General features: G+C 44.9%; 1 protein-coding gene and 1 long non-coding RNA gene across 6 annotated transcripts; both read left to right on the top strand.

Moving 5' to 3' along the window:
• The first annotated feature begins 19,614 nt into the window (after positions 1-19,614).
• On the top strand, positions 19,615-58,351 carry JCAD (junctional cadherin 5 associated). Of its 5 annotated transcripts, none has more exons than XM_017672658.3 (5): positions 19,615-19,752; positions 31,406-31,744; positions 47,097-50,601; positions 50,773-50,851; positions 55,609-58,351. In XM_017672658.3, the coding sequence occupies exons 2-5, from the start codon at positions 31,464-31,466 to the stop codon at positions 55,641-55,643; spliced, it is 3,900 nt and encodes a 1,299-aa protein (XP_017528147.3). In that variant the 5' UTR covers positions 19,615-19,752; positions 31,406-31,463; the 3' UTR covers positions 55,644-58,351. The 5 variants fall into 5 exon arrangements, with proteins under 5 accessions (XP_017528147.3, XP_036882652.2, XP_017528145.3 ...); XM_037026758.2 differs by adding an exon at positions 22,306-22,369 and having other exon boundaries at positions 19,625-19,752; positions 31,406-31,536; positions 47,097-50,851; XM_037026756.2 differs by adding an exon at positions 22,306-22,369 and having other exon boundaries at positions 19,625-19,752; positions 47,097-50,851.
• Positions 58,352-66,701: 8,350 nt separating this feature from the next.
• LOC140845147 (uncharacterized) lies at positions 66,702-68,603 on the top strand. Its single transcript, XR_012123869.1, has 3 exons — positions 66,702-66,917; positions 67,932-68,045; positions 68,458-68,603. It is a non-coding gene; the product is annotated as an uncharacterized lncRNA (long non-coding RNA).
• The last annotated feature ends 2,979 nt before the right edge of the window (positions 68,604-71,582 follow it).

Below are 71,582 nucleotides of genomic sequence, written 5' to 3'. Positions count from 1 at the left end.
AGCCTTTGGATAACCAGCCTAGAGGTCAGAGTGTCACACCTCAATGCATTGTCTCCATCATAGACTCTAAAAGGGGGTTCAGGGGCCATGAGCCTTTCAGTCATCAGTGGCTTCTAAAATTTGCCCTAAAGGAAAATACCCCTTGTGGTTGATGATCATTATTTTTGTACACTGCTTCCCTCTTGGGGACAGAAATCAGTGTGTGTGCTGTGTGTTCTGTTCTTCCCAGAACAAGGCCTAGAAGGCAAATGGCCTTCATCCAGTTCCTGCTTTTGGATCACTATGTTTCTGAACCTTATTATTTTTAAAAGAGAAAGAAAACTGAAATTGAATCAGGGCTTTTATCTTGCTATCTCCCAAATTATTTGATTTAAAACCTGAACGCTGAGCTGGCACATCTCTCCACTTGCTCTAAGTAAACAAATGCAGCAGGAGGCCTGCAGTGAGGATTCTTCAGCTTTGGCTGGGACCACCAGCCCCTGAGAATGGTGGTGGAAATGGTGGTGTGTTCCGGCACTCCTTCCTGGGGGTGACCGTTTTATCCTGAACTTCCCATGGGGAGAAATCCTGCCATTTCTGTTCTAATGCTGATAGCCTGTTTTGGGAGTTTGAAGCTGGATCAACTGTTTCAAACTGCCTATTTGTAATTTTCACACTCAGCCCACTTTGCTTTTTTCCACTAGATCTACTCTCTCTATCTTCATTGATTTTAAGCAAAAATTTGCTAGAGTCCAGTGGGGCTCTAGGTACCATCCTAGGTCTTTTTGAATAAGGACACATGCCTAAAACTCCCCTGCCTGGCCCAGCCTTTCCTATCACATTCAGAACCAGTTGAGTCAGGCAGTTTTATTACTGAATAAATGCTATTGGAGAATGTGGTTTGGCTATGTGGGCCTAATACCATGCCCCTGAATTAGATCTACATTCCCAACCATGAACAGTGTCGCTGCTGAACCCCAACAGGACACTGCCCTTGAGGACTGACTGAGAGTGTGTGCTGATTGGTAGATTCAGAGGGAGGAAAGAGGAAGATGCTGGGCTGAGTGTGTTCAGCTCTGCCCACAGCTGACAAGGAGACACCACTCTGCCTTGTGCCTGAGGTGCAGTGTCTGAAGAAGTGGAGAGCTTGGAGAGCAACTCTGTGTCACCAATGGGGAATAAGGCTGCCTCCATCATACGGGTGTTGCTAATGAGCCAAGATTCCCCCCCAGGCCTCCAGATCCCAAATCTGGGGCTTAGTCCATTATACCTATTCCACTATTCTGAGAGGTAACAGTAGGAGCTCTTTAGCAAGAAATAAAAATCTGCCAAAACAAAAAATTTGCTCTATACTTTAAAAAAAGAGAGAGAAATATATTAATTGCCTTTCAGAAAACTATTTTGGACTTACCAAGTTGATACAATTTCTTTGTTTACAAGAAATATACCAACATTTGCAAACCACATGCTTCAGATTAGAAAGTGTTCAGAACTGCTGGTGGGAAAAAGCTAGGTGACATCCCTCCATCTTCTCATCCCGTGTTTGAGCTGTGGGAAGCACCATGCTTACAAAAGTGAGGATGCCTTTTGTCTGTTGGAACAAAGCATTGAACAACTTTGTCAATGATGGGACGAGATTTCCACCCAGGCTATATAGTAATTAATGACTTGAATTTGTGACATGGCTCTCAGCACATAGAATTCACTCTTGAAAGTCCAAAGTTAAGATCACTGGTGTAGTCCAAGAGCAGACAGAACTTCCCACCTTGGGCATACCGACATCATCCTGCAGGCAAACAAAAAGAAATGAGCTCTCGATTGGATTTCCTAATGCAGCTCATTTCAAACGCGGCGGTAGACTCTATTTTCTGCCCTATCAGTGAAACACACCCTTTGGTTAATGACCCACATAACCGAGCACTGAGGCACGTTTACACTGATCTGTCTGCTGAAGGACAAACCCACCCTTTGTGGAGGAGAAAAGTTCAATATACAAAAAGGGGCAGACAATGAGTAGACTTTGTTTGTAGTTGTTTTTCTGGGCAGTTAATCTTTAGTGTACTTTGTACATGTTCATTTTTCCTTGAGAAAAGCCTTTTAAAAAATTTAATGTACTGTTTCATTTTTGGATTATAGTTTAATGCTAGAAAATTCCGAATTTCCCATCTTTCAAAAGAGTCAGTAGACTGTATACAGAGTTTTATAAATCTCGTCTCTAAAATCCCATCCAATTTGCCATGTAATGTCAATTTTTAACATTTCAAAGGAATTCATTTAAACAAAAAGACCTTCTGGAGAGAAGATGAGGTTGGCGTTAGAATTTAGCCAGACAAAACTCTCTGTGCTGCCATAAATTCCTGCCATGCATGTGAACAGGGCATGCAATTAGAATCCCATGGGTTGGGCAACATCACCTGAAGTCATTGGGCACCGTTAAGTAGAACAGATAAACTGAGTCAGCAGTTTAGAGATGCTAGCAATTAGGGCTATTGGCCTAACCTTCAAGGTTGACCCACCATTCCCACTCACACACACAATCTCCAACATACATCTCTGGTCCTTCAAACTAGTTCTTGCTTCTTTGGCTCATAACTCATATTGTCCCTCACCTGGAAGCCCTTCCTTCTTTCATCCTTTCAGGGCACTTCAAGTAGCCTTTTGTGATCACACAGGTGTCACTGGCCTCTATCTTAATAGTTCCTGTAAAACCTGTGTCCCACGTTACAATCCTACAATCCAGTGCATCTTCTCTCTAACTTCATGGAAAATTTATTGAAAGCAAGAACTTTAACTTTTTAATTCATTAAAGAACTTGTGAGCTGGAAGGATCTTATGGGAAAGACTCAGAGACAGATGCAGTCATGCTACTGAAATGTAAAGACCCAGACCAGATCACCTAAAAGTAGTGGCAAATAAAGCAGATGATCCACACAGCACAGGACCACAATATGTGCTCTTTTTATAGTGGGTGATATTATTTCAGCCTGATTTGTCCCCTGATTTCACAACTTGAGGGAATGCCCCCTTTTACATCAAATATACAGGTCATACCAGAGACGATCAAAAACTCCTCTGAAATAGTGAAAACCTAAGAAGAGAGCTTGAATTCATAAAGAAACTGAAAGGTTAAAGCAAAAAATTTATACGACTGGAAGAAAAGACACCAGTGAATAGCAGAGTATCTGCTCATATTTTAGTATCAGGACTCGGGCTCACTGGGGGGCCAGTATCAGGATGTTACTTGATTTTTGTTGGGGGAGGACAGGAGGGCAAACCAATCTGAAAAGTGTGTGAAAGTAGAAAACAGAATGAACATGGACTGGGGGACTGTGATGATATCCAGAGTGCAAATAATTGCTGTATTTAATTTTAAGTTAATTAAATTTACTGTCCCACCTCATAAATAATAGACATTTTTGGTCTTGAAAACCATTTTGCTCGTTCGCATATATTTTTCTTATGTTTTAAATGCTGTATCTTTCTGATTGATGACTTGTGTTTGGGCTGATAGATGTTCCATTTCATTCCCATGTAAAATTATGGATTGAGTTATTTAAACACAGATTTGGTGGCTTAGTAAATAGGCATTTAAGCTCTAACTATTAAATTAAGTTCTTGTAGCTATCTGTAGACCCTGTACTCTGGGGTATATAAAAAAATCTCTGCTACTTCTATTGAGTAGAGCAAGATACCATAAATACCTTTGTCTTGAAAACTGTGATCATGTAAAACATTGTTTAACAATCTTTTATGAAATCATTTAGTAGATGCACATGAGTATGCATATACAGAAAATCTGATATGAGTGACTATGTGTGGATATACTCCTTTAGGAAATGACTGCTGAACATTCGATGGAAGTGGTGGAGAGATACTGGGCAGGGTGCTTGATTTCCAGTGGCTGCTCGGGCACTAGACCATTGCACAACCTTGAATAAGTAATTTGCTTCATCTGTAATGACTTATAGGGTTTCTGCACTCCTAAAACATTCTACTTTGTAAAATAAGAGATGACCTCTTCCTCCTTCTTATGGTAAATATGAGATAAAATGTTTCTAAAGTGGGAATGGGAAGGGTAGGCGTGTCTGGAAAACACTGGGAATTTGCACCATTTGGTCTACAATCACATCATCTTTTAAAAGACATTTTGAATTCCTATCATTTGGTGTCATATCATTTGACCAGAGAAGCCTTTTTCACTTTTTGCCATTTGGACATTCATTAGTAGTGAGTTGTCATTGTCTTCCCGTGGCAAAGTTTTCACAAAAGAATCCATATCCTAAGGTATTAGGATAAGTGCGAGCTTTTCTTAGCACTACCTGAAAACTGACTCTGTTTTTCATCCTACGGGAAGCTGGATTTGACAGCTAATGGATCTGTTTTGTTCTAAAACTACCATCTGTTCCAAGGCACTTTTAAAGGTTTCTATCATCACCATTATGTGTGAGATGTATAAATATATATTCGTAATTATTCATTTCTAAGAAAAAGGTAAAAACACAATTACACTTGGACTTCAAAGACTTCATATGTAAACAAATGCAGCCAAGTTGAAATTGCAGCAAATAAATAAATTGATATATCCATTGGCCTTCTAGTTATATACACACTTGGTATCTCTAAACACTGAAGGAACGTTTTACTGCAACTGAATTACAGACAGTGCTGGAGACAACAGTGCTACAGACAGCTTCCAAACAAGCGTCTTTGTAGTTTCACTGTCTCCTCAGGGGTGTGTCTCAGCCACACTGGTTTCTTTTCTAGTGGTACCTGCTGGCATTTGAATTCCAGGTTCTTATTCAATTCCATGCCTTCACTTACCCCACTTGTTTGTCCATCCCTTTCTCCAATTCCACAATCCAATTAAATCTCCCTATGTGGTCAACCCAGTTCAAAATGGGTTTTTGTCATTTCACCCACAGAAATAAATCCCTGACTGATTTATAAAATATCAAATATCATGACCCTCTGCCCTAGTCCTTTATTCCTTATTCTCTAGCTAATCTGATAAACTAGTCCATGATATGAGTGCATTAGGTGCCAATAATGTCTTACCTCTCCCAGGTAACAGATGCCTCTTAAATTTGACCTCAAGAAACATCTGTCTTCAACTGGGGAACCATGGATGGTCGACAGTAAGAGGATTTTGGCCAGGGTAAGTACATGTTCCATTGTTCTTCAGTGAATATGTCATACAGACAATAGCACAGCAGGGGGATTTGTGTTCCTCACTGTCAGGCTCCTGGGAGCCACCCTGGCAGCAGGCATCATGGACAGGGAGCAGCGGGTTGAGCCATAGGGAGGCAGTTAGAGGGAAGCTGAGTGTAAAGGCCATTGATGTGGTGCTGGGATTGCTCTGGCATTGGAACTGAATGAGCTCCCAAGGGAGATGATGAGGGCAACATTCCAGAGGAGGCGGTGGCCTGCAGAAGAACGGAGAGGGGGAGCAGGCCTCACATAGTGGACTGCAGTGATGCACAGAGGGGGCTGTCCTACTGAGCGGAGCGGTGGTGATGCAGAGGACCGATAATCCATGAAGCCTGTGCTTAGGAAATGTGTGATGTAGGATTTGAATTTGACAGGGGCTTTACCATAGGTTTGCTAACTGAGGAGTGGGGTGACCCAAATGAGACTGTCAGAATGTCAGATTGTTCTCCAGGTTCCACGTGGGAAATCCGAGCGCATACAGGAGGGCCAGCGGCAGAGCCCCAGACGGACACGGTTGCCAAATTGCAGGAATATATTGGAAGGGATGGGCTGAGAGGACACAGAGCAGGACTCAGGAGTGACTTGCTGTTGAGGAAGCAGAGAAGAGAAGGGAGGGACTGAAGTTCATTCAAAGCCGCCAGCGTCCAGAGCTGGGAGGAAAGTGCCGCTCATGCTGCTGTTTGGAGGTGGGAAGGAGGGAAGTAGAGGGAGGAGCAGGCAGCACTGGATCTTTAAGAAGAAAGATGCAAGTGATATTTGGAACTGGATGGTTCCTCTGAGATGAGAATTCCAAAAAGAAGGAAGAAATGTTTTGTTTTTTCTTTCTCTTAATGACTCCTAGACCAAACCACTGGACAGTGAAAGAATTAGTACCATCTGGACTTACTCTAGGAAACGTCTAACTCAACCTAGACAATTCACTAAGGACACTCTCTTACAGACATTTTCTGCTAAGAGATTTATATGGATATTCGTTTTCATTCCTGTTCTCTCTTTGGGAGGGAGGGATAGTTTGAAAAATTAAGTAAGTGATGAATAATGATTAGGAATAACTGTGGAAGTAAAACCTGAGCTGAATTCTTCTTATAGCTCAAACTCATAATCTGCAGACACTGGTCTAAATGTTAAGCAGAGGAGACAAATGTGAAGGCCTAGTGTCTGGTTTTGAACATTGTACATTGTTATGAACATATTAGATCCACCAACCAAGGTGCCACACACACGGACCAGACTCCCTTGCCTGCTGCTGAATAATATTTGAATAGGAGCAGCCATATCAGGTATCATGAGACCCAGCCCGGCCACAGCTGATTGGAGCTCGTTAATGCCGATCCACGGCGAGAAGCCCTGGAGGATTCTGTTCTTCCTCCCCAACATCGACGAACTCTGCAGAGGTGGTGGTGATTAAACAGACTAATCAGAGTCTTTCTCTTGGAAGCTGCTCCTTAGAAGCTCAAAAAGCCCGTCTAGAATAGCATCTCCGTCACTCCATGTTCACTGGCATCTCTGGTACTCTGCTACCAGGTAGCCAGAAACTTGTACAATTACAGCTGAGCATTGAACGATGCTGTGGCTAGGAGCTGCCTCCCTCACTGGGAAATCCACGTACACCTTTTGAGCCCCCAAAACTTCAGTGCTAACAGGCTGCTATTGACCAGAAGCCTTGCCAGGAACATACATAGCCAGTATACATGAATATTGTATGTTCTATGTGTTATTTTCTGTATTCTTACAATAAAGCACGCTAGAGAAAAGAAAATGTTTTCTCAAGTTGCTGCAAATCTCCAAAATATTTTCCAATTATTTATTGAAAAAAATCTGCATGCAAATAGATCATACAGTTCAAATCCGTGTTGTTGCAGGGGCCACTGTATAGTAGTATTCTTGACATACTAACCAAGTAAGTCAGATCCCTAGAGCTGCCTTCCCAGCAATAGTGAACTGCCCTGCTGTTGACTGGAAGCCTCCCCGAGCCCGGCAACTGCAGCCCGGAGCCAGATTTGTGGAGCCCTGACCTCCACAACACCAAGGGCACAGAAAAGATGATGACTGTGGCATCTAATCATCCATTACGAGGATGGCTACACCCTTCTCACTTGAATGTTGCTGGCATCAGCCCCTTGGCCAGGGCACCACCCTCCTGAATGGCTTCAGGGAGAAACGCCTGCTGCAGCTGATACATCTAGCTCTAAAGAATAAAGCACTATTGTCCCATGGCCATTTTATGAGTATAAAGTGGGGGCACCGCTGTCAGCCAATTGCTAGAGCAGCAACTTCTCTGATCGTTCCAGATCCAGCTCTTTTCAACCATTGCAGATATAATTTACTTGTCCTGCATTAGGTCAGAGCAATCAGCTGTTCCCTCAAAAGCAGCAAGCCCTGCAATGGTTACTTTTGTCTAGCCCCTCAGCCATTTAGAGCATCCATTCCAGCCATTTTCACAGGCTTGATGGATGAATTGCCTGGTTTGCACTAAATGTCAGATCTGTGAAGCTGCTGTATTAAAAGAAAAGGAAGAAACCCTTCGTGCAACCCACTGGGAGTGCAAACTGCCCTTCAGATTCAGATGCTTGTCTTTCTGTACTAGCAATCAGCCTCCGTGTGCTGTGTGGTTGTGAGAGTTAGAAGGTGAGATCCCTGTGGAGGGGCTCTGAGATCTGTCAGGAAATAGGCTTCACACACACACACACACACACACACACACACACACACACACACACGCACACACACGCACACACACACACACCGTTTGGTGGCTCCAACTGAACAACTGGAATTTCAAAGGAAAAGCCGTACCTGTCCTTTGTGAATAAATTATTAAGAATATGGAATGCCAGTCAAACCCACAATGAGATACTACTCTGCACCCATTAGGCCAGCTACTTTAAGAAAGAAAAGTGAAAGTAACAGTGATGGCAAGGATGTGGAGAAATTAGAACCTCAATTTATTGCTGGTGGGAATGTAAAATAGGGGAATCAATGGCTAGGAGTGGTGGCTGTACAACATTGTGAATGTACTTAATGCTACTGAATGGTACACTTAAAAATGGTGAAAAGGGTTAAAGATACATGGGAAAGTAAAAAATTTCTTTTGTTCAGTACCTTTCCAAGGGCATAGGTAGCTCAGTTCCATGTACTATCTTCTGCCCAGGGTTTGTAAGGGTGGCCACACCCCGTGTGTTACCTTGTCACAAAGAATGGAAACAGACTCAGTGAGGCGGGTTTTACTGGACCATTCAGCTGGTTTGCGGCAGCATTGTTAATATTCTTTGCAATTCCAAATGTCTTCATTTTTTTGTGAGGTTCAATCAAATACATGTCCATTTTTCTGCCTGCCGTTCTGGGTAAGTGACTTCTGTTGGAGAATGTGCCATTTCTTCCAAAGAAACCCTTTTAAAATGAACAAAACATGGGCCTGAGCAATTCAGTCTTCGCAGCTGGTTCTTACCAGCTTATAGTATGTCTTTTGTTTCCCTTTACCCTTGACAAGTATGATGGCTTTGCTCTCATGCTGATTTTTATTCCTGTGAAGTTGAGGATAACAGGCTGTCTGTTGGTGCCATCATGACCAGAGTTCAGTGTAGACTGTAATGATTAGCAATGCCATGCTGCCCAGGGCTACATGTGTGTCCTGGTATTGTCCTAACAGCATATAGATAGCCCTTTCCAATTTCACCACAAAAGTAGAAAAGGGAGAACCAGACAGTGCTGGGAGGCCATCCTTTGCAGAAATGGGAAGCCCTGTTCCTGTGCCTGGCTGAGTGAGACCAGCAGTCTTGGAAGATTATGACTTTGAAACTCAGCTCCAGCTGTGGTTTCTGCAATCAACCTGCACAGTGTAATTATTTTGATAAACTCTAGAAAGAAAGAATTCTGTCAGATTTCTGGATAGGTACCAAATACCCAAAAAGTCCCTGTTTGAACCATATTTATAAATTAGAAGTGAAAACATGTATGCTGCAAGAAGCATCAGGCTAAATCCATTTGTCATCTTACTCGAGAAGATTCAGAACGAATGACCCTCTTGGAACTAAGTGTTCTAGTATAATGAGGATACAGTAGCAGCGGGCTGTGGAGAACAGAGCAGATGCGGAGGCATGGCAGCTCCTTTGCCATTTACCCTAATTCTTCCAAGGGGCTTATTCTGGCACTAGCAGATATTAGCAAAACAAAAACAAACCGGCCTAATTTTGAGTGCATTTTTCCCCTTACTACTCACTGCAGATTTTTTTTCCACTGTGCTGCTCCATAATCTGATGGCATGATTCTTACAGGTTAGCATCTGCCAGTGTTTGGGGTTTGGCATTTCTGATGTGACATTGGCTTCATTTTTTTTATGGAAGAATTTGTATCCAGAATGAACGTAAATTCCTAGAGTGGGTTAAGGGTACAGCATTGCTTCAAAGTCCAACTAAGTCAGAGTAAACCTGGGACACTCTGTCTCCTTAGCTGATCCGTTAGCTCACTTACTACCCTACAATCACCTAGTGCCACTGGTACCAAGAGGAATGTTAAATCAATTAGGCCATTCCATGGAGTTGGGATAAAGCTGTGTGAAATGTCACCAGACTAACAAGTTTAATGAGAAGAGCATGTTGTTCCTAAAGAATCCTACTAAAAACATATTGAAAGTAACATGTAGCAGAATCTGTTACATGGGCTTTTTCACGGTACCAGAGGGGAACTATGATTGCATTGTATCCCCTATTACCAAAGCACATGTATTCTCTTTAGAGCTTAGAACCAGTCTGACCCATTCCATTCTGGTTCCTTGGCTTTTTTTCCCTGTGAAAGAATGAGATGGTCCTTAGAAGTCTATGTAGATTTCCTATCTGTGTAATCAGAAAAGTTAAATAAAATAATTAAAGCCTTTAAATACTAGTTTGATGTGGGAAGTGGAAAGGAATGGGTCTGCCCTCTCAGCATCAGCAAGTACAGCTTCGTATATGAGAAAGTATCATGTGCTGGCATGTGATGGGTGCATGTCAGCACCACCCCTGTTTTGACCCACCTGTATGTGAGATGAGTTATTATCTGCTTGGAAATGTAGATTACCGGGCTGGCTCTTCTGGCTCCAGACACAGAGAGAATACTTAAACTTGAAATCACCAAAACTTTCAGTGAGTTTGTAACATGGTTACATTACTTTCGTCTTGGCCAGTTGCCTGTTTGGTGCACCCCACCCCTGCCCCCCATTTAAATTTGGAAGAAGAGGGTGAAGGGCAGTGTAGTAAGGTCCTACCCACCAGGATAATGTGTCGATATCCAAAGTCTTGCAAATCTATTCCTCTTATGTATGCTTCAAACAATATGCTTGATTTAGTGTCAGATGGGTATTTTATCCATATACTTTTGTAAAGGTTTCTAGCACATTTATTCATCCTCTCGTCACTGGGTCAAAACTACTCTGCTAAATTCTGAAAGCTGCCCTTAGTTCTTTTGCAGCCCTCTAGACACACACACACACACACACACACACACAGCCTATGATCAGATTAAGCATTGAGACTTCAGATTTCACATTAAATAAGAGGCCATTCATTAAAGTATTCTCTTGGACTCATATGATATCTGGTCTACCTTGGAAAATGAAGGTATCTCTAAATATCCTGCCACCTTATCTTCACTAAACTCTTTATGATGTTTCAATAACTTTAAGGAGCTCTAACACTCCAACTTGAAAATGCACATGTTTTTTGTAATACCATTCTATGGAAAGAAGGGAGGGAGGGAGGGAGGAAGGAAGAATGTGAGGGAGAGAGGGAGCAGGAAGGAAACACAATCTTGTTTTCCAACTAAAAGGCTAAGTGGAAGATCCTTCTTAAAAATTTGTTAATCGGCTAGTATCTCGGTAACATTTTTCCTACTAAAGGCAAATGAATATAGAAATAGTTTCCCCCCTTGGTTCTCAATAGATGAGGGAACTGTGCTTATAAGTTATATTTAGTCCCCAGAAATTGAAGATGCTAATAGCTCCCGCTTGCAGAGTGCTCTGAAGTGCCAGGCGCTTTGCATCTCCCTCATTCATTCTCACTGAACCCACGAAGAGTGCAGCATGAGAACAGCTAACACTTATGCAATGTTGACTGTACGGAAGGAAGGCTTTCACAGAATATCTCATCTAATCCTCATAACCAGGCTGTGGTTTGTTATCACCTAAGGAAACCGAAGCTCAGAGACCTGAAGTGATTTGCCTAAAGAAAAGCAATTAATAAACAGTTCTGTGAAGATCCGATGCAAATCTGTCTGACACAAGAGCCTAAACATTCCTTCCTTCAGGTTGTTCCCTCCTGACAAGCAGGGGAAGAGAGGCCCTTAACTGCGAATGCATTCAGCTCCCTAAATGGGGCAGCCAATTGCTTTGTCATTAATGAAATCTACAGAGTGAGCGAACAGGTCTTACCAAGAGAACCCGTTATTAGTAAGTTAGTATTAGGATGAACCACAAGCTGTAGCTCTCAAACGGTGCTCATTAGAACCAGGGAGCTTATTTAAAATGCAGATTTCTGTGCCCCACCTCTAGGTTCCTCCCCAATGACAGCCAACCACTAATTTTTTTCAAATGGCCAATTCATCCTTAACAGATTGAGACGGTGACATTTCTTGTCTTAAGGGTTTATGTTGTGAATGGTGGTTGTCACCAGGTATGCTGCCATGAAGAAGCTTACAATGTGGTGTGATGAATGAGGCTGCTGTATACAGGCATGCTGCAGGAAGGCATGCACTTATTTTGAGATATTAGTAGAAATAGTGTCTACTACAGTGTGAAACACAAGCTGTAGCACATAACCTGAAAAATGTGAATGCTAAATAAATTTACTTTACTGCATAGCAGTGGGAGTTAATTGTGAACTGAAGATGTTTCACGGCCTTTAATTTAAATACCAGGTGATTTTTTATGACACTAACCCCTGGTCATCTGCCTTTATGAGGAAGAGAAGAGTATTTTGTTTTCCCAAAACAATGGTGTATTGGCATCTGTAGGATTCCTTCTTATTGTCTTTATATTAGTATTTTAAATCTACATCTAAGAAAATCAACCTGTCTTGACCTTTAAAATATATTTTCTTAAACATAGTTATTAAGACCTTGACATTTTACATCAAATGGCTGAAACTGGATTTACCATCCTGCAATTGCTTCAACATTAGAATATTTTGACCTCACATTTCCCAGTCTGTTACCACCTCTGTTCCCTATGTGCTAATAGGCTTATGCCCTGCTTATAGTACAGTTCTTTAAAAAGCTGGGAAAAGCAAAAACAACAAAAATAATGATAATATTAGCACAATTTATTGTGAGATGGCAACAAAGAATTAGTAACCAGGAAATGTTCTGCATTTTCAATTAATACTGCAACAATAAAACGCATCATAACCTTATTCATAGACCTGTCTACTGATAAACAGGTAGCCCCAATAAAATAAACAGGTAGCCCCTGACCATGAGTAAGGCAGTATTGCCTGGAAAAGATATTAGTTGTGTTTATGAATAGCATCTGTTCCAGGAATGTATAATATTATAGCTCTAGTGTATGCTGTAGAGGGAAAATATAGGGGTGGATTTAATGCTCCATCTGTGACTAGTTAGTTATGGTAACCTTCAGGTATTTGGTGGTTTCAGCAAAAGGTCTAATATACATTCCAGGCATCAAGAACTATAGAAGAGACTGTAAAAATGTTTAGAGAAAGAATTAGTACATTCACTACTTTGAGAAAACAGGACAGGACACTTACTTAGTTCCCTGACCACCTGAACACTGCTGGCAGTTCAGCCTCTCCTCAGGGCAGTGCGCTGCAGGGACCTACTCGGGGACAGAGGCTCTGGGGATGTGGGCATGAGGAGACTTGCAGGGCCTTATCAGCGACAACTGGAAAAAATGGACCAAGTTACCAGAGGAGGGTGGCTGACAAAAGAAACATTGCAAGCAACAGTCCAGAAGCTTACTAACCAACTGTTCCAACCAAATGAGACATTGGGTTTGGACTTTCATTATTAGGTTTTAACTCTTGTTGATGAAAGGCTGACTTTCACTAATGATTGATTTTCTTTCCTTAGACTTATATTTCCTGTCTGTTCATTGCCTTCCCACAAACCACTAATTACTCTCTCTTTGGCCTCACTTAATTGCATGTTTTGTATTATTTGCTTCTAGGAAATTATTTTTTTTGCTGAATCAAACCAAACAAGTAGCCCACAATCTCTTTGATGTATATCCATCACCCAGGTAGTTAAGAGGCAAATAAACAGACTTTGAGGACAGTAGATGGGTTTAAGACAGAACACAGAAAAAGCAAAAGTAAAACTCAAAATGGACTTAAAACAGACAAAGAACTCAAGAAAACTTAACCATTTTCTGAAAACGTGCTGGTCATTTTTCCTTTGGTAACCCTTGGCTCTCAGCAAACTGTTTTGATCCTGTTCATGTGCTAACGATTTATAACTCGTGATTGCACAATAGAAGTTAAAATGAATATTTTTTACTCCAGAGATAGTCAACAATTCAACTTAACAAAGAGTTGTTTCACCTACCTGTCTAAAGGTATGGCAGCCAGGCTGTGGTAAACAGAGGGACTGATTTATAAACCTGAATCCTAACTTATAAAGGTGACTGAGTGACCATATGGGGAGGTAAGGGCCATTGAAAGAAAAGTTTAAAGTTATTCACAGTCCTCCTAGGGACAAGGGGCATGGCCTGCCAGGCAGGGCCACGGGGCAAAGTGCCAGTGTCTGTCAGGAGGCAGAAGGGAGCTTGGGCAGGGCAGAGAGCCCAGCCTTTATTGGGATCTCTATGGTAAAGGCAGGGCAGGGCTGCAGAAAGATTAAGATTGGCTGGCTTAAATAAGTTTGGTTGGTTTTGGGGCACAGGGGCTGCTCCTAGTTGTCTGGATTGACCTAGGGCAGGGAAAATATTGGCTTGGCATGTGAGCGATAGATAAGGAGCTGGTTTGGAGTACAGACTCTAGATCACAGGGGAGCTGTAAACAACTGTTGCTGTTGAGTTGGCCCTGTCATTACTGGATGCCAAATAGACAAATACAGAACGTAAGTAAACACAGGTAGGACCCAGATGAATGGTTCCTTCCACCAGGAACTCAGAATCTAGTAGCTGAACTAAAATATAAATGCTGATAAAGCAAATCCAAGCTATACCATAATAAAGGCTATCCTAGCCGCTTGAACAAAATGCCATGGGAGCTTCACGAAGGCAAGCAAGCAAAGATATGGAAAACTTTCTTATATGGGACATTTAAAACAAAAATTTTTATTAAGGTATGATTAATATACACTCTTCTGAAGGTTTCACATGAAAAAACAATGTGGTTACTACATTTACCCATATTATCAAGTCCCCCCATACCCCAGTGCAGTCACTGTCCATCAGTGTGGTAAGAAGCCACAGATTCACTATGTGCCTTCTCTGTGCTACACTGTTCTCCCCGTGATCCCCCACACCATGTGTACTAAGCATAATACCCCTCAATCCCCTTCTCCCTTCCTCCCCACCTGCCCTCCCACACGCCTCCCCTTTGATAACCACTAGTCCCTTCTTGGAGTCTCTGAGTCTCCTGCTATTTTGTTCCTTCAGTTTTGCTTCGTTGTTATACTCCACAAATGAGGGAAATCATTTGGCACTTGTCCCTCTCCGCCTGGCTTATTTCACTGAGCATAATATCCTCCGGCTCCCTCCACTTACATGGGACATTTATATTCTCTTTGAACTCAGTTAGAGTCACTACTTTAAAATCATACAACTCTTGTAATCAATGCCACCCTTATCTATGTGGAAGAACATGAGACAAGGCCCAGCCAAGTGTGCCTGGCACACAGGAAACATTAAATGAAAGGTAGTTGGTGCTTCTCCCTTCAAACTTGGTGTCATTCTTGTGTTGCTAGCTATCACCCACTTAACAAAAGCCTGATATGTCATTCTCTCCCCAAATGGAGGCTTATGTATTTATTTACTTATTTTCAATTATTGTTGATAATCAACTTATTTCCCAGTTGTTCACATATTCTCCATCTTTCAAATAAAAAGTCACACAGGGTTAGAGAAAATACTCAAATTAATTGTGGTTGATTCTTGCTTAGCTGATATGCAATGGTGGGAGAGGCAGCCCAGGGGTGCCCCTGTCTGGACCACTCTGGCCACACCACTGTCTTCCTGAAGCCATATTTGCATCTCCCTGTGTACCAGGGGGACCCAAGCCAGCCACTGTCATTCCCTGAAGGGCAGCAAAACAGGATTTTCCTTATGAATTTGGCAAAGCATTGTAGACTACAGACAGGAAGATGCTTGGAATGTACTGTCAGCCACTAGTAAACAGCTACCCTTTGCTAAGGTGAGTGGCAATAGAGCTTGGGAGGCAGACAGGCTGTTTGCCATTAATGTACAGTCTTACAGAGGAAAGAGCTGACAAAGAGATAGCAAATAATTAAAAATGATTTTTCTCATGCAATGTCCATGCAGATTCATTCTCAGAATGAAGGTACATGATTGAAAACTACCTTTTATCCTTTTCTTAATCCTCAGGTTTGTAAATTTTCTGTTTGGGTCAGCATCACATCATCTAAGTCACCAGTGAACAAACACCTACTGCTCTTTATTCCTGAGGGCCCTGGCCCTTCTTCATCATCATGCAATCATGTTGATGGCTGCTGATTTCTAAAATATTGATTATGTACTAATCATTCTTTCAGGCTCTTGACACATTATTTCTATTTCCTGTACTCTATTCATGCTTCTCAAACTTTAGTGTGTGTATGAATCATCTGGGTATTAAAGATTCCAGGGCCTCAACTGTAGGAATTAGAAATTCTGATTGTATTCAGTGTTGATGAGGCCCAGAAATCTGGCTTTTAGTTAACCCTTCCCAGTTGATCCTGAAGTAGTGGAACACACTTTGAGAAGCAGATTTCTAGTTCCTGGTTAAAAATGATTTTTCAGTAGCTTCTGAATTAATATACAGCATGTGATATCTAAACACAAGTTTTATTAACACCTGTTGACATAAAACTCTCTCTTGTTTTTGTGTAATCATTGTCTGACTTTCTAGAACAAGCCAAAAAAAAGACTTTAAGGCTTTATCAAGAATATTAATCTTTAAAAGAAAAAAACCCAGAACTGGTAGTGTTTTTCAGACTCATAAAAATATCAAAGAATATCTAAGTCAGCTAAAGGAAACCTTATAGTAGGTATTCACAGAAGAGCCCTGAAGCAAAGAGTGAGAAGGATTATTCTGGGTCCTTGAAAAGGCAGTAAATTAAAGAAACAAGGGTTTTGTCTTTTTTTTTTCATTAAGAAGGTCGTTAAACATTCTCTCTCTGGTCATTGCACATCTGCCCTGATCTGATGACTCAATAATCCAAGTTCCTTCCTGAGTCTGTGAAATCCCTTCTCCAGGACTCAAAGAAAGGTGGGGACACTGGGGTGCATCCTGGCACATGTTCCCTGGGCAGCACCAGATTTCTAATAATATCATGTGAAAAGTTGTTTTAAATCATATGTTATATTTTATATCACATAAGCAGTAGGTAGATATTTTTTCCTGTGTTCATATCTCTCCAAATCAAGTAGGCGGGGAAAAGGACTGAAGTTGCACAAAATGGGGAGTGGGTGGCAACGAAGAGAAGGAAAGTGACTCTTATGGTCAAAATAAAACAGCGCAGGTGTTTTCTGAGTTATAAAGTCCTGACTTATGAAGAAATTCCCTTTTTTCTAAAAACATAATAATGTATATATGGATGTATATGTATGTGTAGATACAAAATACATAAGGCTACATCCATATATATATGATAAACCAGACATATGTGTATATACATATATATGTATATCCATGTATGTGTAGATTCGTATATATCCGGATAGGTGTATATGTGTATAAACATGTATACCCGGATGCTCACATCTCCTGCCCACCATCCCATGTCTATGTACCGTGACCAGTGTGGAAAATTGGCCCCATGGATTTTCCTCACCAACTTTTATCTTCCTTTGGGGAAACAGCACTCTCTGCTCACCTCTGTCTTCTTACATTATGATTCAGACAATCACCTACTCCTACTCATGTGTCCTTTCGATCTCCAACCCTCTTTTCTCTTCATGATTGTTCGCCCAAATCTTCAGAAAAATCTCCTGTGTTCACCTTGCTCCCGGCCCCACCACCTCACTCTGTCTTCATTTTGTGGTTCTGCTCATTCATTTGACATGGCCTTATTATGGCCAGAAAGCATTAGGGCAGGACTTGGGATAGATCCGTGCTGAAAAAAGAGGGAGGCCAAACATTTTGGAATGACTTAGTCCTGATAAAGAGCCAGTATCAAGAAACCACAAAAATCTTTTACATAGCAAAGGCATCTTCCTCAGAATCTCCAGTGTCTCTATCTCAGTACCTCCCCCAATGACATCTGCCTTTACCAACTGTCACAGTTTCTTATGAAACTTTATTTGGGTTGGTTTAGCTTAGTTTCCAGCACTGCTTCAATGTTGTTTTCTCCTGCAACTATATAGCACTTCAGCTACATAATAAAACTTCCATTGGTTTGACCCAGAAACCCAACAATATAACATTATTCTAGGGGAAATGTGTCTTAATCTCAGTTTGTTGGCTGATAAATGATCTTGTGGGAATATTTGGCTCCATATGTATCTGCATAGTTTGAGGCACATATAGGGACCCACAAGAAAAAGTTACTTCATTGAGTTGATGAACTGAGGACAAATGGGCATTGTATATCACTGAAGCAATCTATCCCTGAAAGATGCTTTTGTGACAAGAAGTAATGTCACCACTGTATGTAACTGTGATTTCCCAGAAAAGCCTCTGCAATTCATTTTCTTTTCTTTTTCCTCATCCTCTTCCCCCTGCCTGGAGATGCTAGCCTTTGTCTCTGCCTAGCCACAGCCCACCTGTCCATCAGAGTACTTCCGGCAAAGTCTTCCCTGGTGGCTCCAGCCCACAGAGCACTATTAGCACAAGGATTAGTGGGAGAAGCTAACATTTTCTGCATTCTCACTATGGGCCAGTAGTCTGCTGAGCCCTAAAAAGGCATTAGCTCATTTAATTCCCATGGCTTTCCTATGAGGTGAGCACTATCATTATTCCCATTTTGTTAGGAAACTGAGACTGACAGAAATAAAGTAACACATGTGGAAAGTGGTAGAAGCACCCAAGACTGGGACCCAAGCCATCTGCCTCTTGAGTGCCTGATCATGCTGTCTGCTCCCATCTCCCACACAAGGTTTCCTTGGATGCACTATAGATCATGCACAGCACACTTGATCATATTGTTTTTCTTTTCCTGTGCTCATGTGTCTGGCTATTTTGATGTTTTAGACTGACCGTATGCTCCTCTTTGCTAGGTCTTGAGCCAGATTCTGCAACTTTATCTGTGTGTCCCTGAGCCCGTTTCCAGGAGTCCTCATAGGACTGTGGTAAGGGGTTAAACAAAATAACGCATTCGAGGGGCTCGGCCTGTGGGCCACCTGTGGTGAGAGTGCAGGCAAGTTTAGGTATAATTGGTGTTATGGCAGTAAACACAGCCCTAAATCCGTGGTGTGGCTACATTGGTTTTCTAAAACTTGGCTCTGCAGGGACTCCAGTCTGCTCTGCCATCCATTTTTCCCTCAGGGGCCTTGACTTAGCTGACACCCTCTCCCTCTCCTCAGCTCATCAGCAGAGTTGACCGTTATGTCTTTTCTCTGCCCTCCAAAGTTCAAGGACTTTGTGCCTGAACAGAGCTGGCAGCAAGCTCATCACTGCAGCCAGAGAACGTGGAGTGGGTGGGCGTCGGTCAGTGTACACTCTGGTCTGACTGTACCCCACCTTCTGGTCTTGGCTCTCGGCAAATCCCACTCCTGGCTTCAGTTTCTGCATTTGTCACAAGAGAGGACAAACCAGCTGACCCTTAAGGTCTCCTCCAGCCTACAGCTAAGACTCTCAAATGTCTTTTTTTAAAGAAGGCAATCTCCAGCACTAAGCTGTTGTCTCTGTCACTGTTTGCTGGTCTTCATGCCTTCAGTGTGATTGTGTTTTTGTGAAAGTGTGTGTGGGTATAGGTTTTCATGTGTGTCTTTGTGTATGTGTGTGTATATGCGTTTGTGTGTCACTGTATATGAGTGTCTTGTGTTCATTTGGTGTGACTGTACATGAGTGTGTTTGGGGGCATCTGTGTGTAACTGTACATGAGCATTTTTGGGTATATCTGTGTGTGCGTGGACACTCACGCAGAGCTGAAGTCGCCCAAACCTAAGTGACAAGAAGAGAAAGGTAAGGGTGGCCAACTCACCTGAGCGTCGGGAGCCAGCCACCCAGGAGACCGGGAGGAGGTCTGCGCCTTAGGCTCGCGCCCTGGCTGCCGCGCTCCCGCCCGAGGCCTGGAGGCAGGCAGGCGGGCGGGCGGGCGGGGCGATGGGCGGGGCGAGCCCGGCGGTGGGCGGGGCGGCCGCGGCTGCTCCGGGCATGCTCCGCCGCGGCGGTTGTTAGCGGGGCGCGTAGGGCTGGTCCCCGGCCGGCCCGAGAGGCGGCGGCGGCGGCGCGGGCAGCATGAGGGAGCCGCTTGGTAAGTCCTCGACCCTGCTGACGCGCACGTCCATTCGTCCGGCCCCTCTGGCGCTTCTCGGGCCTCGTCCCCCGCCTCCCTCGCTGCCCCCCAACTTCTCCATCCCGGACATTGCTGCCGTCCGATCTTTCCCCGGCCTGTGGAGATGTCCGCACCCCGCCCGGAGCCCCCGCGCGGTGCCCGGCGCCCACAGCCTGGGCGTGGGGGGCACCGGCCTTGCTGGGAGGGGTCCCCGCTCCTCAGTGCCCGGCCCGGGGCGCGGGGCTCCCTTACCGGCCCGTCGACCCCGCCGGCGTTAGTGTTCGCGTGGCCCCTCCGCGCGCGGTGCGTCGTGTCTCACCTCCTGCGTCCTCCCCGCCACAGCCCAGGTCAGGCCAGCCCCTCCCTGGCCTGCGTGCTCTGACTTCGCGGACATCTCCCCTCAGGACCTGACAGCAATGCTCCGAGTGCGGAGGTCCCCGGTTCCCACGGTGGCCCCGTGGCTCGGACCTGCCCGCAGGACGTTGGAGCCCGGCCCGCCCCTCCCTGGCCTCCGCCCGGCCTAAGCGCACCCGGCCCCGCTGGGTCAGGGCCCAGGGATTAGGGCGCTAATCGCTGCCGCCTCCCAGCTAGTGCGCTGGGCGGCCGGCCCCCGGCCCTCGTGGCTAAGCAAAAGAGAAGAAAAGAGAAAAAAGGGTAGGGGAAAGCCAAGAACCTCGCCTGGGAGTGCGTAAATATGGTCGACCAGCTCGTTTGTGGGGTCTGGGGTCTCTGAGCTCTCATCCCCGCGTGCAGCCCCCGCGCCCCTCACCTCCTATCCCATCAGTGGAGCCTAGAGTGCCAGGGTGTTCCTAGACGCCCTGCCCACAGCGAGGCCAAGCCTACGGCTGCAAGCGCCGCTCCTGCTCCTTGTCGCTGAGCAGCTGAGCGCCTAGGATTCTTCTGGGGGTTTGGGAAAGAAGCTGTGATTCAACTACCTAAGAAAAAAAATGAAAAGGCGAACTTCACGCCAGCGCACCCTGGTCTTGCCGTAGTCCTTGCTTATCCAGGCTCTCCAGGGAATTTGCTTAAGCAGATCACCCCCCTAACTCTCCACCCGGGACACAAACACACGCTACCGTCCCCTCCCCGACCCCCAGGCCCTAACCTCCCTCCCTAAGTCTAGTTGCGCGGCCCCTTGGGGAGAGGGGTGGAGTGGTGCGGGCCACACAGATATGAGGTTTCCCTACAGCTTCCTGCCTTCCTTCTCTGGTTTTTTGTCTTTTAAGATTTGGAAAGAATAGACATCCCAGGGATCTGAGGTGAGGGTTGGCAGATGAGAGGGGCTTCAGGCAGCCAGAAATGTTTTGATAAAAATGGCAGATGCAGGAGTCAACAAAACTGAATGGTTTCAGGCTGTGGCAGGTAAAAACTTCAGGAAAACCGGGCCTTATGTCAGCTACTTTTATAATTTAAGTGACTGGATTAAGAACATCCAGCAAGATGTGTGGAGGTTTTGGGTAAATCATACACAGATTCTGTTTCAGGGGACTTGTGTTGATTTTTCATGTGAAATGGGGAGTATCGTAAATTCATTTGGTTTTCCATAATGTTTTGTGGCTTTGAACTTTATATTTGCCCAATACTAGGTGTCTAATTCTTAGTCACCAGCTGAACAATCTTTTTGAAGGTCCCTAAGTGTTACTTTGGGTCAGGCAGCATGTGGCAAACTGTTCCACTCCTGCTGGAGTCCATTGAACAAATATTTGTTGACCAGAGGCCTTAATCTGCTGGGCCTTCCTCCCACCAAAATTTTATCCTCTGCTGCAGAGACTGGAAGGTCAGGCCCTTGGCAGGCCCAGGAGATTTAGGGGGATTAGGTGGGTGGAGGAAGCCTGTGCCACAGGGAAAAGAAAAAGAAAGGATTTTGTCTTTCCACCTCCTTAGAACATGGCTTAAAATGCTCTAATGTCCGAATGCCCTGAGGGGCTTGACAAGCTAATCAGAGTTATCTAACAATGGTCTGAGTAGTTGCAGATACCAGAGGCGTGCGGTGCATTGTTCTGTAGGTATAAAATGTAACTGCAAGTTGGAGGCACACAAGGAAAATAAAACCCTCCCCAAAATAAGGACCAAAAATAAGGACTAATTTTTCAGTTAAAAAAAAAAGTCTGAAAATATCCTTGGAGTCTAATTTTCAAAATGCAGTAAGAATAAATCCTAGAAATTCCATCTTAAGACAGGCTGTGAGTCTAGTTCCACCAAGTTCTTGTCCTTGCTGGAGAACCTTCTATTTGGGGGAACAGTGAGCACCATCCCTGCCATTAGAGTCCATAGTTCCTCCTCTAATGAGCTTGGCAGAGTTAGTGTTGATTGATGTAGAGAGAGTTTAGAACAGGCAGGGTTGGATTGAAGCAATTGTTCTGTTCCAGTTTTTATTTTGATAAAGACTGTCTCTAAAATTATCTAGGTCTATTGCTGAACCCATTACATTACTGCAGTTGATCTGGTTTTCTAACAGATGTTGTTTTTCACCTTTTGGGTGGGAGGGGTTCCCTCACTCATTAAAGTCTGGCTATTGTGCTTTGTTTCAAGGGCCCGCTGACTTCAGGAATGCTGAGGGACACACTTGCTAAGGCACGCAGCCCAGGGGGGCTAGGTCAGTCTCCAATACTTTGATATATCCTTTAAGCACTAAATGTCATTTAAAAAACACTGCCCCTATACTAAAACCTCAAATATCTTGATTTGAATTTGTGGTATGCTGCCTAAAATTTGGATTCCTACCTTTACTTTCTTTACCTAAATTTATTTTCCAAAAACTTTTCTATAGCTTACTCATTAAGCTTGTTTTTTGTGTATGTAAGTGAAAGAATTTAGACACTGCCATGAAGAAACACCAAGATATAGTTCTAAGAGCAGAAAAAAGCGAGGGTGAGAGGGAGGGAGGAAGAGAGAAAGCAACTGTGTGTACATACGGGGAGAATAGATGGAGAAACAGAAACCAAACTTGTTGCTGGCTATCTCTTGGCACAGTGGACAGATTGGGAACTTCTACTTCTTCATTAAAATGTAATTGAACTGTCACATTTGTATACGACTGTGATTCTCCCATTCTAAAGATATTTAAAAACAAGTTTATAAGTTTAATAAACCATTTTAGAAATCTTTACATGTGTTCTTTGACATATATGACGATGGTGGAATCGAATTCTAACCTATCACACATTTTATAGTTGTTTTCACACAGCCAAAAATTCTGAAAGATTTAAAAAGTCTTATCCAATTTCAGTCCCATACTTAATGACTGCTAATCTTTCTGAAATGTTAATGAGGTACTTAAGGTCTCATAAAAATGGAGTGAAGCCAACAAAACAATAATTGTGTGACAGAATTTAGAGGTGAAGAAAAGACAGGAGTGTGTGTGTAGTGGGGGGAGGTGGGGTATTCACACAGGTTGTGGAGGAAAAGACAAAAAAGAAAAAGTTAGATAATATTTATGAAAAAAATGAAGTGCATAATGTTTGGTACCTTATTTTCTCTTTCTCCCTCTTTCTGAATCCATGTCTTCACAGAGACCCAACCAGCAAGGTCAGCATTCCAGGATCCTTTTGATTTTGGACCCAAGTTTCCCATCTCTCGTTGGTTTAAAGAAACTTAACTTAGTGACGGTTGCCCTATTAAAATTATTACTTCACAGATTAACTATGCTTTTTATGTCCTAGGAGATTTTTAACAGCTTGAGGACCGTGGCAGAGCTGGTCTTCACACTATGTGTATGAGACCAACAGCATGTGAGCTTACTGCCCCAGAACTTAAACTGGAACTGTTGAGTTCTCTATTTAAATATCAAGTCTGGAAATGGAAATGACAATCCTATTGCTCATAATACAATACACAGTTCCACCATTAGGGGAAAAAAAGCCATAGACAGCATTAAGAAAAAAATCCATGTATCAGTTAGCATCATGCTTCATGCTGGTTTGTTTTATGTCTTGGCTATTTACCTCTTATTTAAAGACAATACTTTGTTATATATTAATCATAACATTAGACTGAACAGTTGTCAGTTGAAGAAATATTTACAGTGAACTGCCAACAATTTGATGGACTAATTACATCTTAAGTATGGAATGTCAGTGAATACAACAGAAGTTTGAGGTTTTCTAGAGGAGTAGCAATCAAGACCTTTAGAATGCTGTTTGTAATCTTGGGTTAGATTTTATCAACAGAACATGTAATTTTAGGCTTACAAGAAACAGGTTAAGAATCTCTGTAGTAGATAAGACACATGACCCATGTACTAGACAGACCTTTAAAACTTTATATAATGTACTATTCACTTATTCTTCTCTTTGGTGTTTCTTTTATTCTCACTGAGCCTTCCAAATGTGAAATATATTTTTAATGATACATTTTCATAATCCTACTTAAACAACTCTTTGTTTTTGAAAGTTTTTTTCTGATGATGAAATAATCTGAAGGTAAACCATATGAAAGTGCCAATATTTGACCATTTTTTACCTGAAAAATGACTATTTAGTATAGTTCCACCTAATATACAAGACACATCATAAAATACAATGAGGTATAAATAAGGGCACTAAAAAAAAATCCCAGAATCTAATACCACTGTTGTTACTTTGGTATGTTTCCTTTTGGTGCCCCCTCTCCCCAGCTGTGTGCATCTGTATATAAATGAAATTGGTGTTGCACTGAATCTAGGGTTTTCTATCCTGTCTTTATTACTTAACATGGTACCATGAGCATTTCCTTATGCTGTTATACATCTCAAAACATAAATTTGTGCATGTGTATACATATTACAGTCTACCATGTAGATGCACCTTAACCAGCCCTTAAATGGACAATTAGTCTAATCTTTTTATTATCATCATTAACACCTGGATAAGTATCCTTATATAAAACTTAGTGGGTATCTAGTTATTTCATTAGGTTGGATCCTAAGCAGTGAATTTACTAGTCCATAGGGTTTCAGATTTTTAAAGATTTTATAACGTATTAATCACTTTTAAGAAAGGAAATATCAATTTACACACAGGCCCCCACATACATTCTATACACCCACAAATGGAACCCTTATAGCTCACCATGCCCTCACCAACAACAAGTACTGCTTTCTAAAAGTTTAATAAGTGAATAATGGCATTTTGGTTTAATTTATATATCTTTGATTACAGGTGGGGATGAACATTTGCTTCATATTTTTAATTGAATATTTGTCCCTTCCTTTATTCATTTTCAGTTCATGTTCTAGGAAAATTTTAAAAAGAACAGTTCTGGTTGATTTAATGAGTTTATTAATATTTTATTTCATTTTGCTGTCTTGGGGAGTCTTATAACTGTAAATATGAGAATAAAAATATTTTTATTCATATAAATGGAAAGGGAGGAAGAAATGGTATCTGTTAAATAGCAATCATTTGGGAGTCTCAAACTCTAGTGATGAGCATGCCCATCATTGAAATACCATCACCTAGACTCACATCCACAAGGGATACTGTTGGGTCTTAATGTGTCTGTACGTCCTGCAGCACAGGGCCCAGTGCCTGGCGCATCCAGTGCAGAACAAGTGTCTTGACCTATTTAAGTTGGAACAGTGTGCTCTGAGACTTCTGGATGGAGGATTGCTAGATGGTGTACCCCCTCACCTTACCCTAGCTCCCTCCTCTTCTCAGTGTGTGACCATTCAGCTCTGCTATCTTGGTGGCCTCCATCGGGAACTAATGGGGCCAAGGTCAGAGGTGCTCTCTTCATATGACCTACTTAACTTTGTTCTGTGTCATGACTACAAGCTGAATTCGTTTTACTGTGACCACCTTAGAAATGCATGCTGTAGATCACAAGGGGGAAGAGGCTAGAGAGGGGCAGATTCTAGAGCTAGAAGGATGTTGAAGAACCTGCAGTTCAACCTTCTTATTTACTTTTCCGAGAGAAGACTGAGGCGTGAGAGGATGCAGTGAGGGTAGACAACTCTTCCCCAGACAACTCTTAAATGCTAATGAATTGCTAGCAACCCTTTTGTGGGTTCCCTTGGTCTGCTCAAATAAAGTCCAAATTCAATCAATGGTGCAGAAAGAGTTGCTATTTCTATGCAGATTTTTTTTTCTTTTAGAATTTAGTATTTTTCTGAAAGTTACTGACTCCTCTCCCATCTATCTTAGATGTAGTTTGTCTGCTTCTCAGTTTGACACACAGGCTTTACGGTAGCTGTGTGTTATTGATGAAGACCATGAAACCCAAAATGACAGAAGAGGTCGGCTGAAGGTCATGAGCAATTGTGTGGTATATTTGTCACTGAATCATGTTCCTGGGTATTTAAAAATTAATGCTAGCATTACCATCAAGTCATTACAGTCAAGTGAAGAATCAGCCCTTGTGCATGTGTGTATGTGCTCGGTGTGTATAAGGAAAGAATGGTCTAGAACAGTTATTCTAATCCCACAGAATAAAGGAGATCTTTTTTTCCTTTTAAATATACACTTTGTCATTTTAATGGCACTGGCCTTCTGTCTTTTCTTATTTATATTTATGCATTGTTTGGTAAATTCAGAAACTCTTGTTGCTATTAAGGAAGGAAATGTAGACAGTAGAATGGGAGCATGGGCTCTGAAGGTAGGCACATCTTGGTCTGAACCTCAAATCTGCACTTACAAGCTGTGTAACCTTGACCCTTAGCCTCCATTTTCTTGTCTGTAAAAGGAGACATTCATATCTACATTAGGAAGTTTGCTGGGATTTTAAAATGAGACAAAGTGTGCCAAGCAATTAAAAGCGTATCCGGTACATTGCAGGTGCTCAGTGGATGGTAGGTGTTACTCTTCATGCGTTCTGCTATTCTGAGCTCCTAGAGCCTAGAATGCTCTACCTTCTGCTTGTAGAGTTTATTGGGACACAAGGAGAATAAATTAGCCACGCAGTGGAAAATATTCTTAGTAAATGCATCTATTGGAGAGTCTTTTGAGCATTTTGCCACTTATCACAAGCATCCTGTGGGGGAAAAGTAATAGAATATAAACCCAGTGGTGACATGAATCAATGAAAATAACCTAGCCCAGGAAAACATGGCTGTTAAGCATTGTTAATCTTTCGCTCCCTCCCCATTTAAACCACCTAAATTAGAGACTACATGCAATATGCATTTACTTTTTTTATCTCAACTCATGCATTTAATTTAGACCTGTCCTATAGTGGAGAACAAGAGAACAGTGGATTGAACCCTGGCTTCTCACCTGGCTCAGGGTTACCTGTTATTTGTTTCTGTAATTTTAAGTTTTGAAGCTTGTAAGTATGCATTTGAATAATAGAAAATAGGAAAACAAAAGTTTGCATTGATCTTAATTATTTTTCTGTGTTGCTCACTTAGCACAAAATCTCTCATCTATAAAAAGAGAATTGTTATAAATCCAGTTTTCCTTCTTTCTACAAAGTTGTCCACCTGGGTGAGAAGTTTCTGAGCCCAGTGACTGGGTCTAGTCCTGATTTGTCTCCAGTGAAGCCAACAGAAATTACTATCCTACCATCCTATAAATTCCTAGAAACCACATACTTTTCTTTGGCATAAATGGTGGTAGATTCATCCTACTTTACATATGAGATAACTGAGGCTTGTAAGGTAAGTCACTTTATAAAGGTCATCTACCAGGTCTTTCTGACTCAAAGTCCGTGTTCTTGGTCCTGTGCTCTCTGTTCTGTCTATGCTTCTACAGGAGAAAGATTGCATGCACCTTCCACCTGGGGTGAGAAGCATCAGCTAAACATGTATTACCTGGGGAAACATCATTCGCATCTGTGTTCTAGCATTTACTAGGCTGTCCATGTTTATGGTGGTGTCGTTTTTAAACTGCTTTAACAAATTTTGTCTTTGAAATGATGGACTTACTTTAGGAGTATATTGGTCAGAGAATAGTAGGAAAATATGAAGAGAACAATAGTGAAATCAAAAAAAGCAAGGAGCTGCCTCTTGACTTTCTCAAACCAAAGAGTGAGTGGAAGTGGCAACCTGTGAACTCACTACTTTCTGGAGGGGCCGACGCTTCCTCCTGTTTCTGCGACCCTGGGTTTATCTGTCAGCCAGTGACTCTGCTCTGAGGCTGCAGCTATCTGGCCCCAGGAGGTCGTAAGTAGAGTGGGGATGGTAGCAGAAGACAGCTCTTATTAACCCCATGTAGATTTATTTCTTTTCATCTTTTGCTTTTAAGAATAGATTCACTTAGTGGCCATGAGTTTTTTTGGAAAGAAAATCTTTGACAGGCTAGAACAGCTTTGTTTGCTGTTGAGAACAGGAATTTCTCAGAGACTGATAGGATCTTTGAACTTGAAAAATTTCTAGTGGTCAGCTCGTCTAGCATCCTGACCAGCCCAGGCATGGCGTTTACCTGAGTGCTTTCCAAACTGTAGGATGTGGCTGTTTGGTGCCACATGAAATTTAGTGAGTAGTGGCCAGCATTTTTTAAAAGTGAGATAGAATAGAAAACATTACAGTACATGTCAGGATGTGGGGATAAATATTTTGCCTTTAAAGTTTTGATTGATGTATGTGCACACACCTTCAGTGGATTGCTGTAAAACAAAAAGGGTTTACAAATCAGTTTTTCCAGTTCTGCTTAAGAACCTGTCAGCCAGGAACCTGCCACTTACAGAGGTAGTGTGCTCTGATGGACTTTCCCGGGAAGTGTGTGTTCTTATGTTGAGCATTTCCTCTGCATGAATGGTATGCAGATATTCATAGAGTGATAAGGGCTTGTGAAGTGCTCATTTGTCTCTTGTCCTTGTGCCCTGGCCCAACCAATGCTAGAAGTCCCCTCCTCCGCTGAGATCACATCAAGCCAACCTGTATTGCCTTAACCACTCTTCCTAGGTGTCCCCTATGAGTATTTGATATAACAAGAAACAAATAAGCTAGTGAAGGAAAAAATTTCTCAAATGAACTGTCTGGATAATCATATTTGTAGGGTGACCTTATAGTGCTGGTCTACCTGAGGTACAGGTTTTGTTTGGCTTAGAAGCAGTCTTCCAGAAGCCTTTTGGATACCTTGAGACTGGGTGAGGATCCCTTCCATATCATCTTGTCCTTGTCCCTGTCACAGTGCTTTGACACTGGAGCGGTGGTGAGCTCCCCTCACTGATACCTGTACTTGATGTGTTAGTCTTGCTACCTCTTGAGGCAGCCCATTCTGCCTTCAATAGATAAGGATGCTAAAGAAAGAAAGTTGAACACCATAGGGATTTAAAAAAGACATGTGGGTGTTCAGAAGTCTGCACAAGGAGGTAGGTGATGTTTAGCGTCAGTGTGGAATTAAGGTAGAAGCCGGGCTCTGAGCTGGGATGGGGGAAATGTAGAGTGTCAGCCTAAGGGGAGAAGCCTAGTGGGTGGGAGGGCACCTGGGAACACTCATTTGCGTTATGAGACCTGTGGGTCATCCTCCCTCCCTCCCTTCACCTCTCCTGCATGGCAGAAGCTGGTGTTCTTCCTAGGCCTGCTCCCCATATGCTGCTGGCCTCAGTGAAATGAGACAAGCTTGGAGTTTCTGGTAATCATTACACTTTGACCTCAGACCTGTAAGGTCAAAGAATGGCTCTTCCAAGTTTGAATCTTTTTTGGAAGGTGGCTGTGGCTTAGCCTGGGTTGCCCTGCTGCTAAAGGGCTTGCTAAATGTCATCACCATGCAGACGTGACCATAACAGACCAACTCCCTACAGTTCTGTGAGGGCCATTTCCTCTAGTCATTGTGACAGTGGGCTGCAGCACAGCCAGCTCCGTGGTGGACACTAGCCTTCTCCTCAGTGTGTCGAGTGGCTCAGTTGGAGCTCCATGCACTTTGCTTTGCTTTTAAAGAGAGAGAGAGACTGAGCATCCTAAAACATAAATTCTAACTGGTGCTGCCTGGATATGTGACACTGAGTCAGGAAGTCTGGGGACTCTGGTCTGGGCCACTAGGATCTGATGCTATGTCATGTCTTAAGTCCTGGGATAGTTGTACCCCAATCTATTTTAAATACCATTTACCTCTCTCATACCCATGCACGTCCAGTTTATCTAGTGAACTCCTAATCATGCTTCAAAACTTAGCACAGAAGTCCCTTTCATTTGTACATTCATTCAACAGTCATTTACAGAGAGCACACTATGTGCTAGGTGTGAGCATTGACCAAAACAGAGATCCTTCACAGCCTTGCCCCTATGTTCCCCAGCCCTATGTTAGTGGAATCCCCTTCCTCTGGTCTTTAACCCAGTGAGTTGCTCAGTCAGTCAAAGAGCAAATCCTTGCCTCTCTGAGCCTTCCATTTCTGTCTAAGTGAATGACCCAGGTTGTCCAATTGCCCGCAAGACAAGCAGCAGGGGTATCAGCAGTGTCAGGGTTGCTATGGAGAGAGTTCTTCTTGTACATTAACTGCTGAGCTTGTCAACCTTCCATGAAATGTAGGTGCCTACTGGAAAGTTAGAGGTGTTTCAGAAGTTTGGTACTCTAGGCTCATACTGAGACTTCTCTGCTGCCATCATGGAGCATGTGAGCAAGAGCAGGATGTGCAGAGTCAGCAGAACTGTGAGAAGTCCCAGTAAGAATTCCCACTGACGGGAAGCACAGTCTCCCTTTCACCTGCACACGGGCCAGCAGGCATTTCCTGGCCATTGTTTGCAGCCCTGTTTCTGTCCAGTGCAAGCAAAGCAGGGTGGGAGCTGGCTGAGTTCTTACCAGTCCAGCCTTTGTGGGCTCCTCCCCCAACAAGCTCCACAGCCTTAGGGAGGCAGTGACAGATGCATGTGACCAAACTCTCTTCCACCCTATTAACAATGGGAAGAGTAGGAGAGAAGATTCTCTTATGTAGAAATAACCACTCAGCCCCACCTGCTTCCTCACATGTGCTCTGCTGGGCCCCGCCCACCGCTCTGAGGCTGTTGCTTTAGGTCCCTCCCTGCTGCAGTTGCTGCTATTAACTCCATGCACTGGGCAGGGTTTGGATGTGGGCACCCTTGGCTACAAAATGCAAGCCATCGCCCCAAGGTTTACTGGGGAGGAATGTGATTCTTAAGAGTTTCACGTGGAAAGGAGAGGTTTGGAATTGTGTCCTGTGATGGGGGTGTAATTAAAGACGATTTCAGTGACTAGTTAACCACCCTGGCGTTGGCGTCCTTATGGTGACCATCTAGATTGCTCCCACTGAAGTCTGTCATGGTATGTGATGATTGAAGATCCCACTCTGCCCTTTTAGAGCAAAAGGTATGCCTACGAAATGAAAGCAGGAACAAGTAATAAGAATTAGGCTGGACTCCGTTAGTTTCTCTTTTTAGAAACTTGCAATAGTGTAGCTTCTGAGTCTGTATTTATTTTGTCCTCACTCCTTAAGTCTGATGTTTTCGCATGGCTGGGGCCAGGGCATGGTGGACACTGTTAATCATCCCATTGCCTAAACACTCTTCCAGACAACCCCGAGGGAAGCAGAGGGTGAGGACCCCAGAATTACTGCCACATCTTGCAGGGCCCATGCCGCATCCTCCCTCTCTATGTGACTAAGATGGAGAATCGTTTCAGGCAGAGCAGCCCACATTTCTTCACTTTCAACGCCAGCACCATGCTGTGTTCACCACAGGGGTAAAGGGAGGAGGGGGTGTCAGACACAGGCCCAGGGACAATCAGTGGCTCCTCAAAAATGCTCTCTCTTGTCCCCTCAGGGTGCATTCTGTCATCACAACGGTCCCAGCGCCAAGGCTTTGATGAGGCCAGTGCACTATGTACAGTGTAGAAGACCTCCTGATCTCTCATGGATACAAACTGTCAAGAAATATCCCAGCACGACGCGAAGGTAATGATGAGGGGCGCCGGCAAGCGAGGACAGGAGCAAGGGTCAGCCATGGCCTGCTGAATGGGTGTGAGGAGGGCCCTGCAGCCTTGGCCCCCAGAGAGACGTGTGGAGGCGAAGGGCATACGAGCGACCCAGCACACAGCCGCCATGCACCCAGAGTCCCTGGGGAGCCTCAGGGTGCTCCAGCTTGCAGGACTTCCCAGGCAGGGTAAGCTTCAACATGACCCACATTGTCTTTTGACTGGGGGTTTGACTGAGAGTCCGTAAGCATAAAAGCCTTCAAAGCATTATATTGGACTGGGGCCCAGGAGGGAGAGGGTCAGAGATAGGAATGCTTCTTTCCTGGAGGTATTTGGGATGTTCCAAGGGGACTGTAGCCCAGGTCCTGGCCATATTAGGCCTTCAACACCTAGTAGTGGGAAAGTGAGTCTGTCATGTTAAACACTGCATTTTAATAGTTAGCTTCTTTGCTCCCTTCTGATCTCTTCATATTGCCTCAACAAGGAGTCATTTAAGAACCCTGTAAGAGCTAGTTTATGTTAGGCACACATTCCTAGTACATGGGGCTTTCTTACTAATGTGTTTCAATATTTTTGTACATTACAAAATTGAAAGAAGAAAACCTTTCTTCTTGTGTATTCGTGTAATTCCACTGACTTCCAACCCATGTTGGCCCTAACACACACCCTGGCCCTAACATGGGTATCCCATCTGAATGCAGCTGCAACTGGGGGTGTTTTCCTACAACAACGAATGGAGGGTGGATTGGCTGGGGAACGGGTGGTAGGGAGGTTAAAGAAGAGGGAATTTCAGCAGCTCGCCACAGAGCCAGCATGGGAAAGGAGCTCTGCAACTCTAATACAAGCAGTTTCAGCCCAGAGGAAACCTTTGTCATCACTTCATAAACTGTGTTTGTCTTCAGTGCTGCATTAGGAGCAGGCTCAGGGAAGGAAGGCTCTGCCTGTGTGGGGCTACGTAACCACTGTAACTGGCAAGAAATGGACCAAGGAAATAAATGGAAGCAGAGGCTTACTTTTAAGGGAAACAAACAAAAATCACACACAAAAACAAGCCAACAAAAAGGGAAGTGAATTAAGTGTAAAAGGAATGCACTGGCCTTTTGTGGCTAGAAGTCCTCTTTACACTGAAAGGATCTTCCTTGCTGGTTGACAAATATGGGAGGGATTTTGTTGTTATAATTCAGAGCATTCAGCACCTTGGTTACTGAGTAAAAGCATAGGTGGTAACCCCTCTTCATGCACAAGCCAGTAAAAGCACATTTGCTTTGCAAAGTCAGAACCACTTCTCTGGCAAGGGGCGAGAGTTCCCACAGATGGAGCAAGGCTCAGGGGCAGGCCAGCTGGAGAAGGTCCTGAAGCTGCGTTTTTTGACCTTGCCCCTCAAAACTCATTCTGTGTATACTACTGTCTTGGGCATAAGTCTTTGTTCAGCCCTAGTCTCTGGAGCACATGCCCACTGTGGATTTGGGGAGAGGGTGCTTATGGATGAGTTGGCTGAGAGTTAGGACAGCCTTAAGCTACTACACACACTGGTGCTTGATTTTATCTCCTGCTCCTTCTAGTTTTGTCTTGAGTATATTGTACCTTCCACCCCTCAGGATACAGAGACTATACGTGGTCTGCCCCTGTTCTTGTATTTCCCTCAGAGCTCATTACAGGACTGGGCAAACAGTGTGTTTACTGTATGCTCATGGGTGCCTTCATTCTCCCACCACTGCAACAACTGTTGGGAAGCAGAAGGCTCAATTTCTAACGAGGTAAAGACAGTGACCATGGAATCCCTACAGATGTGCTGAGGAGGCTCTGCAGGGTCTCCCTCAATGTGGAAGGGCTGAATCAGAGCTCAGAGTTGGGTCCCAGGGTGGGAGTCAGTGGAATTCCCCCTCTGTCGGGGTGGTGTGGCCCCCAGCCTGCTCTACTACTTGCTCAGGGCTTCTAGCCCCTGTGTGCTAATGAGATCCTGAGGACCCCAGGGGCCCCCCCAGCCCGGCTGCTAGGTGGATGAGCATCAGCAAATCTGCAAGCCGTCTTTCTTTCTGTCATGGGTGAAGTGTGCAGATAAGGGGCTTTCTGAAGCACTGGGATGTTTTTGTACAGAAAGCAGAGTTCTCAATGGATTTGGCCATTTCCCCCCATTTCTGAGGTTGGTTGACTAACTGGGGAAGAGTTTAGTAGCTGTTAGATTGAAGATTGCTTTGTAGAGTAGAAAGAAAATGCATACATGTTTGCAGAAATCCATGCCAGGGCCCAAAGCCTCAGAAACCAGCCTGCAGGGCTGCCGGCGTTGAAATGAAAAGAACGTGAGTAGCCAACAGAAAACTGAAAACAGGAGGCAAACAGAAAAGTAGGCAGGAGAATTATTTTCCCTATCAGAAAAAAAAGTGCTTTGGTAGGAAATAAATAGGTACTAACAGTTAAAGCTTAAAAATTAAAAAAAGAAAAAGAAAACCCAATAGTACTTCGGCTTATGGGAGTCTGAGTCTGGATGAATAAATGTTCTCTGCCAGGTCCCAGCCTTCAGTCACTCAGATAGTGCAGCTGTGGCCCCACTGCCTGTCCTGTCCTGCTAGTGACCCCACCGGCTGGTCTCCCAGGGGATGGCCCTGTGCAGCTCCAAGCCATCAGGGTGACTGGGAAGCATCATGAGGGCATTCCCTTCCTGCAGTTTCCCGGGTGGGTTGAGGTCTGTCCTCGAGTGCGACCCCGCACCATGGACCCGTCCTCAGTGTCCCAAGAATTCCTGAGGAAGATGGTGGTCCAAGTAGTTGCAAAGACCATGGGGCTCAAAGGAGATTTGGGTTATTTTATTGTGGGTTGGCAGGATTTAGGCATGTTAGCAATGTCGTTTTCTGACAGCCTGAGAACACTGACAGCCAGAGAATGCTGGGGACCCTGCAAGGGCCACTCAGGGCTGAGGGAAGCTGGCTTGGGCCACAGTCCCTGGGCTGCGAGACGGGCTAGAGGCCTGTCCCTATGTGAGGCCCGCCCCAGATTGAGAGGGGCACTCCGTTCTCTGAGCTCCTCTCCTGGCTGTGGCTGGCCATCCTCTCCTGCCTCAGGGTCCTCCGCCCTCCCTGTGACACGTACGATTGTGTAACAGCTGTGAGAGCACAGCCTTGTCCCTTTCCTGTCTGGGTAGCTGCATACAGAATGCATCCTGCCATGCAGCAGGTAGTAGGCATACATAGTGCCACTTCTCCATGGTCCTTAGAAGGGCTTTGCAAATGAGAGCCAACATTGTAGCTGACCAGGGCAGGGCTAGGACACCAAGACACTCCAGTGAGAATGATCAGACCTACTTCTTTCCCTGTGATAATGAACACCAGCTCAGCAGAGCTTCCTACATAAGGGCGGTTATATCCAATAAAACTTAAGAAACGAAGATAAGAAGGCCACAAGTAGGGAGCTTTCACTAGATTTCTAATCTGGCAGGATCTATGTTTCCTAACTTGCTGAGGAGGCAGTGCTTTCAGCCTCACTATTATTGGGCCAAGGGGTCCTGCACTACCAGTACCAGGTGACGGGAGAGTGACGGGTTTGTTAGGAGAGGTGGGAGCTGCCATAAAGCTCTTATTCTCACATGGGGAGACAGGACCAGGAGGTGGTTCTCATTTATATGCAGATTATCCAAATTAATGATTAGAGAGCAGTTTTCTAAAGCCACAGCCCCTGCATTGTACTGATCTCAGGGCTGGTACCTTTATAAGCATCTAAAGCACAGAAGTTGGGCTCTGCACCCTGACCATGTGGCTCCCTGCTCAGGGGCCTTCCTTGGTCCCGTTGCCTGCCCCCAGCTCCCTAGTGGCCCCACAGGCCTCCTCCTCCAGCCCCTGTGAGTCTGGCCTGCCTTCCTGTGACCCTGCCCATTCCCAGGGTGCCAACCACCCAGGGACACCATGTGCTCCCCATTCCCTAAGCCCTGCCTGGAGGCACCCAGAACCTGCTGCTTTCCGTCTCCCTCAAGAAACCCTGCCTTATCAGTTTGACTTCAACTTCCTCTGGTTGAAATTATTGCCTCCCAAGTGTTCTTCCAGCACTTTCTCCTGGTGCCCAGAACTGACAGCTTCCTAAAGGCTGACAACATTTTTAACTTATCTCTGGTTTTGCTAATTCCTATTGAAGAATTTTGCATTTATTAAACACTTAGAATTTTTTTGAAAATAAATTGGATTGAACCTCGTCACTATATGCCAAGGCAATTGTATTGGTGCTGGGTACTTCAGAGCATCTGGCTACAACTGAATAGGATGTGGGGAATGGGACCTTTCCACTGTGAGGCTAGTATGTGAAGGGTCTGTGGTGAAAAGGACGGGTGTTGGCTTTCCCTGCTGGGCAGTCAAGGGAGCATTTTGATGGCTTTGTGCACACCAGCTCTTGGGCAGGCGTGGAGGCGGAGGAGGAAATAAGTCATAGACTCAGCAGAACTCCCAGTGGGCCACATTGTCCCTGGTGGGGTTCTGTGGGTTTAAGCCCCTGGAGGCTGCCTGAATGAAGAGGGGCAGTAGTAAGGCCATAAGGAGGAACCACAAGGAGCATCCGTGGGTAGGAAACGAGGACAAGCCGGCCTCGCTGACGTGGGAATGAGGAAGCTGGGAACCTAGACAGGCTGTCAGTGGCATCTCTCTGAGCTGTGGGTGTTCCCTCTGGAGACTCTTTCCATCTTTGCCCCACATTGTTGCCTGTCTCGGTGTCTCCCTGCCCTCTGCTCCCTCCTCCGATGACTGGCCTCTTCCTCTCACTGACATCAGGTCTTTGCACCAAGTGTGGCTCCTGGCCTCTTGTTCTTCTCTTGCCTCTGCTTGGTGGTTTAGCTCCAGAGCCCCTGATGCCTACCACCTGTATGTCTTCCTTTACATTTTTGAGAGAAAGAAGTGGTTAGTTTTGGGTGGACAGTGGGTGCTCTGGTCTTGGTTAGCATGTGTCAGCCCTGTTACAGGCAGCGGGGCCAGGAGCAGGGGCTGGAAAGGGGAGGGGAGGGAGGACAGAGGAGGAGGAAAGGGCCAGTCGTGGAGGTCTGAGCTTCCCTGCCGTGGGTGGTGAGGGTACTTTCCAGGCCGGGGAGGTGGGTGCCGATCCTGCACCTCAAAACAACTCCCTCTTCACAGGCCATTCATTTAGTAACTCTAAAGACTCCGCATCCCCCTTGAGCCCATTACGCCACAGAGAACTCATCTAGATGCTAAACCACTTCTAAATGGGCGCAGTTAACAGATTGTGATGATGAAGCTGCCTGCAGGCTTTGCATGAAAGTTGTTCAGGTGGTACAGAAAAACCTCACAGGCCATGTCAGATGTCACCACAGCATTAATAGGTTCATAACTGGAAAATCATGCGTGTCTGTGCAACTGCAGACAGCGTTCTATGTCAGATGATTTAGTGCTAGGTTTTTATTATGTCCTAATTTTTGTCATACAACCATCAACAGATACTTACTAAGTGCATCTTCTATGGTGTATCTCTGTTCTCCCTCTGACAAGATGAAAAAAAGATGCTTCTGAAAGCTTATGTTCAAAAATTATAATGGCAAGCATTCCTTTAGTCCTTCAGTTTGCATTAAGTTTAACCAAGTATGTACATACTGTCTTGTTCCAAGGCTTGCTTGCCAAAACACACACACACACACACTCACACACACACACACAAACACCACAATTAAGGGGAAAAAAGAGGAAGTGGGCAGAGAAGAAAAATGAGATGTTATCTATACATGGAGGAAACTGCATGCTTAAAATGCAAGTGACCATAACTGAATGATACTTAGCAATCATGACAATATGTAAAAGACTGTTATCAGGCATTCACTGTTTCCTTAATGTGTTTCCTTTGAAATATTATAATCAGAGGAAGCTGTAAAATAACTTAACATAGCAGAGTTTTGAATCTGAAAGTCGAACCATAATAGGTTCTCTGCTTAGTCCCAGGAATTCTGGAAAAACATTTTGCTAGTTAACCATGAGAATGACTTGTAATTATGTCTAGTCATCAGTAGCAATCATAACGAAGTAGAGACTTAGCAATTTAGGAGAATCTCTGATGTGGCGGTCTGGGGCCCTCGTCGTGGGAGGCTGGTGTTTGATTGGTAAACATCCGTTTTAGATAGTGCTACTGGATATGGTAAGCAGTTCATTTTTGGAGGCCTTTTAAGCTTCTCTCAAATCATATCCTGCTTATAACTGTTTCCCAAAAAAAGAATGCTTCAAGTTTAACATCTGTTTCTATGTATTGCTTTCTCTTTACAAAATTACACTTCCCCAAGCATTATTTGTGTTTTAGCTCTATGCATCAGATCTTAAGTATTAGGCATTGTTATTTTGACCCCTTCACACAGAAGAGTGTGAATTGTTGGAGCTGGTGCACTCATGAGCACACGTGAAGGGTCACACGTCCTATTTGTACCATTGTCTTTCTGTAAACCTTTCTTCTGTGGGTATTGTTCTGGTTCATCAGCAAAGTGGCCTTCCAGCAATGCCTGGAAGTACTTTGTTCCAAAAAGGACTCTACCTCGGAGGTCTTGATGAAGTTCAAAGAGCCGAGAGTGGAGTCTGGTGGATGAGCAGCCATGTACTGACATGCATCCCAGGGTGTAGTGTCCTCGTCCGTCTGTGGAGAGCGTGAGCCAGCTTCTCCTCCAGGCTCTGGGGTTTGCCTGCCCCTGGTGGCGGCCTCCCTGCCCTTCACTGCTCTAAGCTTAGCTCCCAAACAACAGAGGGTCATAGGCACAAGAGCACTCCGTAAATGCACATATCAACAAACATATAAAAGTGAGGGGTGGTGGCAGAATCACGAACGGGAAGTGAGGAACCATGGTTGATTTTATTTTCATTGTCAGTAGTGACAGTGTATGGACTATGCTTGGGAAGCTGTTTTAACTGGGTGGAAATATATCCTTATTAAAGAGAAAATAGGGAAATACTGAAATGATCTGCCTCACCTGTTGGATTTGTGTAAGAGAAAATGGATCTGAGCTTCCTCTTCCTGCTTTGTTTTAATAAACTAAATATTGGTTTGTTCTACATCATCATTATGGAAATGGGTGTAGCTTCTTCCTTAGAGACCAGCCCTCACCAGAGGGGCAGAGTCTTGTTATGACAGTCAGCTATATCATTATTTCCTGTTATTGTGAAGGTCTATTGATTATAAGTTAGAAAAAGACAATACAGATCTAAAATAATCACATCAGACAAACACTCAGTTCTCTTTCCTTTGTGCCCCTCACCCCCTTCCTCAGATAGTGGGAGGGACAGAGTTTCAAAATAATCCACTCCACTGAGCATTTATTTTAATGGGCTTATAATAGTAATAGTAGCTTAAAAACAAGGGTTTTTTGCTGTGTTAGACACTCTGCTAAACATTTTAAATATCTTTATCACATAAATCCCTCCAAACAAACTTAAAAAGGAAGGAATTATTACCATTCCCACAATAGGCATGAAGCATCAGGCAAAGAGGGGTCAAGTGTGTTGCAGGAGGCTCACAGTCTGAAAGCCGTGATGCTGGCAACTGAACTCACGCTGTCCGGTGGCTCCCAGCTGCTCGCCGTCTCCAACATCGAGGCCACGGTGCTCCCTGTGGTGCAGAGAAGCCTGAAGCCCCCAGTGGTCCCTCTAGCTCTGTGCAGGTGCTGTAAGCCTGTGCTGCCCTCTTGGCCGGGAGCAGCCTTCACTGGGCTCCTGGTCTGTGCTCCCCTAGGCCTGACTCTCCTCCCAATCCAGCTTCTCCATCTCAGCGCTTTCTTCCTGAAGCCATGAAATTCGTCAGGAGGTGATTAGTAACCTGTAGTAATGCAGGTCAGCTACCAAGCACTCAGATGGGAAGGTCCCTTATCTGGAGGGAGGGAACAGTATCTGCCCCGACTTTTACCTGGCTTTTACCTCCAGGTGGTCTCCTGGGCTTCCTGCCCTGCTGAGAAAATTCCCTCTGAGGGCTGGCTTCTCCATCAGCTCCACGATGCCCCTAGATCATGATGGTGCACATGTGATTTTATAGACAGAGAGTGTATAATCTGTCCTTAGGAGCCTTGTGTGGGTAGGAGTGTGGGCACATGTCCTTCTGAGGAGGCTGCTTTGCCTTTAAATTCAGTCATCAATATATCCTTGCCATGTCAGTCAGGCTGGTGGTCCAATTTAAATAATTAAACAATGGGAGTCAGAGATGGGAGTCTGAGAAACAGGCTTACTTCTCTCCTAAGTGCAGTTGTAATATAGGAAGGGTGTTCAGAGATGATGGCTCACTGTGAGAGGTTGTAGTTCTTTCTGTTGAGGGTAATGGTACACAGTGGTGGCCCACTTTGGGTGGCCCACCACCAATTCCCACCTAACCCTTTCCCTATTCTTCCTTCAGTTTTATCCCTTTGCTCCCTTCTGCTTCCCTCATCTCTTCCTTCTCTGTGTGCATGTTTGTCTGTGGCCACATGGAGGCTTCACCTCGGAAGGATCCCCGTCCATGAGTGCTTTTCCTATCCCCTGATTTTGCTATGTACATGCAAAAGAGACAGCAAGAATCTTCACCAGTGGCTCAGTCTTCCATATCACCACAGGGCATTTACTAATTTGTGAAAAGCAAGCAACCTCCGAGGCAGGGCCTCTTGGGCTGTCTCTGCCTTCTGCTGCGCACATGAAGGGCTGTACTAGACCTTGCACAGGCAAAGGCCTATGAAGTCTTACTCCAAAGATGATTCAGAAAACTGCTGGCAACCACAGAAAAACAATTTGTGCCCATTTTGAGCCACTGCATTTTTTTAAAATCTTCATGGATACATCTTTATTGCCATTATCAAAAACTATTCAAGTGCCTAGAAATGAAAGTACTATGTCAGAGTATGAACACATGTGGTTTTCCCTTGCATTTATTTTTTTTTAATTAAGGTATCATTGATATACAAGCTTATGAAAGTTTCACATGTGCAACATTGTGGTTTCAACGTTCACCCATCATCAAGTCCCGCCTACCCCATTGCAGTCACTGTCCGTCAGCGTAGTAAGGTGCTGTAGAGTCGCTACTTGTCTTCTCTGTGCTGTACTGCCTTCCCTGTGCCTCCCCTACATCATGTGTGCTAATAATAATGCCCCCTAATCCCCTTCTCCCTCACTCCCCACCCACCCTTCCCACCCCCTTTCCTTTAGTCCCGTCTTGGAGTCTGTGAGTCTCTACTGTTTTGTTCCTTCAGTTTTGCTTTGTTATACTCCACAAATGACTGAAATCATTTGGTACTTGCCTTTTCTGCCTGGCTTATTTCACTGAGCATAATACCCTCTAGCTCCATCCATGTTGTTGCAAATGGTAAGATTTGTTTTCTTCTTATGGCTGAGTAATATTCCACTGTGTATATGTACCACATCTTCTTTATCCATTCATCTACTGATGGACACTTAGGTTGCTTCCATTTCTTGGCTATTTTAAGTAGTGCTGTGATAAGCATAGGGGTGCATATGTCTTTTTGAATCAGGTATCTTGTTTTCTTTGGGTAATATTCCTAGGAGTGAAATTCCTGGGTCAAATGTATTTCTATTTTTAGTTTTCTGAGGAACCTCCATACTGCTTTCCACAATGGTTGAACTAGTTTACATTCCTACCAGCAGTGTAGGAGGGTGCCCCTTTCTCTACATCCTCACCAGCATTTCTTGTTCCTTGTCTTTTGGATGGTGGCCATCCTGACTGGGGTGAGCCATTGCGGCATTTAAAGTGTGGCGGTCCTGTGGCAGAGCAAGTCAGCACTGCAGCAGCAGGGCTTCCACAGTGACCTTTTCCTACTGAACTAATATTTGTAGGGCCAGGACCCAAGCTATGGTGTCCAAATCCCCTGTGTGGGGGACAACCCAGGACTCAAGCCATAGGGTTTCCCAAGCAAATATCCTTAGTTCCCACTGGGCACATTGTTCCCTGAGTTGCTTCAATCTGTCTTGTTATCCCTGCCTTGTTCATATGTCTAAATTTAGCATCATTTATACATCCAGTAATTACCAAGCTTCCTCTTCCAGGCCCATGATCAAGTGTGTGTATTTTCATATATGAAAAAGTAACCTCCTGAAATAGTCTACCTGGTACTATACTTCAACTGAATCTGTATTGTTTATCATTTTTACTCATTTATTATGACATTGAGAAGAGAAGACATAACAGCCTATTAGCAGTTGGATCAGGAACTTGTGTACTTTTGAGGGACAGCTGCACTGATGCAGCCCACAATTTTCATTATGTTGAACCTTGCTGTCTAGTGATGTTCATCCATTATGTTCCAGAGCAGTTTATCTTTTCTGCCCAATCTTTAATTTATGCTAACCTCTATACCTTGGTCTTAATCTTCTCTTGACCTCCTATTTCCTCTTTCCAAAATTAGCATGTTCATTACCAATTGTCCAAGGGTTATTCCCACAGTGTAGTCAATTGAATATACCAAGGCATGCTGGAAAATAAAATTGCAGACTTCCAGGCCCATAGAGTGTTAAAAGCAAATTCCATAGCGTGAGTTTCTTTAAATGACATGTGCCCGTGTCACCTTTATGCTCAGACTATGCTGAACTGGGTGAGACTGACTGGCCCATGTGGAAGAGGAGTGGCTTCTGAAGGAATGGCTGCAGCAAAGTGCTTCAGTCATCACTGGGGATGGTTGAAGGTGATTGGCAGCACCAGTGGCTGCTGAGCACCACTGGAAGAAATCACTGGGCCTGGGACCGCTGGAGTGGGGCCTCCCACCCTCCACCCTGACCTCCATAGGGAAGCTCAACTGACTAGATTTTGGGGGCTGCCCATAGGGGACCAGGCTCAGGATTTTGATCATGAAGGAGGGAGGGCACCTACCTGTGCCCACCAGGTATCAGGCACAGAACGAGGCTGTAGTGTGGCCAGAAGTTAACCAGTTGGCATAGCTCCCAAGGACTTTGGAGACCACTGGGGAGATAATCCCAGAGTGTGTGAAGCGGTGGTTAAGTCATGTCAAATATTGCCATTCTAAGTAGGCTCTTGCTTGTTAAAAGAAGAGCAGTATTTTCTATTGTGGTTGAAAAGGAATCCTGTGAACTAACCGAAGTGTCTCCTAATTTTCTTCACCTGTGGCTTTTATGTATTCAGTGAATAGGTTTGCCTGCTCTCCTTTAGATGTGTTGGTTTTTCACATGTTCATATTTCAAATATTTTTCCAAACAGTTTCTATCGGCTGTTCCCCTTTGTGTGATGAGGCATAGAGCTGTCAGCGGCATGGCTTCTGTCTCGTCTCTGTCCTGTTCTCCCAGGCATTCTGTGTAAAGATCCTGCTTGTCTCACTGAACTTGTCAACACAATTTATTTGGGCTGTCACATTCCACTTGGCTTTCCTTATCTTTTTCCCACCCTGTTTTAATGTGTTCAGCATGTTTCTATAAAATGGCCCCTTATTAACTTTGGTAAAATGTAAATTATTAGTCTCATTTTTTAAAAAGAAAAATTTGATCTCATTGTATTTCCCCAAAGGTATTAGAAAACATATTCTTGGCTTTGAAGCCCTATGAGTTAGCATACATTTTAGCTGATAATGGATGTCACATATCAAAGCCAGTAAATATCCACACTTGATAACTTGTCTGAAGGAAAAATTTACCAGAACTGTCACCATGTGGGGTCCACTGGTACCTGTCAGGGCCAGGCTCATACTATATACGGAAGAGATACTTGTAAAGGAAATGCATTATAGTTTTCTATGGCGTGTAGACTATTTTTTAAATAGATTATTTAAAATTTCCAAATGACTTGTGTTTTCCTTAAAGTGGGATTTTGGTATATCGTGAAAATAGAAAAAAATTGAATCCAGAATGCTTAAGCATTTTATTTAGTTATATATGGCAGTTTCAACAATGTTAAGGTGATAATGGAACGTTTTTGGGTGGGAAAGAAAACTCACCATGTTACTTGGTAGGTAGTTACAGTCTGTTTATATCCTTGTCTTATTTATGTCATTCTTTTGTCTTCAGATTATGCTCATGGCACATATATAGACAAATAGCACCTGCAGATTTGAGCCCCTTCTTGGCATTTAAGCACACCACACATTCACTGAGAAACCAGAATTCCTATTGAGAGAGTCAGCAAAAGCTGTACAGTGTGGTTTCTTCCATAAAATTGGGCACCGCAGGAACACATGTTTAGGACTATAAAGGTTAAGATCCCCCCACCCTCAGCTGCAGAACAGAGGCAAGAAAGCAGATTCTGATGCAGGGCTTGGACCACATACTTCCTCATGATTTACTTCACTCTCTCTTAATTGTCTGTGACAGTTGCAGCTTCTTATTAAGTTGTAATTTTAAAGTCTTGCCCTTGGACTTTGTATAGAGTCTAAGACCTTATATAGCCAATAAGTGCTGAGGACTTTCGAATGGTTCATTTTCTCCAGAGTTTTTCAGGCTCAGGTGGGCAGCACAGAGGAGTCCCTAAGGGCTGGGGCTGTGGCTTCCAAAGCTCTGAGGGCCATTTGCTGCTCTCCTTGGTGGTGGGGGTGGGCAGCCGTGTGCAAGGAGGCCAGGGGCAGTGGCTTCCACAATGACCTGTCCTTCTAGAACCTGACCCAAGAAGCGCTCTGCTAAATGTTCAAAACATGACTGATGACAACAAAAGCAACCAAGAAATCTACCTTCCTCCATGCCCAGTGTCAAGGCAACTTGCGCCATGTATGAGCAGTAAATGCAGAAGAGTTTAGGCTGCTCTGTGGCAAATGCTTTATCTCAAACCAATTTTAAATAGTTTTTACTTTCTCTGCCCATCACTCAGCTTTGCTTTAAGCGGCTGCTTAACAGGTTGTAGGGCTGTTGGGGGCGGAGGCAGGATTTGAAGAGCTACCCTCGCTGTTTAAGGTGAAGAATTGCAAAAATAATAATAATAAAAGTGATAATTTTTATTACTTATTTACCATAGTGAGAATAAATTTTTACTATTTATCTGCCATCTAGGCTCCTGCAGAACAGCAGTTTGTGCCTGTGTGTTGGGAAGGGTTCTCCTCCAGCCCAGCCCCTGGCAGTCACCCTATTCTAGGCCTTTGCACAGAGCTTGTGGCCCAGGGGCTCCTCCCGGTCAGTCCCATCCTCACCCCACTATGCTGTCACCTCAACAGTCGGCTGTGCTTTAGCAGTCATTTGAAACCACAGAGGACCCCTAAGCACATGAGAAAAATAACCTTACTAGTAATCAAGGAAATGCAAATAAAAACCGACAAGAAGTCAATTGATCATAATAACCAGAAATGGGAAAGGTCCAGTATGACCAGCTCTCCTCCACACTGCAGGCGGGAGTGTAAATCGGAATGGTTGGTTGATCTAAGCTCAGATTCAACAATGTAGGTCACATGACACCGCCAATCTACTAATTCTTTTTCTGAGGATTTATTCTAAATAATACTCTAAATGATCCAGTATCTTAGATATGCTTAGTGTTTTTGAACAATAGTGCTTCCCACAATATTTTGGAATGTAATCTACTTAGATGTCTAACAGTGGTACAGTGCTTAAATAAATCATATACATATGATAGAATACTTTTCATCCCTTAAAGTTATGCATGTGAGGAATTTTTCATTATGTTAGTAAAATGGAGTAGCTAATGGAATGGGCTTTTTTGTCACACTTGTTGGATTTGAATTTTTTCCCCACTACTTAATCACTGTGTGACTTGGGAGAGGTTTAATTTCTCTGGGCCTCAGTTTCTGTCTGTACAAGGGAGAAATAACAGTGGCTATAAAGCTTAAGTGAAATAATTCATTTGGCATGATTCACACAGGGCCTGACGTAGCATATATGCCTAGTAAATGTTAGTGTTAAGCAAGCTATTTAGCTTCTGTGCCTCAATTTCCTCCTCTGTAAAATGGGAATGGGAGGTAGGAGGTGGTTCCTACCTCTGAGGGATGCTGGTGAAGCTTAAATGAGTTAATGTGTGGAAGGACTTGGGATGGACCTAGCATGTGGTCACCACAATATGTCAGCCCTGTTTGCACCACAGGTGTTGGGAGATGTTCACATAAACCCAGATCCCTAGCAGAACACTAGAGCTATCTGAAAATCCACATCCTTCCACGCACAATGGTCAGAAGACATATATCAAAATAACTATCTCAGAGTAAAACGATTATAAGCGATGTCTGGTTTTTGTACATTCCTATATTTTTCCAAATTTTCAACAATGAGCACAAACTTTTACAAGTTAATAAACAAACAGTAATTTTAGAGTTGCGACATCTTCTGCTTAGCCCATGGCTAATCTAGATAGTTGAGTGCCCCCAGCTTCCTTCCAGTTCATGGTTTTTCTGTGTGATTGTCCCACTCTTTGGTCATTTGCAGGTACTAGGTTAATATTCCTGTACCGTGTGACAATGTTCGGATTCTTTCTTCAGCTCTACTGAAACAGTGATTTCAAATTCTGCATGCATGCTAGGATCATTTAAGGAGATTATGAAATCTGCGGTTGGGATCCTCACTAGACTGATTAGATCCAAATATTTAGGGGTGGGCTCTGCTCATTTGATTTTTGTAAAGGCTTACAAGGAAATTCAAATGTGCAGCCAGGGTGACAGTGACCTGCAACTAGGCTGGAATTTTATTCTACCCTTTCCTGCCTGGCAGAGAGGGCTGCCCCGTGACAGTGCCCCCCTCACTCTCTGGCCTCAAAGTCTCAAAGTTGACTCCAACTGTATTTCCTACATTGCCCAAAGATGGGACTCCCCTGGACCCCAGCCCAGACCTACTTAATCTGAACTCTCGGGGAGACATGTGGTAGTGTGACCGGGTGACTCTCGCCATCAGGGAAGTGTGGGGACTCTGCTAGAGCTGTAGTTCCATCCCAGCTACACACCTGGGGGATCTGGAGAAACCCTGATGCCTGGTTCCCCTCCCGCCTCTATGATTCTGATGCAGAGGCTCTGAGTACTGCTGGGCATTGGGGGTGGGAGGTCTCCCAGATTCCAGTGTGCAGTCCTGGCTGACAGCAGCTGGCAGTGACAGTGCTCAGTGGGGTGCCAGGACCAGCAGCCCCAGCATCACGTGGGGGACACGGTAGGTGTGCACAGAGGGAGCCCCGCCCAGACCTCCTGAGTCAGACATGGGATGGGGCCCAGCAGCCCATGCCTAGCAGCCCTCTGGTGATTTCTGCACATGCTGAAGCCTAGGAACCCCTGCTAGAGGGCAGGGCTTGTAAAGCAGGCTCCCGACTCACTTCCTGAGAGCTCAGTAGACTGGAATGGACTCCCAGTGGCCCAAGACTACATTTGAGAAACACTGCATCTGTGTTTATCCTTATCCCCTTGGGCATTGCAGAGTTCTGAGGGCCTTGGCATCTCTCAAGTAAGACCATGTCCTGCTGTTCTGTGGGCAGCCTGTTGCTGCCATTCCTAGGCCCTGGTGGCAAAACACGTGGCTGCCTCCCAGCCATAATTAGTGGGATGTGTTTTCTTTAGGAGGACAAGTAATCTGGTTGGAAATCTAGTTTTCAAAAGTATTGACCTAAGTTTGACTTACAGAAGCAGAGAAGTGTATGTCTCTTGTGTGTGCTTCCTCCCTTTGTGAAAAGTCATGCCTCCCTGTTTTGTAGGTTTTATCATCACCCTGTGCTAGCGTGGTCCTCTCAGCCCCAGACCGGCCACAGCCACGCCTACTGGAGAAGAAGAGGACAAGAGAGCAGTGGCTTGCTGGGTCTGAGGGCCCGAGAAGACCCTGAAGTCAGAGGCATGGCCCAAGCTCACAGCCTGCCCATGCACACGAGGGAGGGTCCATGGGAAGTTGGAGGAAGGACAGAGAATGTGACAAAGAAGGCTGTTTGGGAAGAAGAGCTGAGAATGTCAGGTCCTGCCAGGTGGCAGAATGTAAGCCTGGAGAGTTGGAACCAGCCGAGGAAACTAGGCAGGCAGATGTCTGATGGTGATAGAGAGAAACTGTTCCAGGATCTGTACCCATTCATGCAAGGAGAGCAGATGTTGAATTCCCAGAGCAAAGGGAAGTCCCAGTCGCTGCCCAGAGTTCTTTCCCCTGAGAGCCTGAGTTGCATGGAAGTTCCCATTTCACTAAATGATGGACATCTACCAGGTGTTCCCCAAATGCCATTTTATCCTTCAAACTGTGCACCAAATTTGGAACCTCCAAGGAACTCTGAGAAAGGTGGCTCCTCAATCCCTCTAGCCCGGCCTAAGTTTGGGAGACCCCTCAAGCCTCCATCTTATGGCTCCTGCCAGCAGCCCAGGGGCGGGGCAGAGAGCAGTGACTACCTGGACAGTCAGCAGACAGACCTATGTGTTTCCCACTTGAGCAGAGTTCACGACTCCAGACAGGAGCTTTGTGTGTATGACTCGGGTTTGGAACCTCCAGTGTACGTGCCCCCACCGTCATACAGGTCGCCTCCCCAGCATGTCCCAAACCCTTACAAGGAGGATGCTATGCCTGAGCAGGTGTGTGGTGGGCGCCACCAGCAGCAGCATCCAGTGGAGAAGGCTGGGACCAGTGGCCAGCTTCCTCCTGGCACCCCATGGCCCGGGAATGAGTGTGGTGTGGGCCCACGCTCTCCCCATGGGCCCCCTCTACAGTCCCATCCCACCACAGCTTACGACAGCTCTGTTCTTTATATTCCCTTTGATGACCCGCGGATACGACATATTAAACTAAGCCACCCCCAGGGCTTCTGTGAAGAAACGGTTGATGATAAGCCATACAACTCTGGTCTGGTCCCTGCGCCAGGGCCAGCTCAGGGAAACACTCACCAGGATGGTGCTATTTTGAATCCAGAGGGTATGACGACACCCCAACCAGGGACTGCGGGAGGCCCTGCCTCTGCAGATCCCAGCCCCCAGTGGCTGGGGGGCCAGTTCCCCAGTGATGGAGAAAATGGTGGCTTTCCTGACCCAAGAGACCATGGTGTCTTGAGAGGACAGCAGCCTGATGTGAGAGGTGGCCGGCGTGGACTCACAGAGGCCCCCGCCCCCTCCCAGAGCCCACAGGGTGAGAGTACCTGTGCAACTCAACCCAAGCTCAAAAAGTTTGAAACTGGGCTGCAGACCAAGAAAAGTTCAAAGAAAAAAATGAATGAGACCATATTTTGTTTGGTTTCCATCCCAGTTAAATCCAAATCACATCTGCCAGATATAGATACAAACAACAATGACTTAAAACAGAGTGCTGATAAAAGGAATGGACTTGATAAGAAAGCGGCTTTGCAAGAACAGAGTCTGCTGAGCATGTCTTCTACTGACCTGGAGCTGCAAGCTCTCACAGGAAGCATGGCCGGGAGAACAGAGTTCCAAAAACAAGTGGGAGAGCCAGGAGACAAACAAACAAATGACCTCAGACTCATTCATCTTGTGAAACACCCAGAACTCACGTATTCTGACTTGTGGCCAGGGCACCAGTGCAGAGACCAGCAAACACAGACCAGTTTCACTGAGGAACCCAGAAGTGCACAGCCCCTCCCAGGTGAGAAGCTGGCAGGGTCACGTAATGCAGTGCTGACTCCAGGACTTTCAGACCCCCCTGCCTCTGAAGCTCAGATGCCTGTGGCAATAGCTTCCAGTGACCCAGACTGGAGACTGAATGCTCATCACCTACAAGGGCAAAAAGCCCTCAGCCCATCCAGCAACAGTGCTTTCTCCAGGACTTCTTCATCTATAAACCAGGCATCTGTGCCAAAAGCCCAGTGTCAGCCCTGCGTGGATGGCCGGGTACGTGGTGCCAGCCCGGTGCCCAGGGGCGAGGTGGTGAAGGGGGAGACCACAGGCCCATGCAATAGCAAACAGCTGTTTGGTCAGTTTCTTTTGAAGCCAGTCAGCCGTCGGCCCTGGGACCTGATAAGCCAGTTAGAAAGTTTTAACAAGGAGCTTCAGGAAGAGGAGGAAAGCAGTGAGAGCGACGGCGGTAGCGGGGACAGTGAGGCAGAGGGGCCGCGGGGCGGCCCTGACTCCACGCCCAGGAATCTGGGCTCTGTGGAAGGTGGCCAGGACATGAGGGGGCGGGGACCAGACCCCACACTGTGGTCAGGAAGAGTTAAGAGTAAGTCCGAGAGCTGGAGTGAGGAGCAGAAGCCTGACCACCCATGCGCCCGTGCCCAGCCCCCAGGCCCCCTGCAGGCGGAAGATAGCAGAAGGGGCACATTGCTGTCAGCAAATGGGAGCTTGATTATAGAGAAGGGAAACCAGGCCGTGGAAAAGAAGATAAAGGAGCCAGTAGTCAGTCCAGGTCCTACAAAAAGAATGACGTCTTCCAGGCTAAATGACACAGAACCAATGTCCCCTTCCAATTCCGCTGAACTGAGGGAGCCCCAGGAGAGGCAGGGGCTTCCCAGTGTTTTCAATTCTGTGGAGCTGAGCAAAGCGAGCCCCCCAAGGGCTGGCCATGGGGAGGACAGGAGCACTGTGGCCACACTCTTCCTTGCTAGCAAACCCCGGGGACTCTCGGCCCCAGACTTGAGGTCTGTGGGGCTGACACTGGTGCAAGAGCAGAGTGCTAGTAAATCACACAGGTCTCTAGGTGAAGCCAGTGCAGTAGAAATCCCCCCAAACGAGTCCCTTCAAGAGAGGGCTGCGAGGATCCTGGGCATAGAGGTGGCCGTGGAGTCCCTGCTGCCAGGTGTCAGGAGATCGGGACAGACCCAGCACCCTGAACCTGAAGGAGGTGCCGGCAGGCCCCAGTCCCCAAGGGAGGAGTCACTGTCCAGCTCCGCACAGCCAGACGGCCCTGCAGTGTCCACTGATTCCTTTTATGGCAGGAGGAGGTGTGGCTGGACCGAAAGCCCTCTCTCTGTAGGGGAAAGGGATAGTACTCGCTGGGCTCCTCCAGATCCTGAGCGTTGCACTGTGGCTGGGGCCGTCCCCAGCAAGGCCCCCAGTGCCCAGCCACAGCCTGGCCCCCAGGAATCCACGTCCTTGGACCACAAGGACATGGGGACAAGACCTCCCTTCAGGTCCACTTTGTTCCATTTCATAGAAAAGACCCCAAGTGTGGCGGGCTCAGAAAAGAGGCTCAGAAGCACCTCCAAAGTGATTGAGAGTTTACAGGAGAAATTGGCCTCACCTCCAAGGAGAGCAGACCCCCACCGCTTGATGAGGATGAAGGAGGTGAGTTCAGTGTCTCGGATGAGGCTCCTGAGCTCCCGCAGCCCTGACTCCGTGGAGGAGGCTGGGGAACCTAAGGCCGAGAGGGTCTCCGGGATGCAGCCTGGAGGCCTGGTGCCTCTGAATGCCCAGGACCCAGCACAGAAGGCTGGGTTCTTACTCTCTATCTCCAAGGGCATCCTATCGCTGGAAGAAAATGGACATCTGGCAGCAGAAAGAGAGAAGAACACCTATCAGGACTTCTGGTGCCCAGGTGAGGAGTCAGGCAAGTGGGCAGGTGTTAGGAGGTAATTTGGAATCCTTAGAGCATAAACAGTACAGGTGGGTGGGTAACGGAAATCTGCATATTCAGAAAAGATAACGTTAACCCTGTGGATTAGCATACCCAAAGAGTCTTCATTTCACAAAGAATTGTCCAGAAGCTTTCCTTAAAAATCAAGACCTTGTAGTGTATTTTAAATGATTATATCTTCATAGAAAATACCTATGTAAACAGCGATAAAAATTATCTGTATAAACCAATATTTTGGGCCCCTGGGAAGAGGTAAATCAATAAAGTATTCTAACTTTGGCTCAGGCATCTTGAAAAATCCAGGAGGAGGTCATAGCATTTGTGCTCTGTGCCTTGTCCTAAAATGATAAGCATTCACCCAAACAACCTCATTGCTCTTAATTAACCTAATAAGAAAAGACAGACCAGGTTGATCAAATAACTGCCTGTCCCATGATGCTGTGACATACATTCTCACCTTCCAAAATCCTTTTGTCTCATTTTTATCTGTTTTCACTACCACACCATCTATGCAGCACAAAGTTAACAGTCTGTACTTTCTCAACACCTCACCCCTAAAAAGTTCACCCCCTAACTCTCCCCTAAATTCTGATTGCTAAATCCCAGGTGAGACGGTTTTGGCTATAGCCTAGGTATTTGGCATAACCTAGGTGTTTTCAGTGCCAAATCATCTAGCTAAAAATTGAGGGAGCCTTGTCACCGTAAGGTCTTCAGAGCCTCCTGCCACTCCTAAAGCCACATGGTAGGTTCCCAGTGACAGAAACAGTGATTCTGTCACAACTTTACACAGCCTCACCAGTCTCTCCTCAGGCGTTTTCTTCTGGGGCTGGGGATTACAGATCATATTTCCTAGAAATGATTAGAAGAAGGAGTTTAAGTAGATCTCCAAAGGCCTGCATCATAATCCATGGACTGGAAGAGGCCTGAAGTCATTCATTCATTCAGAGCTTTTCATAGTAAGGGGGAACTGAGTTCTTCACTGCCTGCTGCCACCAGGCCTTCATGTCACCTTATGCAGCCCCAATAGGGTAGTCCCCCTACCCCTCCTTCCCTGTTTCCTATTTTGAAATCCAGGGATTTAAAAGCGGATGGAAAAGATCACTTGTTTCAGCTAGAAGGATCCAGAAAGTTTTGTTAAAAAATAATCTACTTGGCACTTTAAAATTTTTCCCACAAGCACAGTATGATTCTTGGGAGTGTTAGCCAATGTTGCTCTAATCCTTATGCAAAATACATTACTGAAATTGCATCATCTGATTTGACAAATTTGGTCTTTGCTGAGGAAGAGACTACTAGGAACGTGGAGCCTTTGTCATGATGGTGGGCAAAGTGTTCCAGAGCCCATTTTTGTGCCGTTGGGGTTTATTAGGTTTTGGCAACTCCTCCTTCCCTGCCCGCCTCCCCCCAAATATGCCCACTCACTTTTAGTTGCTAGTTAAAAAGACATTGTAGGCTTTTAAAGTGAGTTTCTTTATCAAATCTAGGTGATTTTCTAAACTCTACCTTATCCAGAATTGTAGGATTTTAAAATAAGACAAATCCTGTTAAAATAAACACGAGTTTGTTAAGATTTCTATGTTTCAGACCTTGTTCATATTCCAAGGAGTATTTTTTAACGTAAAATTTCTAGTTCTATAAAACACTCTCTCAATTTTTAGCTAGATGATTTTGCACTGAAAACACCTAGGTTATGCCAATTTTAAGTTTAGCCAGCCATTAAAGACACATAGTCCATAACCTTATTTTCTTAAATCATAATTGCTAAGCAGTAGAAATTTTAATTATTTTTCCCCTTTTTCATTTGATGTACTTGTTAATACACAATAATATGACCAAAAATCTGCAGGCAGAGCCACCTCTGGCATTTTCAGTAATCCACAGCCAAACACAATTAGGGATAGGTTCTCACACATGCAGTGGAAGAGGTGGGCCCCCCCATTGGCCTTTTCATGGGATGGTCACCAGCCTCAGTCATCGAGGCCAGATGTTTTGCAAGGAATAAGGCTCATAAAATTGAGATAGTAGAACTTTTGGCATATGTTAACTTTCTCACTCATAGTTGCCTCACAAATTAAAATGAAGCCTTGTTGCTTTGTCACTCATAAACTTTTGGCCTTTGTTTTCCTTTTGATGAATTTTGTCATTTTATAGACAAAAATCATCACTTCCGTCCTGTGCTACCCTGGCCTCTGTCATCCCAGTGTGCCCAAACTACTGCCATACTCCTGAATTCACAGGCCACTTAAATTCAGATTTTTTTCTGGAATTGTAAAATGAGAGTATACTGGGCCTGCCACATTCACACATGGGCACTGTGCTAGGACTTCTCTGTCTGTGCTGTGTTTTACTACCTACGGTATCACAGAGTGGCTGTACTCCAGCTAACACTATTAGTGGTCTTTCTGGGCTCAGGCTAAGAAGTGAGCAGCTCAGATCTAATTCAGGTGACTCAATTCCCATGTCCACTGGCTGGATCCACTTCAGAAGTGAAATCCCAGGCACCAGTGGTGTTCAGAACCTGCTGGTTCCATCTGCCTCTGTTGTGCACTCTATTAGTATAGGAGGAGATTATACATTATATTATGTTATATTATATGTATGCTGTCATACAAGAGGAGAATGAAGAGAGACTATTGGCTTCAGGCCTGAAGTGGAAGAAATCTAGGAAGGTTTGATTATGCCAAATAATGCCATTAAAAAGCTAGACGTTAGCATATTTCCAAGAGCTATAGCTTTTGAGTGTGTTAATAACATGCAGTACCCACAAGGGTGGGCCTGGGTGGGTCAGTGCCACCCGAAAAGTTGCTGGTAGGAACCAGGTTTCTCAATATTGCCCATGGGAACCTCTCTGTCTTCTGAACTTGTGCTGGCCAGTATATGGCTTCTGAGCATTTGAAATGTGGTTGGCTCGTCCATTGAGATATTCTGTAAATGTAACGTACATACCAGAGTTCAGAGGCTGAGTATTTTTTAAAATATCTAAATTTTCTCAATAATATTTATATTGATTACCTGTTGAAATGATACTACTTTGGATATAATTGGTGAAATAAAATACATTATTTATTTTACCTCTTTCCTTTTATTTGCCTTAAGATGGCTATTAGGAAATTTTCAGTAATGTTTTATGACTCACATTATATTTTTATTAGCCCTAGACCCTCTGCCATCTGAAAAAGGATCCCAGTGTCCTACTGAATATTTTCCCCAGCTTCCTGTCTTGGGGCTCTTAGCTTCAACAGTGGGGCCCAGGTTGCAGACAGTTTCCGTGGAGGCACCTCCACAGCCCTGGCCCTGACAGTGTCCGTTCATGTCATTGGAGGCTTAACAGACACTCCTCCTCTTTCTGGTTGCTCACCTGCCGGCAGTGTGCCCCTCCCACTGGTCATCCTTACTGACCACCCACCTCATTCTTAATGGAAAAAAACACACCTTAGCTCCCAGGAGGTCCCTTGCAGAATCAGCACACCATGAGGTTGATTGTAGCTCAGCTGTTAATATACTGTGCTGTCCCATTGGGTGATGGTACATGTAAACTATCAGAAGGTGACTGACTCACGAGAACTCAGCTTGCTTCAAGCCAGATAGGTGCTGGGTGTGGTAAGTCATGTTTGACAAGGAGCAGACCTTTTCCTAAATGCAGAAACTGGGTCCTCTGGCTTAGAATGTCTGACCCGAAGTGCACCAGTGTCTTAGCTCTCACAGTTGTATCGTAAACAGACTGTGGTTCCATTGAGAAGATGTGAGGAGGATGTGGTAAGACATTTTGCTGCTAGAGAAATTGGAAACTAAGTGTCCTTCACAATGCCCAGGTGTCCAGATGGCTTTGAGAAGAGATTGTTTTGTAATAGTTTTTGTAACTGACATATTGTACCAGTCCTCCCTAACTGTGTTCTCTTTGGAAGTTAGGAACCCTTGAGCTGTTGAGGCAGGAAGTTCTGACCATGGGAGGTGCACCTGAGGTTTGGGTTTGCTTGGATCCCAGAGACCTGTGAGCCCTGAGGGTCAGATCTGCATCACCCAGCTGCAGGGCACAGGCAGTTAGGGCTGCTGTCCCTTGTGTGGTGTCCATCTGAGGACACCCAGGTCAGCCAGCCCACTTGGGGACTTTCCAGTGTAGGACGGACCAGTGTGGCAGTCCGGACTGGTGCAGCCATTTGTGGGGAGGCTCGGAAGGATCGTGCTGAGTCATCTGTCCTGCCTTGGGCCTCCCTTCTGGCTGATGGTGGTCAGAGACCGAGGGGTCCCTCACTGACGGACAAGAAGACAGGATTTCAGGGTCCACAAACCTTCTTGGGAGAGCACATCCTTGTTTGGTCACAGGATGCACATCCTAAAGTAAACTGTCATTAGAGTTATAATTTACAAAAAAAAATATCCTTGGCATCATCCCAACACGCCACTGCTGGTTTACAAGCCTTGATTTAAAGTAAGTTCCACAATGAAGAGAGGAAGGCACTATCAAAATATTAAGCAGTTCACATTTTTCCATCTGTGATTAGGTAATGATCATATGTGTCCCCTTTAAAAGAGCCTTTTGATGCTAGTTTTTTACTTCTCAGTGAAAACAGGATTGTTGAAATATGTAAAAATTAACATTCATATACTTGGGGGTTTTGCTCTCTGAATGTATTTATTTACGGTCTGAGGATTAATCAGAAAACAGAGCAGTTGAATATACCACTGATTTTCTTTTCTATTCTTTCTTTTTTTTATAGATTCCTATGACCCTAGCAGGGTGGAAAGGGTGTGATGGATGCCAGTGGCCTGTGGGTCACTGTAGTTTGCTGATTGAAATTGTCTGACTTACCTGTCAGCCCAGCTTGTTTGTGCATAAGCTGGACATGGTGACTTTGACTGTACTGTTCCATTCTTCACCACTGCCACCAGGAAGCTTGCCATCCACACGGAATCACTTTATGGAAATAAAGCATTAATTCATTGAAACCACCTGTTTTTATAGCATGACAAATTAATATCTATATTTAGAAAAGAGTCACATAGACTCTCCTTAATGATTCATTTAGCCAAGCTGGTAGATAGTTTGACATTAATGTGGTTCTATGTGAAAATGCAAGTGTAGATGATATGGTGGGTGATTTTGAAAGGACTGTGAATGTTGCCATTTCTGCTTTGCATCTCCGTGGCCTGCAACCCACACTCGTGTTAAGGAGTTTGGGACAGGACCATTACCTAGTGTTTCAGCACTTTGAGTTTAGGGCAATTGTGAATGAATATATATAATCCATTTCTAATCAGTTTGGTCTTCTGCTGCTGGAAGTCACTTTAGTTATAAGTAACTTGCCATCAGAGAATAAAAGCAATATCTTTTAAGTTCCTAAAAGATTAAAACTTGTACTATAATGTACTAAGAGTATTATTGATCTGGCAATGAAATACTTTGTTTGCAAACATGCCATTGTCTGCTTTGCACTCAATATTATCTATTTTTTTTTCTTCATGGATGTTTAGAAAGTCTTTATATGAAAAATAATTGCTGGTTTAAAATAGACTATTTTAACAAAGTAACTATATTTCTTTTTACAAAAATGCTATTTTTCTATGATGTAAACAATTGTTAGGTGGCAGATTTTTAAGGACATATTATTTTATTTAAGAGCCTATATCCCTTTGTGTGAGAGGAACCCCCAAAGAGGGTTCACTTTTGCTTTAATGCATACATCCCTTACCCATTCACAATTCTGCTACTCTTTTTCTTAGCAATGTCAATATAGACATTTCACAGAATTAATACAGTAATCTTTTAATGGAGATTTTTTTACAAATGTAGCTGTAAAGTTATATTTGAAAATATCCCTCTCAAAACCAGCCAACATCTCAACAGCTCTTTTTTCTGCCATATCCACTAGAATTACCAAAAAACATAGTTTCATCTTTATATGTCTGTGGGGATCTGCCCTGAGACCATAGTTCCTCACCCTGCCCCTTGCCCCTTTAAGAAATAGGTATTTTTATCTAGAATGTTCCTTAATTAGTCTCTGCATATTTTTAAAAAGTGCTAGACGCATTATATATATGCCATTACGAAAGTATTATGAGGCCTATGTATTCTACTGTTTACTGTTGCATTAATCTGCACAAAGTTTAAGCATTTTTATGCATTTTACCCATCTAAGTTAAGGTTTTCTTCTAAGCTAACATTTCCTGAGCAGTTTCTTGTCTTCTTCCTTCCTCCTTTTTTCCTTTTTTCTCTCTCTCTTTTTCTTCTTTCTTTCTCTCATTCTTTCTTTTATTTTTTGAGAAACCACCTTATCTATTTTAAGACGTTTCAAATTCCTAAAATGTGAACTGTTGGGTGGTCTGAAATTTGGCCCTGAAACAGCTCTGACTGGGCTTTCATGGCCGGTTTTTATCTGTACCATATGATTTTATTTCATAAGAACTTCATGCATTTGGACTCTAATAAACAACACAGAATCTAAGTAATTCTGAAAAGTCTTTTCAAATACACTGATTAGCAGCCTTGGCTCTTACCTATCGCTTATAGTCACTTCTGTCCAAATTTTGGCCCTCACGAGATGTTGTAGTAGGGCTCTCGTTCTCGTGACCCAGTGAGATGGGCCAAGGCTCTGCTAGGAATGGCTAAAACTGTTTTTCCCAGGAAAACTAGCGGGAAGGAGGGTGACCAGTCTGTTAGCCAGCGAATCACACAGTCATGTGTAGAGCTAAATGAGGGAGCTCCCTGACAGTCTCTGTGGCACATGCTTTGCTCTTTAAATGCAAATGGGATGGGATCCACATGTATACATACACATATTTACACATATGCATATAGACACATATACACACATATATAAAATATAAATATACATATAAATAAATATACATACATAAAAACTCTGTGCTCACTTCCTCTTGCATTTTGTTGGTTCATCTAAAGACTATTTTTAATGAAAAGAATTAAATTTTAACTTTCTTCTCAAGAGAACAAAAAGGATCCTAAAGAGAAAAAGTTATTATATCTTAAATATATCACAAACAACCCAAAATATGATACTATTCTGCTTTATTTTATTTAAATTGTTGTATCATATCTTTGTGAAACCATTCTGAACTTCATTGAAATTATCAATATTTATACTTGCCATCTCAATTTCTGGAATCCAGCCTGTATGTTAATCTTTTGGTGGAGCAGTTGGAAGAAGTAACTTTGAACATTAGACTTTTAAACTTGCATATTCTGTGGTAAATAATACAGTCTGTAATTAAAAATAGCTTTCCCAGAGGTTTCGAACTTAATGCTAATTATCCTTTTATTATTTCTACTTCTCATACATAACTCTTTGTTATTTGTAACTAGAAAAGTAGTTTTCCTATTTTGTGTTTACCATTGTTTTTTCATACGTATGACCTACTGTTGGTAGTAATTTGGGGCTTATCAAATTAAAAGCTCTGATTTTCACCTTTTGTGCTAAAAATTATATGAGGAATTACATATGAGATGTATTTGTATTTCTTGATTTACAAAAGAAGGGGGAGAATGTTGGTACTACAGCTGTCACTACCTTTCTTTGAAGAAAATTTGTGAGTGATCGAAAACCAAGTATCTTCATTATCATTTTCAAAATTTTCTGCACACCTCAGAAAACTCCTCCTTAAAGTGTACAGCCCCCAACTCCATCTGCAGAATTCTTTTCCATATCATTCATAACTATTTGAAGTTCATCCTTAAAAGTCCCTTAAGAACATAGCTACTCTCTGAGATCCTGGTTTTCTTAGTGGAATTTAGGTTAAGGTTTTGATTCATGTGGAAATTCTAAGTAGATTTTTCGATTCCATTTGAGTGTTGGGGAAGGGTTGTCATTAGGGACTTCAAGTGTTCAAATTCATGACTCATGGCTTAGACTCAGGCCTTCTTGCAACAGCAAAGCATCTTATTCTGACAGCAGCTTAGTCTAGGCTTCTGAGGAAAAATGATGAGCTGAACCACTGTTGACACAAATACTTCCCAGCTCTGAGCAGAAAGGACTGATGCAAGATGAGATTACCCACCACTTCCTCTGAACCCCCCAAAGATAAGGTTTGTGCATTTTGGCTATTCTGTTTTGTTTTGTTTAAAATGATTAAATAGCACACAATTAAGTGTCAGCTTAGCATCTCTTGGAAAGTGATCAGTGCACAGAATTCTGTCTCTCTAATATGTGAACTTAAAGAAACACTTCCAATATCTACGTTCTCATAAGCAGTTGGTTTAGATGTTTGTACCACTGTTTTGCTGGGTCCGTTTGTTCGGGGACATGAAGCTTAAGGTTGGAGTGAAGCTAAAAGAAGAGTTTTTCTTAAGCTGAAGTTATTGCAAACCTAGGGGATTTTTGCATTTTCTTTTCATTTTCCTTTTAACTGCAGATTCTGCACATCTGTTTGTGGGAGGAGAGTTGCTACTCAGAGCAGGATATAGGAGACAGAGTCCAAAGTGACCTTTAATAGTCTGCCTGGTGGGAGGTCCTTTTCCAGAAGTGTGGGTTGGTCCCTCCTGGAACCCATGAAGTGAAGAAGGGGGAGATGATAAAGAAACATTGAAAATGGTCCCCACCCTGCTTGCTTTGTTAAAAAAAAAAAAGCAGTTAAGACTACAGTTCAGACTGCAGCCTCTTGAAAAGGTTGATACAGTCCAACATACTGCCCGCTGGAATGGTCCTTGGGTTTATCAGCAGTGCAGGGAGGCAGACAGAGCACCTGCAGATTCCTGGCTTTGCCTTGTGAAAGTCGTCACAGTTGCATTTATGTCAGACTAGAGGGAGGCTTTGTCCTGTGGCCTCTGCTCAGTGATAGAACCTTGAACCCAAAGGCAAGTCCAGGGTGTTGAGCCCTTCTTCCCATTGCCTCGAAGAAAGTGCTCCCCATGAGACACCCCATCTCTCCTGTGGAAACCAGGCCAGCTGGGGCCTGCTGCTGACAGCACAGCCTGCTCCCCCCGACCCCCCATCGGCCCACCTGTAGGCAGGGCCAGCATGTTTGAAATGCACTGTCACAGAGCAAGAGGGAGGCAAAGGCAAGTTCAAGTTGAGAAGCATGTGGCAGAAATTAGAAATGAAAACCGTATGTCCCAGGCAGGGAGAAAAGCAATGACCTGCAGATTATAAGAATCAGTGGAGTCCTCCCCGCCTGAGTCAGCTGAAATCAGAGTCCTACACTCAGATCTGTCAGAAATGCTAAGCAGAAGCATCTCAAAAATAAAGAAAAGAAAAAAGAACTAAAATTTGGTGAGGACAAAGCCACTTTAACTTTGTATCTGCCCCTCATTTCTTTGGGCACCACTAATACAGAAGGCAGGTAGAGAGGGTCCCTGGAAGAGACCGCTCTGGAAAGGGCCGAGAGCCAGCTGCAGGCTGTTGCCCACAGACCAGGTGGAACCAGAGGCTTCAGTTGATGAGAAGTGAAGGTGGGCGAAGAACAGTAAAGCCAGCACAACACAGATGAGTGTCTTCAAGGAGCTCTTCTGTTTCCCTGCACAATGTAAAGACTCCTACTGTTTCAAGATGATTGCCCTGCTTCGTAACACACGGATCCAAATAAAGATTCTCCATGAAAGAACTTCTGTCCATTCTCTTTGGCTGTGGATGCAAAAGCTGCTGGGTGAGCCTTAAAGGCTGGTCTGTGTAGGGCAGCCGGCTGCACAGGGAACAGCTCACATGGCGTCCGTAACCCAGGGGCAGGAGACCCAAGCAGTTCCAGCACGTTTGGTCTCCACCCAGTGCTTCCTAGCTGTGGAAGCTCCTCTTTGTGTCCTGCAAAGGCTCGCCTACATGGTGGAAGGAGGCCTCAAGTTAATTTGGGGACTCAGTGTGAATTTTGGCTCCATTGCTAACCACATGGCCCTGACACCTCCCTTCCCCAGCCTCTGCCTGCCACCCCCACCATCTGCCTCTAACTCCTTGAATATAACACTGGGCACATGGTGGGTGTTCAGTGCATAGGAAATGCATGCAGACTGCATACCCATACCTTACGGGGATGGGGAGAGTGTTGATTGGCAGCTCGTAGGTTTTACAGTCCAAGCCTGGGCTGTCTTTTAGGAATGCACCTCATTTCTAGGGTCACAGTTGTGGAAGCAGATGCAGACTTGGTACCCCCGTCATCCTCTCAAAGTGTTTCTAGTAGCCCGGTGAGTTCATAACCTGTTATTTCTGAGTTTTAAAAAATGCGGTCCTTCTTTGCAACTTGATCTCCTCTTCTCCATTAGCTTTTGCAGACTGTTATCCTTGTATCCCTTCCTTGGCTCCACACATCGGGAGTGGGGGGCAGTGGGGAGGGTTTCAAAGCTCCACAGTTTCAGGGCCTTCTTAATATGAAATTTCAGAATCACAGTAATACGTGGATTTTAATGTATGAGCTACTCCCTGTTGGTTGATATTTGAATCCACATATTAAAATATAATTGAAAAGAAGTCCCTTGACCAACTTAATGCTGTAAAATGAAACATACGGCCCTGGAGTCAGGGGACCCAATCCTGGGCCTGCCTCCGCATTACCTAGCTGTGATGGGGCCACCTCTCTGGCTCTCTCTGGAATACTTCATAAGTGGTGAAGTGCTAGTTGAACTGAATTAGCTGGTTCCTTCCAACTCTAAGATTATTTAACCATTTTTTGGCAAAATTGGAAGCCCATGGGGTCTTCTGCCCTGCCAGAAGGGTCCAAGACTAAAATAATTTGGATACTATGGCTGTACATGGCTGAGGAGAGGGTCATCCCTGGGGCAGGCAGATGCATTATTTCTTCCATCAGGGTGGTCTACTTGTCCATTCCAGTAACTCACCATGCTTCCCCCCTACACGTGGCTGTGACCAGCCAAGAGACTGACTACACAGAGTTCTCCCATATTTCTCTTACGTGCAAGCAGGGCACTGGGTGTTCTGAGCCTGGCAGTCAGCCTAAGGCATTAATCTACAGTGTTACATAGACTGCCTTTCACACAACTGGCTGCTTAGTGTCTTTTTAATGTGCTTGGATTCAGAGATGTTAGTGTCTTCACCAGCTAAGTCAGCCTTTCTGCTTCTACTCCACACATGAATTCTCAGGTGGCCAAGTTGTATTTCACAGGCTGGAAATGCTGTCGGCCACTCCATTGCCCAGCCTTTTGGAGACAACAGTTTCATGAAGAATAGTGAGCACCAGCCCTCCCAGGCCCAGTGGGCCTTGGGCTTGGTTTCAGCTGGAGAGCCAGCTCTTCTCTGAGCTAGCAGATGTCCATGCCAGATCACGGGTGTGGATAAAGTGAAGGTTCCTATGGCCAGGACTCTCACCTGGCCCTTGTGGGCTAGCTCACTACACACCTGTGGGCAGTACATTGCTTTGACTCTATAAAGAGCTCCACCCAATGCTCTGGGCAACATGGTGGCATGACCACATGGCTGCAGGAGAGCAGAGCAGAGGCTGGGGTGGTGGCAGCGCCGAGGACAGAGACTGAGATGGCTGCAGGGACAGAGAGGCCCAGAGGCAAAGACTAGCTTGCTGTATGAAGACCCACTCTGAGTGGATGGAATTCTAGTGACTGACCTGCCATCATAGGAATAAAGTTGGGAACAAACCCTTTTAGCCCAAGAAGTTCCATTGTCATTGTCGGTCTCCCTGAATCCATAGTGAACTTGCCCAGGGCTGAAACTCACTGAAAGACAATGAGGCCTCCATTTGCTGTTTCTTCTCCTGGCTGCCTCCTTCTGTCCTTTGCTTCCTACTGCATTAACTATGAGTATTTTTTACCTAGCCTCACTCCTGCAGGTGTTCGTATGGTTATTATGGCAGTTTGTAGAGAGATAAACCTAGAGTTTGAGTATTTAAAATAAAATCCTCAGCATGGGGAAGAGGGGAAGATAAGGAAACTAATATTGTCAGATCTCTACCATGTGCCAGGTATGTTATATGCATGAATTAATTTAATGCACACCATTTTACAAAAGAAACCGGTATAGAGAAGACAGAGAATTGCCTTCAGCATGCAGCTAGCAGCAGAGCAGGGATTCAAGTCTATGTCTATGTCCCAAAGTCTATGCTGTTTGGCTTAATTTGCTGCACCCCAGGAGGTGAGAGAGCAATCCTCCAGTTAGTCAGGAAGTTCAAATATAACAGCTAAATGCACTTGGTAGGATCAGGTTCAGCTGCTTATGTCAGAAAATTGGAAGCAGCGGTGACTTAAACGAGATGGAAGTGTGTTCCACATTTTAAAGGAGTCCATCAGCAGCTGCTTTGGGGCTAGCATGTCAGCTCCATGGCAGCTGGGAAGCCAAGCTTCTTGCAAATTTCAGTTCTAGCACCTTCCATCCTGAAGGTAACCATGTTGGTTTCCATCCTCAAGGTAACCTCATGGCCCATTGTGTATAAAATAAAAGTTCCTGTGGCCAGGATTCTCACCTGGTCCTGGGTGGCTAGCTCACTACACGTGTGTGAGCAATACATTGCTATTGACTCTATATAAAGAGCCCTGCCCAGTGCCCTGGGTGACAGGTGGTGCAGCTACAAGGATGCAGGAGAACAGAGAAGAAGCTGGAGTGGTGGCAGCACTGAGGACAGAGGCCCAGAGGACAGCTGTGCGGGCAGAGAGGCCCAAAGGCAGACACTGGCTTACTGCATGCAAACTCTCTCTGAGTAGATGGGATTTTAGTGATTGACCTGCCACCATGAAAATAAAGTTGGGTATAACCCTTTCACCCCAAGAACATTGTATTGTCAATTCTTTGGTCACACTGAATGCATAGTGAACTTGCCCAGGGCTGAAACCCATTGGCAAGACCCCCATAATGGCTGCTAGAGTGCCAGCCATCTTTGACACTTTCCCTGTAGCTGAAAGGAAGAATTCTCCCAGATGAGTTAGTTTCCTTTAAAGAGACTTCCTGGAAGTCCTACACTCTTCTGCATATATTCTACTTGCTGGAAATCAGTACTATGATCAAACTAGCTGCAAGGGAACCTGGAAAATGTTGTTTTCTTAAACTGGGCACCCTTGTGAGTCTGAATAAAATCAATGTTCTCTTACTAATAAAAAGATGAACAATAATTATTGTTGGCAACTGTAAGCCTGGGCCACACTTAGCTTACCTACAGGCATTATCCCCAGTGTTGAAGACTGCCCACCAGCCAGCAATACATGTGCTTCCCAGATGTCTGTGGAAAGGTTTGTGACAGAACCTCACAGGCAGCACTGAAGATTTTGTCACCAAAGACTAAACATGTTGCCCCAAATGGGTGGTGCTGATGGGGGAGCCATCACAAAGCCCAAAGCACCAGCTGTAAGCAGCTACCCAGGACAGGACCTTCCAGCTTCAGTGGAGCCTTCAAATGACCACAGCTACACTGTGAGTGCATCCCACCAGAGACCTTCAAGCCACCAAGCTCAGCTGCCCCTTCATGTTGACAGAAATGATGTGAAATAATGGTACTGTTCTTTCAAACTGCTGTATTTGGAGGTGATTCATTTTGCAGGAATGGTAAACTTAGTCTGGATGTTTGACCTTGAACCTGAGAAAGGAAGTTAGTAAGCAAGAGGGAATCTTGTGATTGCTGTTGGGAAAGACAAAGCAATATAAGCCTGGAGCCTGGGAGGAAGCATCTCGATAGCTCCCTGATTTTTCTATAGAATCTGCCCTTTCTGTTCTCAACTCTGGAAGAACAGGAAGAAGCGGTCTGGAGAGTTACTTCTGCCTTTGGGGAGCCCTACATCCATGAACTGGGACAGCACGCCAAGTCAGAGTTGTACCATGTTGTGCTGCCAAGTTTATACTACCGTTTTTAAATGACTCTCCTTATGATAAAGGCTGGTTACTCACAGAGTGTAACTGTGCCTATATTATATCTGGTTCTAATCCATTCCACACACATATGATGGTACCATGAAGAAAAATAAGCCAAAGTTTGCAGAATTTGTTACTTCATTTACCAGAGGTCATCTTTTTAAGTCTCAGTGCCTCCAATGGATGGTGCCTATGAAGCGTTTCATTTTTTTTTTCTTAATCAAGAGAAGTTTCACGTCACAGATCCATTGCCCAGATCCTGGTACCACACATCTTCTTATGAAAATAAAAGGTGGTTTCCCAGGGCAGCTTTCTCCAGGAGGCCTTGCTTGGGGCATCCTGGAGAATCTCTGAGGGGCCACCCACTTCAAGGAGCGAGCTCTTGAATCAAAACCATGAGCCGCCTGTAGTGACATCACCACCGTCCACCCCGCAATGGCCACAGTGAGTACCTGTCTGCCGGGAGCACTCTCGGCCCTAAGAAATTGCACAACCCCAGAGCCTTTGCCAAGTTGGCCTGCACAGTTCTATCTATCCTTGAGTGATCTTTATGCAAAGTAGCAATCAGTCATTTTTCTGAGGCCTTCACATAAATCCTGCAGTTTGCTGTGCTAAGTTGCCCCCCAGAGAGCAGGCCTGCATCAGCCGCTGCATGGCTCTGTGTATCTATCACTGATGAGCTCAAGGGCCCAAAGGGGTGTGTGGGTTTGCATTACTGTTGAACAAGTGTTTTTCTCTGGTCCCCACTCCCTCCAACCCAATGCACACAGCAAGTGCAGAGTGTAAATCCCTGCCTGTTGATTTGGGGTTTGGTCACGTGGCTTATTTTGGCCAATTATTTATTAGCAGATCTGATCTAAGCAAAGGCTGGGAACATGCTCACAGGGTTAAGCTTTCCCTCTTGGGCTTCTCCTACTACCATGAGAATGTGCCCCAGACAGCATTTAAAAAAATGAGAAACACACAACAGAGAGCTACCCTGGTCAACCCAAAGACCCATAGCATGAAGTAGGGTCACCCCAGCTAACCATAAAAAACAAAGTACTGTGTTCCTGAAGTGTTTGTGGCTGCTTCTTAGCGTTACAATAGTTGCTGACTGGGACATGGCCTGATTATGTTTTTTATTTTATGCTACTGCATTTATGGGGAGAATAGTGTGCTCTTAAGATATCCATGAATTTTTATAACTTGCAACTGCTTGAGGTCAGGGCCTTCTGGAATATCAAAAGTCCCCTGTATAGAGAGTGTGTGCTCAAGAGGTGGTCTCCCTGGCCCCCGGCCCCAGGCCTGCTCTGAAAACATCAACAGGGGTGCTTGGTTGGTCTAGGCTACTACCCTGGGAAGTGTCCCCTCTCACTCCTCCCCCATTTATACTGAGGGTCAAGTCGAACTCAGACTTTTCCACTTCCTCAAAGGCTACAAATCATTACAATAGAGGACTCCTCTGCTTTTTGTACATACAAACATTTTGCTAAAATTCGAACACGAGGAGTTGTTTTGCGCCTTAGTGTACATGGAGTAATGTCTTTGGAAATATACTTGGTTTCTAAAGGGATGGTGACCTGGGAGAGAATAGGAAATACATTTGAGGTGTGTGGAATCCAAGTTGAAAATAGCCAAATAACAACTTGCCATTTGTCATTAGGGTTAATGGTTCAGGGATGACTGACTATAGCAAATGTTCAACAAAACGTCCCCTCAGAGAAAAAAAAAAATTCCTCCTTATAGAGTGGACCCGCCGAAGGGTGCTGGCAGCCCCACCCGGCACACTGATACCTGAGATTTTCACACAGGGGTCCCTGCTGTCTGTGTGGGACAGGCCACGTGGAAATAGCCCATTCTTCAGAGTGGGAAAACCTGGGCTTTGTTTCGGGTTCCTGGGAAGACCAGGGCGGCCATCCTGTACATCCTGAGGAGAGGAGGTGTGCTTCTGACATTTGCACACTAGAGGGCAGTGTACGTTCATACCAAGGAAGGAGTTACCTGTCGCCTTGCAGTTTAACCGGCAAACAGCGCGTGCACACCTGCTCATCTATTGATTCAGACTGAGCTACTTGGCTGCAGCGGGCTGCCAGGAGAGTTGTTTAAGGGATTTTGCTTCTAGACCTCCTCTTTTTAAAAATGTGTGGATAACCCACAAGCCCTTGATTGGAAGCATTTGGGGTCCTCAGAGCTAGTGCAGTATTTTAATGAATCAGAATTTTGTTGTGGTGTGACTTGAGCATGTCTCATGAAGATTAAGAAAATACTTGAGCTGAGGATTAAAGATGGCGGCATGAGAGGTGAGACAGAGAAGTCCTCCCAAAACCGCATATAATACGAAAATATAGTTAATACAACTAATCCTAAAAAAGTAATGGGAAAGAAGGCTGTGCCAGACTGCATACACCTGGAGAACAGAGAAGACCTCATGAAAAAGGAGTGTATATCAATGATACCTTAATGAAAAAAAAAAGATGATGTGTGTGAAGGGCTTCTCCTAGCTCCTGCACAAGACCCTCCTCACAGGGGTGCAGTGAGAACCCCTCCAGGGCAAGAGACTCACTGGCATCTGTTGAAGCAAAACACCTCATTCCCCAGGCCACATAACCTCTCGAGTCCGGCCATCTTGTTTGCACACAAAGAACTGCTCAGGTCTGGATCTGTTGGCGACAAAGCAAGGCAGGAGTGAGGGTGGCTGGCTGACCCCCCAGGCCTTCTCATCCCCAACTCCAGGAAGCTCAGCTGCTTCTGCTCCTGGAAGCTCAAAGCAGCCACGGGTACTCTGAGGGTCCCAATTGCCCCTGAGTGTCCCTGAGCTTACTCCTCTCCCTCTGACTTCCTCGTTGGTGGGTCAGAGCTGCCCCTGGGAGCATTTTGATATCCCGGAACAAAGCCAAGTGTTTTGCACACATATCACCTATTTTCAGATGGGCTCAGCCTTGGAAGCCTCAGAAGACTCTAAGGGCAGTGACTGCCGAGTGTTACAATTTGTAGCTTGTGGTGGGGATGAATGAGGCTGAGTGACATTAGAGATAATCTTGCCAGGGTCCTGGAGTCTAGATTTCTCAGTGTCAAACATGGCAATTCACCAAGGCACTGGATGGCCCTGGGCAAATACCTAACCCCTTCCTTCCTGGGACCCCCTTATCTACAGAAGCAGCACGATGGCGCCTTTCTGCCCTGCATTCCCACAGGACAATTGTCAGAACATGTGTGGCAGGATACCTGGGGTATGCATAGTACTTGCACTTCACCTGGTCTTCTGTGGAGAGAATTCTCCATGGGCCTCTGCCCTTCTGTCCTTGTGCCCACAGAGGGGCTGCCCGCTTTTGTTCGAGATTTTGTGCAGGACCCACTTTCTGAGGATGTCTGTAGAGCAAACAGCCTGGGACGACAGAGGCAGTGGCTGTCTCCTGAGCAGAGAGCAGGTTTGTTCACTGCCCAACAGAGAAAAGGGAAAGTGTCCCTTGGGGGAAACGCTTAGGCAAGCTTACTCATTCTATATGAGGAGGGTAGCTAAGCTCAAAGTCCTGTCCTGTCTGTAGGTTTCACCTGGCCCTTGTCACATGGTCCTGTGGGAACTGGGGTGTAGGGTTCCCATGAAAGAAAACCCAGCTGCCTGCCTGCTGTTGTGGCTGGGAATGACAGAATCCTTCATCTCTGACCCAGGAGTCGAATCTTCCACCATCATCCTTGAAACTGGCAGGCTCACCTGTTTGCTTACAAGGAGGGCATAGACTCAGACCCTTCACTGTCCTGAACAGGTTTCAGCCAGTTTCCTTGTGTGATTTCTTATTCCCCAAGCCCCGTACAGCAGGTATTTTCATTCCTATTTTGCAGGTGAGGCAACAGAAGCTCAGGAAGTTTAAGACCATTTCCAAGGTCAGCTAACGCCATGGCCAAGGAGATACTTAAGTCTAGAATACAAGTGCTACATAATTAAAAACGGCATTTCCTCCAAACCTCTCTTCTCTTCCCAAATCTGAGTGAGGTAACCAGGAGCTATGTGGGTGTTTGTTATTAATTTAGTTTCCTCTCCCTATGTAGAAAAAGTGTCAAGGGGATTTTGCTCCATTATCCTTTTGCTCTCAGGGTCCAAGGGACACGATGGGGGTGCGTCAAACAGCCATTCATCCCGCATTGGTTTCCTGGAGTTGGAGCAGCCACATGTCTGGATACCTGTGCCATGAGGAAGCTGGTGGACCCAGGTTCCCCTTAGGCAAGTTCCTGTCCCAGCAGTACTTTCTTCACACTGAAAGTGCCTGCAGGCAAGGAGACCTAAAGGCCCTGGAGCACCCCGCAGGGTGGGGGTCATGAGTCCCATGGGGGAGCAGGGCCCAGCCCTTCTGGCCTTGGTGTCTGCTGGGGGCAGGGGGACAACGTGAGGGGGTGCTCCTAAGGGGTGTCAACAAGGTCACGGAACCACAGGGGGAGTCCAAAGTGCAGACATGTAGGGAAGAATACATGGAGACATGTATTCTCTTTTCCCTCCCACTGTTTGTATTTTTTAATGAAAGGGATCTCTGAGGAAACTCTAACTTCACGTTCTAAACTTTGTGCATGTGCGTGTGTGTGTGTGTGTGTGTGTATCTGTATTTGTGTGTATGTGTATCTGTATGTGTGTATATTTGTGGGTATATCTGGGTGTGTGAGTGTATCTGTATATGTGTCTGTGTGTCAGGAAGGACGGAGGTGTGCACTAGATGAACGAAAAGAAAGGGCTAGGTTGTCATTTGGCATTTTGGCAATAAGCTCAGGCTTTCAGCAAAACAACAAATATTGTGGGCCCCTCCCCACACTGGTTGGCGATTTTATAGCAGCACAGGTGAATTTTCACAGCGCCCAGCTGATTCTAATCTGCTGCAAGGCCTTGTCCATGCCATCCAGTATGTAACCACTGGCCACATACAGCTATTGATCACCTGTGATGTGTCCTGTCCAAGCAGATGTGAAGACCCCCATACATGACATAAAGTAGCTCCATAATTTTATATTACACAATGAAACACTATTTTAATCTGTTGGGTTAACTCAAATACATTAAAGAAATTAATTTTACCTGTTTCTTTTACTTTAAAGGTGCTGCTAGGGAATGTAAAGTCACTGATGTGGCTTGCATTTGAGGCTCGTGCTGTCTTTCTATTAGATGATACTGCTCTACCAGCCATTTCATGTCCCAGAAGAGGGGCAGAGATTAAGTGGCTGGCCTAACATCACAAACAGAGTCACAGGCAGGGCTGGGCCCAAAGCTTCAACTTTGCTACCATTCAGGGGCCACACACTGGCTCTGTGTGCAGCCGTTTTTGAAGGAAGAGACATTCTTGTTTTCCTCCTTGCTGGCCCCCTGCAGCACCTAGCATGATGCCTGGAACATAGTGGGCACTGCATGCAGGTTGTACAGTCAATTAATCCTTCCTGCTTATTACCTCGACGCAAAGGCCTCCTCCTCCAAAACCTTCTCAATGCTTCCCCCTACTGGCGGGTTGTTGGAAGTGCTCAGTGAGGGTCCTCAAGTTTCTGGGGCTGCAGATAGCGCGGGTCTGGCGCGTGTGTATACTGTGTGTGTTGCACCAGCGTGTGTTACATGCACCCGCACAAGCTCTGAGTGTTGTTTCATGTGAGCATGTGTTGCAGCATGTGTGGGGGTAATTATACGTGTGCACAACACTCGCGCTTGCTTTAACACTCCCGAGGCAACAGTATCGTTGTACTCTTCTCTCCCCAGTCCTGTAGCAGCTGTGGGAAGGGTAGCCTGTTGACAAATCTGGGTGCTCAAGCCTCATGAGGGTCTTGTTTTAGTGCCGAGTCTTTCTTAAACACAAAAGCATTCCCATAATTGTACACAAAAATACCCTCTGTGGGCCACAAGATATTCAAACCTCTTCTGGGGTTCAGACGTTCCCTGCTCTGTGTTGAACAGCTTGCTTTCTGGCCCCGTGGTGTAAGGTGGCAGTGAATGATTGAGTTGATTCTCCACCATTCAGGGAACCCTTACCTCGTGCCAAGACAAGAAAAAAATTAAAAGATGTGAATGTCTGATGGCTGAGCTCCCTGCAGAGACCAAGAATAGCAGTGCAGACACTCACCCACTGGAATCGCCCACAGACCAGGGGCTGACCGTTCTCACCGCACTGCAGGCAGGCCCGTGTGGCACAGGGAGAATGCAAGGTGGGCCGGCCAGGTCCTTGGATGGTTTTCCTTCACTGCCCTTTGCAGAGTAAAATTAAATCACATTATCTCTAGAAACCACTCAGGCAGGGACAACCTATGAATCCACTCTTAAAAAATTTTTCATTTTCCTTCACGGGAAAATTAAATTGTGGTTTCTGGACAAGAATCTATTGGCTAGTCTGCTGGTCATCTTATATAGATCACCTCATACTGGAGACAGTTTCTTGTCCCTAAAATGTCCCACTTTTCTCAATGGGATAACTGAGAAGATTGATTGAGATCCTGTATGTTAGTGGTTCTCAGCCTGGGCTGCACCTTTAGAAAGACCGCTGCCTGTGTCCCCATCCAGACCCATTACATCAGAATTTCTGGGTGTTTGGGTTGGCATCAGTGTTTCCACAATAATTCTCCTAGGTGATTGTCCTGCATGGCACCTAGTGCCATGGTGAACTTCAGGCGTGAGAAATCCTGTGCACCATTTGCATGTGGAAAGCAAGTTCTCTGAGGAAAGAACCAGACAATGGCCTGGTTTTCCACACCAGGGATGCTCTACTGGGCCAGGCTTGTCCCATCGTGTGCTCTCTGGTCCTGCTATCCTCTTGGGTACAGCATGGGCGGGAGGGGCCAGCTTTGGGGGAATGGTGAGCAGGCTGGCTGCTCTTTACTGAGCTGAAAGAGTCTTGGCTGTGGGTGAACAGGGACCCTCCTCCCTCTAGGAAATACAGGCCCTCAGGCTGAGGAGGGCAGCCCTCAGTCCGTGTGCCCCCTCTGCCTCACCTCTGATCTGTCCGCTG

Source organism: Manis javanica, chromosome 2, assembly GCF_040802235.1.
Source record: "Manis javanica isolate MJ-LG chromosome 2, MJ_LKY, whole genome shotgun sequence".
NCBI classification, from domain to species: Eukaryota; Metazoa; Chordata; class Mammalia; order Pholidota; family Manidae; genus Manis; species Manis javanica.
Note: the sequence above shows the minus strand (reverse complement) of the source record. Positions and strands in the feature narration are given on the sequence as shown.

Coding starts and splice junctions, on each gene's coding strand:
- JCAD (XM_017672656.3), top strand. CDS start 31,464: ATGTACAGTGTAGAAGACCTCCTGATCTCTCATGGATACAAACTGTCA. Junction 31,745..47,096: donor TGCAGGACTTCCCAGGCAGG/GTAAGCTTCAAC, acceptor CCTGTTTTGTAG/GTTTTATCATCACCCTGTGC. Junction 50,852..55,608: donor TCAGGACTTCTGGTGCCCAG/GTGAGGAGTCAG, acceptor TTTTTTTTATAG/ATTCCTATGACCCTAGCAGG.